This window comes from Plectropomus leopardus, chromosome 13, assembly GCF_008729295.1.
Source record: "Plectropomus leopardus isolate mb chromosome 13, YSFRI_Pleo_2.0, whole genome shotgun sequence".
Classification (NCBI taxonomy): domain Eukaryota; kingdom Metazoa; phylum Chordata; class Actinopteri; order Perciformes; family Serranidae; genus Plectropomus; species Plectropomus leopardus.
Genome location: NC_056475.1, coordinates 28,316,710 through 28,380,258, shown reverse-complemented (window position 1 = coordinate 28,380,258; position 63,549 = coordinate 28,316,710). Strand labels below are relative to the sequence as shown.

The 63,549-nt window shown below is 38.9% G+C and overlaps 1 protein-coding gene across 11 annotated transcripts; it reads right to left on the bottom strand.

Moving 5' to 3' along the window:
• Window positions 1-3,465: 3,465 nt before the first annotated feature.
• On the bottom strand, window positions 3,466-52,230 carry picalma (phosphatidylinositol binding clathrin assembly protein a). Of its 11 annotated transcripts, none has more exons than XM_042499240.1 (24): window positions 52,159-52,230; window positions 51,718-51,965; window positions 32,282-32,424; window positions 31,389-31,464; window positions 31,187-31,289; window positions 30,334-30,427; window positions 30,072-30,183; window positions 28,595-28,701; window positions 28,439-28,480; window positions 25,397-25,482; window positions 24,951-25,074; window positions 23,630-23,763; window positions 22,838-22,923; window positions 19,816-19,968; window positions 18,368-18,451; window positions 17,804-17,884; window positions 16,087-16,197; window positions 13,998-14,126; window positions 13,249-13,279; window positions 13,065-13,164; window positions 9,806-9,865; window positions 8,573-8,674; window positions 7,278-7,381; window positions 3,466-4,911 (listed from the first exon to the last, which is right to left on the bottom strand). In XM_042499240.1, exons 2-23 carry the CDS (start codon window positions 51,845-51,847, stop codon window positions 7,289-7,291), a joined length of 2,181 nt encoding a protein of 726 aa, XP_042355174.1. In that variant the 5' UTR covers window positions 51,848-51,965; window positions 52,159-52,230; the 3' UTR covers window positions 3,466-4,911; window positions 7,278-7,288. The 11 variants fall into 11 exon arrangements, with proteins under 11 accessions (XP_042355174.1, XP_042355175.1, XP_042355176.1 ...); XM_042499241.1 differs by having other exon boundaries at window positions 13,998-14,117; XM_042499242.1 differs by having other exon boundaries at window positions 13,998-14,096.
• Window positions 52,231-63,549: the final 11,319 nt, after the last annotated feature.

Sequence of the window (63,549 nt, the reverse complement as noted above, 5' to 3'; positions counted from 1 at the left end):
TTTTTTTATTTTATTTTATTTTATTTTATTTTATTTATTTTTTGAGTTTTTATTCATTGACTTAAATTTATTTATTCCTTATTATTATTAGTTTAACCTCAAAAATATATTTCTTTGTTAATTACATCAATTTATTTATTTATTTTGGGCAGATTAATTAGTTCAAGTCAGTAACCAGCAGGAAGGATTAGGAGCAAGTGTTAGGGTACGAGTTAATAGAATTGGTTCCGTTCATGTTCTTGTTGTATGTCAGTCAGAGACCAGTTTATTCTGACATCTCAGATATTTTTTTGCATAATGTCCAGAATACTGGTGTAAAATCAATAAAAGGATTTGACAAACACAGATATTTTCTGATGTTTTGCTGCATTAAAGGAGGCACAGTAACAGATATTTTAAAGATACACTTGTTATTGTGGTTAAAGAAATAGCATTTCTCAATATCTTTTTGTAACGGATTCTTTTGCAAGTTCCCTGTTTGCGTAGGAATTTGGTGTTGACCCTCCCTGACAGACCTGGTCACAGGAAATGCATATTGTTAGCTGCCACCATCTCAGCATTGGTTTCTCCAGCTTCCTGCTTCTTAATAACAGACAAAACAGTTGGTCCAGTGTAAAGCAGCATCATTATGAGTGTTCCTTTTCATCATTTTGATTTGATTTTGTTGATTATGGAGGCACCCTGTGGACAGGGGTGATGGCGATACCGCTGTTAAGGTCACAGAAAATACACAAAATACAATAATATAAGATCCTGCTCCCACTGCTTCTTCTAGTTAACTGGCCAGCTAACTGATAAAAAGTGCTCACTTTAATTGATAATGGTCTTGTTTGCTTGTATGGGTGTTTGTAGTGTGTATTTTATTGGTTTGTACAAAAAAAGGGGGGGATAGCAGTTTAGATTGTATTGGGCTGTATATAAGACTAACTCAGCTGTCCATATCGTACATGAAATTTTGGAAGTTGTTTATAAAAAACCCTAATGTGTATACAGTATATGGGAGTAGGAATGAATACATGCGTAGGCCTACTTCTTCCTATTCTTTTTCAAACATGTGATATTTAAGTTTTAATGGATTGAATATTGTTTATTGAGACCGAGGCCTTCTTTTTAAAAATCTTTTCGTTTTCTTTCATTGCGCTTGGCTGCATGTTTGAAATAAAGACTCATTTATTCATTCAGTATTAACATTAAGGCAATCTACTGTCTACATCATTACAATGTGATGTGTAAATGTCTGAAGAAAATAATATTCAACAGATCCCACAGGTCTTGATCGGAAAATTCTAAATTCAGAAAGAAAAGGCTTAATGGCTGTTTAGATCAAATTCAGAATATTGCCACACTAAGAATAAAAGTGGATTATTAGTGTGCACGTAAACGTGGTCAGGGACAGGGAAGGATGAGGGGGACGTCACAGAACATCTGGAGGGGGGCTGGACCAGCCTGAGGCTGCATCTCCCCACCTCAGGACCTTTGGGTGCTGCTTGGCAGAAGGAGAAAGAGGAACCCCATTGCATACTAATTAAATTTTTGTTCACCCAGCTCACAGGAAAGTGAGTTTTTGCATGTTAAAAATGGAAAAGTTCTAGTTTTCATTTCTTAAGAATCCACTCAATATGCAGGTTATTATTGATAATAGCTTTCAGCACATTCAGGCTGTAAATCTGTTGAAATATCTGAAATCAAAGCTATGTGATTTATGAATTACATGATTTGAGAATATGTATGATAATTTGAAGCATTATTTGAGTATCCTGAGAGTCCTAATTGAGAGAAAACAGTCCAATTCTGCTTTTTTTTTGGTCGATCCATCTCATTTTGGAAGGGAGGGAATAGTCAGAACAGGTTAACTGTCTGAATGTGGCTGTGAAAAGGGAGGCCTCAGTTCAACAGTAAGTCTTCTATTAACTCGCCAATTAATTCTATCGTGAAAGTCGGTGTGTCACACAAACACACTTGCATCTTTCTGCTGCTGCATTCAAACGAAGGGGAAGTGGCTGCACCACAAAGAATCTTCTTACTGCTGGTTGGGAGGCTTTGCCAAGCAGGATGTAGCTTTTATATCAAGGTCCTTCTGTGTGTGTGTGTGTGTGTGTGTGTGTGTGTGTGTGTGTGTGTAGGCGTATCTTGAACATGGATGCACCTGTGGCTTCAGCAGCAGAAGCCTCCATAATGATGAAAGGTCGGACACCAACACACAGAGGGTCAGGGACACCACTTAGATGACCTACATTCATACATTAGAAAACTATGCGAGGATGTTTCTCAGCCTCGAGCAGCAGCTGACATTTTTAATTTTTAATTTACAGTGCCAACTGACGACAATGTTTAAGGTGAAACTTTTACTTATGTTACTAAATGCAGGAGTTGTTGATGGGAATCCATCAACACACCTTAAATTTCGACATAGCAACTTTGACCACTCCATCTGTTTTCATAGTCTGTCTTGGAGGACACACACTTTTAATAATGAGGAAATCATCAAGCATTTAAAAAATGTATATTCATTTTGACAAGATTATGTGAATTGCAAATTACTAATCCTCACAAAAACACTTGTCAATGCATCTCTCCCGAGCGCTCGGGCAGCACTAAACCCCTGCTCTTCCCTGACGAGGACCCGATGCATATACCTGCTATTTATAAAATCACTTCGAGAGAGACTCACTGCAGCCTGCTCTTTTTTGTTCTGAAAATGTTGGCATGTAGCCCAGCTCTGTGGATGATAAATTGGGTGCAGGAAATACAGTCAGTGCTGCAGGAAGAAGCAGTGAGTGACAACAACCCTTCATTAGAAGTACTCTCAGTGGTGGAAATGCTGAACTTTGGTTTCAAAGGTACTATTCCAAAAGTTTTTCGTGTAAATGTTGCTTAACCCTTTGAAACCTGGATTTACAACAGATTTCTTGTTTGCCTTCAGACAACTTTCATAGACTGTTAAATCCTTTGTAACCTAAGCAAACTGATATGATTTCTTTCAAAAATGTGGCAGAAAAGGAAACAAGCACCTTCACAACAAAAAAAACCCAAAAACGTCCAACTAATTGCAAGAAATTAGCAAAAGGTGAGAAGAAAAAAGATATTAAATAAAAAACAATCCGGAAGAATTCCATGAAACTATATTTATAATTATTAAATATACTTTTTTTCCCCAATTTTCAGCAATGATGGGTGTCATTTTCTTGTTTGTTTTGACTTGTCTTTTCAAACTTATTTACTGGTAATTTTCTTTTCTTTTCCAATTTCTTGCTTATTTTTGGGCAACATCTTGTCAAGTTGCCTTCTCCCCATGTATTAGAAAGAAATCAGCACAATTTGCTCATGTTTTAAAGGGTTAATAGCCAAGATCTGTCTGCTACTGACCTCAAGAAACATTAACAAAAAACTTCTAAATGATACACTTATTGAAAAATCAGCGCAGAAAACTTTGTTAAAATATAAACAAATAAAGAGTCAGAGAAGTGTGGAAGCTTGCACTTTATTGGAAAAATCAAAAAAACAAAAATATAATCTGCAGGGACAATGCAGCAAATATGCTCAGTTAATGGATTAAGGGCCACTTTTATGTTCAGACCATCTTTCATACCCGCACTCGCCCATTCGTCTGATTGGCAGGAAAAGTTTTATGTACACAAAGCGCCGATCAACAGTGCTCTATTCTCCTGCATTACTACACCTCTCTGGCCCCGCCCCCTCCTTAACCCTTAGTTTCCAGTCCAACCTCAAGCTCCGCATTGTCCCGACTGCCCCCAGTGCTCATCTATGGAAACATGATCTGAGCATGAAAGGGACCCCGCACATTCAGGTTGGAAAAAGGGCAGCCAGCAGCTTTGTTAAATGTAAGAATAAATGGCATGCCAAAAGCGTCAAAAAAGCATAAATGCAGATTCCTTTCCAATGCAATGCTGCCTCGATCACAAAATGTAGTGCTTTTTTTTTTTTTTTTTTCTGATGTGAAAAATGTTCCCTCGCCAAATTTGTAGAAATCGACCCCACCGATTTACCCGGTGTTTATGAATTATTACGTTCATACACATCCTCCGTGTGACCCCCTCAAGCCACACATAAACTGTACAAGGCATCATGCGAGTACAGAGAATATTTAGTGCCCCAACAGCAAAACGTGTCATCTCTTTAAACTTTATATTAACTTCTGTTTTTTTAAAAAAATCATCTCAATCACTCAAAATCCAATTCTACAATCAATCATACCTATAAACCATAACTATAAACCTGAAGACCTTCCTTCCGCAAGGAGGAGGTCAGTGACTAGTTACATTTACTTTTTTTTGTCTATGTAGGTAATCATAAATAAATACAAACAATACACAAGGAATGTCTACTGCAAACAATACATACAAAAAAAATAAAACAAAAATGTGTGGTATATAAAGAGTTTGCCATTATTTTTCTAATTTGGGGGATGTTTTAAGAAGGAAATCATGATTGATAATCAAAAGAAGTGACTCTCAAAGCCTCATCTGGAGAAAGAGGAAGAAAAAAAGACAAACGGTGTGCATGTGTGACAACAAGCCAACTTTGTTTTTTGTTTTTTTAATCCAGGTGCATAAACAGCGATGTCAGAAAGTCTTTAGTCCGGGATGACGTCGGGGCTGATCCCTGTCCACATGATTTCCGGTGGCAACACGCACTCGTCTCCTCCTTCCATGACTTAGACATGACTAGATGGGCACAACGTCCACTGTGACGCCTCGCTGAGATGGTCAGAGCCGTTCCCAGTCACCGCGATTTTAAATTCAAGTCTTATTTGGGCCTTTCGTTCTCAGAGAGAGGTGAGTTCATTAGAGGCAAACTGCAGGTTTGCTCAGATAGTTGAATTTGTCGTGAATCATCTCCAGACGGGAAAGACCCTCCCCCCACCCCCCCTTCAGGTTACATAAACTGCATCTGGTGAGAGAAAAAGAAAAAAAAAGACAGTGTCAAATCACATTTATTGGAACATGGAAAACAGACCCAGCAATACAGGACCAGTAGCTAAATCCCGTTCGCACAGGATAATAATGTCTGTATTTTACTCAAAGTTACTGACAGCAGTGCATTATTTGCTTCTATGCCGTGTTGTGGGACTGGTTGGTTGGGGTCTAACTTTTTTTATATAAAAATAAATATATATATTTTTTTCAAGTTGTATGTCCCTCACCTAAGCCAAAATAAAAAAAAGTCCTTCAATGCTTTCATTTTTTTTTTAAAATGCTGACCCATTTCGCAGCACCCCTTCCCCCCCTCATAAATAACAAACAGTCCCTCTCCCTAACCACCAAAGGAGGCTGGTGCGGCGACTAGGAGCACACGCAGAACGCCGAGTCCAGTCAAAGTACAATTCAAATCCCCAAATCAGCAGCAAATCACAGAAATGCCACTCAAACGGGACTAACATTATCCCATGACCTCTGTGTTTGCCGAAATATGGAAGGTAATGTGCCCTGGAAGTTTTACTTTACAAATTATTGACATGGCTGATTTGCACAGGGTTAAAATCAGACATCCTCCGCAATTATTACAAATAATCGGAGGTCCGCACGTTAAAACTAGTCCCCTGTGAATAGGGCTTAACGCTGAACAATTATTTAAAAGAATATTTTGTAGGTGTCATAACAGCTGCTTGAGTGATCCTCAGATTCTACAAAAATGGAGGGCATCTATGTTAGAAAAGGTGTCCTATGAGCACGTTAGGGTCAACGATGACGATGAAAGCTGTAAGAGGTCATGGGCTTATTTTTTTGTTTGGAATATGTCTGCTGCACTGTAATGATTTGGTGGTTAGTTGTCCCGCTGCAGCTGCTAAATTACTATTTTGGGTCTAAGAGTGTGTAGCTTCCAGGGACTTGTGGATATGTTGTGCATGTTTGAGTGAAAAAATAAATAAATAAAAATTTGAATTATAAAATATTCTAAAAATTGCTAAGGGGCTAAGTGCAATTTCCAAAGTGCAGGAGCTGCAATTTTTTGCTAACATAAAATGCGTCACAACAGACCGTTTTAAACGCAGCACTTGTATTTGCTATAAATAATCCTCTACCAACATGGAACTGGTTCTGTCTCCCTAAGTTTGAGCTGTTCAGGGCATATCGACCAAAATTAAATTGGTTAGGAACCCGAAATGTTGGTTGGAACCAAAAAATTGCATTTTTTAAAATTATTTTTATTTCTTTATCCTGAAATGCAAAGTGTGATGACATTAGTGGGCGTGTCATACTCAACAGGATGGAGTGAGAGCACAGAGAAGGCCAGTCCAGCGAGAAATGTTTAGAAATAAATTTTACAAAAAGCATGCAGTGGTATCAATAATATTTGTGCTTGTTTTTGGGTAAAAACAGATCAGATCACACCAAGTTTGCAAGAATTCTTAACCGAACTGGTTCAAGAACCAGAGCTAATTTTGTGGAAAATGTTTAAGAGAGGCCCCAGCCTACAAATCATATGACAGATAGGGGGGAAATGCTTGTTCGGTACAGACTCCAGCAAAAATCCCATTATCAAAATGTTTATACATCGTTTTCAGTCAAAATGAAATGCAAAAATGACCATTCCCACTAAATTTGTGACTCCGATTTCTTGTAATATGTGAATTTTAATTTTATTTTTTGCATATTGTGCAGCTCTGCCAGTAAGCAGACTTCTAATGTGTCTCCAGTCTATTGCTATGTGCGTGAATACATCAGCTAAAAATGTTCCAACAAAGCAGGATAAAGATGGTGAGTGAAGCTTGGACTGCAAAATAAGAGCTCCAATTCACAAGGAACAAGTATGACTGGTTATTGAGCTCATTTCTAAGAACCTCTGAGATGTTTATTCCTTTAAAGGGTTAAAATATGTCTGCTCTGTGATATCACCTGATGAATCACAGCAACTGACAGCCTTTGTTTTTTGTGTTTCAGGCAATGAATCAGACATCCTGGTTTTGTCTTGCTGCCATCAACAAAGCATGGTGCAACAACTTCGCATGCGCACTGTGTTCATGGATGTGGAATTTAAGTCTGCGTCAAACTACGCGTGTAATTCTCAAAATCAAACTTTAGTTTTGAGCAACTAGAGCTACAGGAGCTGATCCGTAAGTGCAGAGTGCAGAGTGTGCAAAGCAGCCAGCTGGGGAGTCAAATGTGACAGCATCTCACAGCACAGTGTTGTGACTCGCACTAAGATCAGCCACTTAACAGCCAGTCCTGCACACACAGAACAGAAAAACTATCATGCACTTTGCCGACACACTCGGGGACCTGGAGGTGCAATGACACACAGACGAGGAGCTGTACCTAAAGATGCTCTATAAGAAATTCTGCAGAAAGAGCTGCGCAAAGGGGTCCTTCCCTGCTGCTCTGAGGGGGCTGGGACTGGAAGGACTGGAAGTTGTGGGGGACTGAATCACAGAGGAGAGGGTGGAAACACAACAGGAGAGAAATGGAGAGCCAACGAGAAGAGAGCAACTCCAAAGCTGCGCTACAGGTGTCTGAAAAAGACTGTCTAAAAACTAATGCATTCTATTTTTAAGCAAAGCACATAATGATAATACTGTGTGGGTGGCATGCACTTTGTCACATTTTGTATTTATTACACTTTTCCACATCAGCTAAGCATACAAATGAGCAATATTTCAACCTTCTCATTTTATTTTTTTTTTTTTATTTCAACCATTTGCAGGTGTTCTTGTGCACAAATTGAGGATCCGTGTAAAACAGGTGGATACATTTTAGAAGTTTTGCATAGAAACTGCATAGTGTAAAGTGAAGATCAGGGATACCCAACTTGCTTTGCTTAAGGAGCATGTTTGCAGAAGTACAGCAGCAGCCCCCATACATGTTTCTAGTACTTTAGAACATTTCTTGGATTTTTTAAGATTTAAGGACGTTTCTAGAATTTTATGACATTTCTTGGATTTTATAACGTTTCTAGGATTTTAGGTCATTTTTAGGATTTTAGGATATTTTGGGGATTTTAAGGACATTGCTAGGATTTTGCGACATTTCTAAAATTTTAGTTAGTTTCTTGGATTTTTCGACATTTTCAGGATTTATTAGAACATTAGGGGCTTAAGCTAGGACCTCTGTCAGGGGGTGTGGATCCTCCGCTTGCACTTTCTTGGATAAACAAGCTCTATTTTCATGCTTTTTTTTATGCACTCTGGCTCCTCATGTATACTAAAAGTATCAAAACAATTCCCAGGGTGAATCCCTTAATTTTTTGTTAATTAGAAAATTGTTGGGTGGCCACCCTTCACCTTATCACGGGCCAGATTGGACCTGCTGGCTGGAAGTATCAGTGGTGTACACTGATTAGACTCTGAGACCCTTAACCTGCAAGATTTCACACACAATTAAACCCTCAACCTGTGGGGGACGCTTGACTCGGTGTGGAGAAAAACAGCTGAACCACCAGGCCGAGCAATCAGTGAATGAACTGAGGGTACATGAGTGGAAGTGGACCCTCATAGCTGAGGTGACTATCATTTATCAAAACAACTGAACACAAATGTTGCTCTGCTCCAGGCAGGCCAGGTCACTAAGCTCACGTGTGTCAGAGTTGGGACGTTATAAATGTAGACATCCATTACCTGTGCACCTGGATTAGAGCCAAAGGGGTTGGCCGGCCTCATCACAGGCTGGGTGTACATCACGGTGGGCTGCGTCATCATCACGGAGCCCATGTGAGGAGGCTGATGGGAGAGAAACTGATTTATTCCCTCTGAGATAGCACATGAAAGTCCTTACACTCATGTTGAATGATGACAAAAATACTGCTCATGTTGATAGATGAAAGAAGTTTCTGCAGACTATGATACACACTGGCACCTGCCAAACGTGAAAAAACGTGAAAAAAACAAACAAACAAAAAAGAAAACATGAGATTTAGTTCACGCTCCAGTGAACTCAATCGTTTTGTGTATTGTGATCATAAACCTCTGTCTGAGCTGTCTAAAGTCAGTCCATTTTTTCGTCTTGACATTCCGACAAAATTGAAACGTTTAATTTAGTTTTTAGTCTTGGTTCATGTAAAACTGAAGTTTAGGAACATGAACATAATAACCAATAGCTGCACTTTCCATCACCGAACAGGAAGCAGCAAACCGGGTAAACAGCGATCGTGGAGACACTCTGGGAAGGCAGAAGAACTAGAACAAGTCTCGATTTTCTTGTACTGTGGAAAAGGAGTAAAAACTGGTGGAGCTGTGGAGTGAACAAGAATTGGAGTTGAATTCATTGTGTCTCTGATCCACCAACCAGCACTTATCTTAGTGAGAAATCTTCTTTTTTAAATGGATCATGTCTCTAAAATAACGCAGCTAACCAACAGATGCTGGTACAAGTTGAGTCGACAAAATCCAAACTGTAAAGTCTGTGCACAAATCCGGTTTATCTTTATGGATTGTATGATGCAGAATTGACAAGAGTACTGTGGACATGTGGATCACTTTATCTGATGTTTCGAGAGTTATGCGTTTTACGGACACGTAAGGAAATGTTAATATGTCATATTTCTTAAAAGGAGTTTGGCCTGATATTTTCCACCAGGGGCAGGATGGACAATAATCTTAAAAAGGAATCTTGTTGCAGTCTTGAAAATTGTGACCCTGCAAGAATTTAAGTCTTTGCAAGAACTTTAAATGTGTGACTGATGTGAGAAGGTGGAAGAATTTCATCTTTAATCTTTTTTAAGTCAAAGTTTTCTTGTGTATGTTGGGCATAATGTGTGGGAAATAACTCTGAAAATCTTTTCTCCTCCTTTCATGTTTGCAGATCTGTGTGTGTGTGTGTGTGTGTCTGTGTGTGTCTCCCAGCTGACGTACCATTGCATATGCCATCATGCCTGTCGGTGTGGTTGCAGGGAAGGCCATGACAGATGGTGCCTGCGGTGACACAAAAGACAAGATGATTCCTTCTGCAGAATCAGGACACAGCTGACCCGACTCACATTTAACTCTTTATTATCAAATCTTTATGATATTCAATTTCAGTTCAAATTAAGTCTTTCAATAATTAAAATAACTAAAGTAAATCAATTCAGTAATATATTCTAATGAAAGCTTCAAGAAGATTTTTTCCATACCAGTGAGAATCAGTTTCATATTTTATATTTTGTCTCTATTTTTTTCAAATATTTATGAAATTAAAATGATTTCACAGAATTCATATAGTATGCTGTATATTTTGGGTGAGGGCAAATATGAAATTTACAAACTGCAACACAAAATGTAAAAACTTTAAAGGGGGTGTATTCATCATCTATTCAATGTATGAAGTTTAAGTTTTTATTTTTTCAAAACATGGTTCATGTTCGACCCCAAAACATGAAGGTGGAAAGATGCTTAAAAAACACAATTTTACTGAAAATGAAATGTGACCAAAATACCCCTTTCAATACGAAATTGAATCAATTTCATATTTTAATTTTTTTTTTTTTTTTAAATATTTATCAAACTAAAATGATTTCAGTGCATTAATAAGGTATGTAGCATACTTTGGGTCAGATGAAATATAAAATTTACAGACTGCAACGCAAGATGTGAAAACTTTAAATGTGGCTTCATTCATTATTTGTTCAGTGTAAGTAAGTATGTGTGTGTAAGTTTTTTTTTCTTTTTCAAAAAGTTTCATGTTCATCCCAAAACATGAAGGTGGAAAGATGCTGACAACAGCATTTATGCCACAAAAATGATGAAATTTTATTGAAAATAAAATTTTAACATTAGATTTCCCCCCCCCAATACCAATTTGAATCAATTTAATATTTCTGTTATATTTTCTTCATATGTTTATCAAATTAAAATGATTTCACGGCATTAATATGGTATGCTGTATAATTTGTGTCAGATCAAATGTGACATGTTACAAGTTACAGACTGCAACACAAGATGTGAAAACTTCATTCATTATCTTGTCCAGTGTATGAACTTAAGATTTTTTTTTTCTCAAAATAAAAACATGAAGGTGGAAAGATGCTGAAAACAGCATTCATGCCACGAAACAATTACATTTCTACTGAAAATAAAATGATGCCAAAAGCCTGCATTCAGAGTGGAGTGTCAGGGCTGCTAATCTTCTCAGAGTTGCATATATTTCACCTACAGAATGACAGACAGAGTTGAAGGAGAGCAGAGAGGAGAGTGTGTTGAGTCCTTGGGGCAGAAGTTGGATACTAGCAGGTGCTCCTTGTGGAAAGAGATTAGAGAGAAACAAGTACAGACCCTTTCCTTTTCCTTGCTTCCCCAGCAGCCCCTGCAGTGATAACAAACCCAGATTTGTCTAACGCCCGGCCCTCTCGGGAAGGATACATTTCATTAACTATTCAGTCATTGGCGAGGGAGGCACAAGTGAGTCAGACATGACGCTGGTGCCAAAATTGCTGCTTTCATCACAGACTGTGCTTGTTTCATTGCACCGAGAGCTCTCCTTCAGCATTCCTCCTCGCTGACAATGTTTGGTTTGTCTCAGGGACATCTCGCTCAGTGTTCCTGGGATCGTCAATAATGACGATAAGGCTCGCTTTTTGCATAACGCTACGGTTTATCCTTTAATGACCGATGGATGCTGTGTGTGTGCGTGTGTGTGTGTGTGTATCTGCCTCTTAGCGTATCGGCTTCCTTCAAGACACCGGCTCTTTCTTTCCGGCTTCCTCGAAGAACACTCATCCGCTTTTGATCATCATCTGACAATTTGGCCACATCATCAATAACTCGTGTGTGCTTTCAGCATGATCACAAGTGCCGAGTCTAAGTGAGGGGGTGTTCTGCGGGATTACTGTCACAAGCTCTTTTTGAATGTTTAACCAAAGCGAGATGACAGAGTTGAGTCGATCAGACCAAAACCACTAAACTCCAAAAAAAAAAAACACAAGTGCTAGAAGGCAGAGAGACTGACATGAGAAACACATTGTCAGTAAGCTTCACTTTGTGGCTTTAGAGCTCATTTCTGAGGATTCCCTTTCCTCACATGAAGACAGAGTTATAGAATATATTCAGGATATGAAAATGTAACATGACAACCATGGCCTCGTTTACAAAAACTATGATGAAAACTTTTGTCAATGGGCTATTTTTCTATCCAGGAGAAAACAGCAAAGATTTTTGTGCAATAAAAGCACCCTGACTGAAATCTATGTGCAGTCCTGTGAAACAGTAAAGGGAAAGAGGGAAATAAAGCTAAAACTGTCATTTCAACAACAGGACATAGCAGGTAGACACAAAAGTTGTGGCTGTTATGACGTCAGTAACAACAATAAAGGACACTTGGGAGCCAAGAAGGGACAGTAAAAAGACAATACAGGAAGAACTGAAGGCCATCCAGGAAAGCCTTAATTCCACAATCACTCAACAGCTTACACTTAAAAGTCAGCAAGAAGGGAACCGCAAATGAGAGCTTTAAGGGGCATTTCTTGGCAGCCAGAAAACAAAGATATTAAATAACAGTAACCAAAGCTAAATAATATTTAAATATTTTTTTCTTATTTTTGCACAACGATGGAATATTGCATACAGGGAAAAGCACTGTATTTTATGTCTTCATCTGCTGGTGGGCCATCATGATGAGAGTGGAAATATCAGAAGTTGTTGTACATCGGTATATCAGTTATCGGCAAAAAACCCCTTAAATATCATGCATCCCCACAACCAAAGCCTTTATGGTTAAAAAAAAATATGTATAATGCTGCAACCCTTACTGCGCCTGTATGTTCTGCATTTGACAACAGATTATTTTTTTGAAACTTTATTGAAAACATAATGCACATAATAAATAAATCACTAGCATTGGGAAAAAAATGAAGCAAATTGCAAAAACAATAACAAATGTTGGTAATACTGTATATTGCACTGTTAAGCCATCTTAAATCTGTCTAGGAAAAATGCATCCACAGTCAAGGCCTGACTGAAAGTACCTTTTCTATTTTTTTTCTTTTTTTAAAGATGATTTTGTTTGGGCTTTTTGTCTTTGTTAGATAGGACAGCTTTCAGTATGAAAGTGGGGGAAGAGAGAATGACATGATCTTTTTCAAATGTTTCCTGGTTGGGAGAATAAGACCAGGTATGTGCTGACAGGTGAGAGTCCTACCATGGTTGCAGGGTTCCAGGTGGTAGACGGAGCCGTCTTGGGTTGCCAGTTGGTTCCACCGGTCAGCTTCTTCTCGCCAGGCTGACTCCAGTGGAGATCGCTGCACAGATCAGGTCAATATGTTAGTCTTATTTAGTATGCACTGTCAGGGATATGAAAATAAATATTATTTAAGTGCACTCACTTCTTTGCTGTTCCGTTGCCGATTCCAAGATCTAAAGCAGAGAGAAGTAACATATTGAATGAACAGTCATGAAAACAACATGCTTAATTCACACAAAACAGCAAAGTTTAAATAGAAATGTTTTTGTTCTATTGCTACTGTTTGGTACAAATTTCACCTCGTCTTACTGAACCCCTTCCAACCTGAGCAAACTGGCTTGATTTCTGTCAAAAACATGGGACAAAAGCAACGAGCAATGACAGAAGAAATGACCCAAAATTTAACAGGAAATTAGTAAAAAGTACAAAAAAAAAATCACCTGCAAATTATTTAAACAATAAAAATAAAATTAAAAAAGAATGAAAAATGTTTTATGAAAAGGATATGATCTGAAAAAGTGCTTAAAAACTATAATTATTTTGTAATATGTAATTATGATAAATTCTCCCTTGTTGTATTATCTTTTTTCCCCTAGACATTTTTTCTCTCTCTCTTTTTTAATTATTTCGTAAATCTACTAATTTCTTGCAAATTGTGAAACATTTATAACTAAGTGGCTAACTGCATTTTCCCCATGTTTTTGAAAAAAAATCACATCAATTTGTTCAGGGTTCAAAGGTTTAAATACTTGTGAAAGGGATCAAAAAGAAGTTTGAGAAATTTGATGTTACTTCATGTTTCAAGGAGTTCACAATCTGTTTATAGCACAGTTAAAGTTATTGTTTAGTTATATTTATCTGCAATCATGGTCGCAAAACACTGGAACTTACTGCCGACTAGATTGGCCAGTGACGAGTCCAGGTCGTTGGATACCAGCTTGTGGGGCTGCTGGCCGTTCAGGGTCATGCCCTGACTAGGTGAGGATGCCACTGTGGGTTTGAGGATGCCACCTAAAACATCTTAATCAAAAGGGGACGAGACAAACGAAAAGGGGTCCAGAACAGGTGAAGACAATACGACAGACAATAACGAAGCAACAGAAGAAGACATAGACAGGACAAGTGCGTCAAATGCACACACGGACAGAGAGAGCATGTTGAGCGTGATGGAGGCACGAAGTACAGCTCACAGAAAAAAACTCATCAAGCCAAGACTGTGTGAGAGGAGTGTGTGTTGAGTCAACTCACCCAGTCATGCATATGCCATGCAAAAAAGCCAAGGCCCCAGAGAGTGTGTTTAAGCCCAGGGAGAAGAGAAAAAAATGAAGTGAGATCGTGAGCAGCCCAGAACCCAGTGAAGGTGTACAAACAATGAGTGTGTAAGAGATTCAAGGTGCTGAATGTAGCAATATATACTTTACTTTACTTTACTGTTAGCGACAGCGTTTGTCAAATTAAGACCAATTTCTCATACATCACAATTTAGGTGATTTTCTCAAAAAATCTGTTTCACACGATGTTAAATTCAGCATAGAGGCCATTACAAGCTGCCAGTGTTTCCAGTAATGGGCTCATATGTTAGCAATTCTAATGTCTATTTAAAGGGATAACATTTTTAAAAATTACATGCAACAGATTAGTACCTCTACAACCTAAAATTCAACTTATTTCAATCAAAGGCAAAAAAAAAAAAAACAAACTCTGAAGTGAATAGCTTTACCAATTTTGACTCTTCTGAGTGGTGAAATATTTTTTGTGACTTTCACGGCTCATTGGAAATTATAGTATAATATTATACTATATATAATTATAATTATAGCATATAATAGTCAATAGACGACAAAATATGTGAAAGTGAATCTTTCTTATAGACCGTATATGACGACGGACAACACATCTCTCCATTTCCTCCCAATGTAGAAAAATGAAGCCAAAATATCCCGTATATGGCCACTATCTAACAGTGGCGACATCATATGGGCCATGTCATCTGTGCAGTAGTGATCCTGCAGTGTCAAGTTCCAGCCCATAAAAAAGTCTGACCAATTTCGAGCGGTGTCATTGAAAGCGAGCATGTCGATTGGCTCACAAAGCCGTCAATCATGACGTCAAGCCCCCTTTTTAAAGCATTGAATAAGTAATTAAAACCAAACTTATCAGAAACACGACTTTGAACAAAGATCAGCAGCATGATAAGAAAAGACAATAAAGGAGAATGGCTTTGCTGTGTACTTTGAGTTTATAGTTTGGCCTGCGTCTCATCCGCTAACCACCCCCACCAGGGGGCGATCAAGATGTTTCGGCTTCACTTTTGGGGAGCTGCCATGTTCTCCATCTTTAGCTATTCTATGTCCTTCTGAGGTAAAACGCATTTTACGGCCACACAAAACACACAATGAGACAGCGTAACTTCCGCTAACATGTGCATGCTAAAATAAATATTCTGATGAGATGGCAGAAGCACAATTAAGTGGAAGACGGAAAATACCAATGACCATTATCTGTGATGTGCTTGGCAGGATAGTTCAAAAATTGCCCACCTATGCTGTTGTCTTATGTTAAAGTGCTATGCAGTGTAAAATCAATTTCAGTGTCAGAAAACATCTTTAAAGGAGCTCTCACTGAACCAGAGAGTTTAAACTGAATACTGTTACAGTGTATAAACCATATGCAGATGTTGTGTGCTATTTGTTCTGTGCATTTTAATGAAGGAGAAATGAGCAATATTCTGTAAAATCACACCAATCAGTGAAACATGTGGGAAATGCTCACAACATTCATAGTCCACAGATAAAAAACACACAAACTGACAAACAAATCAAAGTCCAGCACTTTGACTTTTCACAGCCTCAACATGGCCCATGAACATGCAACCTGTCCCCCAAACCTTCAGGTGGCAGCAGAGTACATGAAGTCTGCTGGCTCCTGACAGGTAAGTGGGAAGGTAGCATGTCAGTGTGTGTAGGAGTGCAACACTTACCCGTAGAATCCGGGTTGTTAGCATTGGTGTTGTTGCCAAATACTGAGTCAAAGTCGACGTTAAGGCCTCGAGAGTTCTGTAGCTGCTGGGGGGTTGGGGAGGCTGTAAACCCTGGTGAGGCAAAAAGAAAATCAGAATCCAAATGTTGAAGCCACAATATCTCTGTCCCTGAAAACAAAATGACAAGCTGGTAGAAAAATATCTAGAAGATTCTTGTTTTTAGCAAGTCACATTTACAAACCAACATTTCAAGTTTAGTTTCAGTAGTATTTCACAATTAGTTTTTAGAAAAAGCACACAACCTCTTGACTTAAATTGCAGACATTGTCACCATGTGCTGCTCTACCTTTAATATTCTACCTTAAACACAATTTAATAGTAAGTTTAGTGTTTCAATTTCTCACTCTTCATTATATAATGCCTACGCACCAAGCAACATGCAGAGATGAAAAATTAAACGCATGAGTGACAAAAACTGCAGTTCCTCTTATGGCCACTTGAGGCTGGCTCCAAGAGTGAGTCAATCCCCACAAACCCCCATGTTAAAATGCTCAACTTTACAGTAGAAATAAACATGTTTATAGCTTCATGCAAAAAATGGTTCATAGCTAATTTCAACATTAATGACAACTGTACAGGGGGTGAATTTTTATATAACTCAACTGTTTTCATTTTTATTAAGGCTTATAGTTATATCAATTGAAAGAAAATGGAAAACTATTTGGATTATTGCTTATTAAATTTTTTTTAAAGCAAAAATGCCAAACATTTTCTGGTTCCAACTTCCCTAATGTGAGGACTTGCTGTTTTATATCCCCTTACCACCAAAATTAGGGTGTGCACACAGGTTTTTTAAACATGGGCAAACCCTTTAAAAATAGTGACTATGCTTCCATTGCAAGTAGAGCAGAGCTGTGTACATGGTTCTGCAGCTGACGAGTATGCCTTTCTGTGTGTGTGGGTTGTTTTGGTGTGTTCGTTGGACGTCACCTACAGGCCAGTAAAAAGGTAAACAGTAGAAAGCAGCATGGTCAGAGATCTAAGAAAACGTCACAGTGGTTACCTCTCTTTTTGCATCTTTTACTAATTCAGTCTCTCTTTCAAACTCGGTGCAGACTAACATGGATTGATGTTTGAGCGCTGATTAGGAGGAGAAGGACAGTAAGTAGGAGTGGGGCATCATTGCACTTCGCTGGTTAAGGAGTTGAAATTAGTGATGCGTTTTCATCAATGCAAATCGAAACTGGTGGCAATAAATACCGTGACCACTGCAGAGTCATTTGACCTGGGTGTGATGCAGACTGTACACTTTCCCATTGCACTAAAAAGTCAGATGTTAGCAGGTGTTAGCTGTTTTTTTTGGGCTTGGGGAATGCAGCTTAAGTTTTTATGTGATCAATAACTAAATGTTTGGGGGTTTTGGACTTTGGATAGATGAAATAATGCATGTGATGGCCATTTATCACCTATAATTTTAATAATTGGGAAAATTATCAATAGGTGCAGCTCTATAGAAGCCAAACCAAAACCTACATACACTATCTGTATTTTAGCTTTTTTCCCCCTCTATCTATCCAACTTAGTTGTCGTGAAACTGTAAATATGGACATTTTGGAGATTAGCAAAAATACAACACAAAACGACAGTTAGGTAGTCTCGTGTCATAGGTCTCTCTGAGCAAGACTTGTAACACCTTGGCCATCCTGGGAATACCTACCTCTGAATAGACCAGCTACAGCAGGGGGCTCAGATTGGAAGAGAGGAGTGGTGTTGTAAAGGCTTGGCCCACAGAAGGAGTCTGACACACAACAGCAGCAGCAGCAGACAGGCAAAGAACCAGGCGGAGGAAGAAGAGAAAGGAAGAAGGGAGAAGATTATGAAGATAAGAGAACAGAAGAAAAAATTCCAGCAGTGAAAGAACAGCGAGGAAGCCGAGCAACTGTGGGAATGGCTTTTTGACGGGGGAAAAACAAAGATCAGGATTTGCAGGACAAAAGCGGAGGAAGCCGGCACTTATCACATGGCTAGACTAAATACAGGGGGGAAAATTCAGGGCAGTGCATTACTAATGGCTAACCACAAAACAATGCAGGCTCACAACCATGGGCTTGTAGGAAGCGGGAAGGGAGAAAGGCGGCACGTTCAGCAGGAATGCTCTGCGCAAATGCTCTGCGCATCGCTCTCTGAGAGACACAATCTGGTTCTACTCGTGACAATTCACCTTACAAAACATGTCACTGCTCTCATGTCAGCAATCTCACAGCCCAACAGCAGTCTGTACCTGTGATAAATGTCTCTAGCTGCGCTGCGGTGTCAAGATCAGACGCCAGGGAAGAGTTTGAGTCAAAAAAAGGATTGTAATGATCTGGAGAAAGACAAACATTCTGCTTAGACAGATGGACACTCATGCAACACAGAGTTATGGCCTTTGAAATACACAGTAAAACAGGAAGGAAATAAAATATACAACAGCCTTAATCAAAGAGTGTTAAGAGCTGAGAAAACAAACATTAGAAACTTAATCTGATTGTGGAAGGGAACAAATATTTGGTGAAGGGCAGCATGCCAGATCTTTGATAACAGTGAGATAAGTCTGAAGAAATGTTCTGACCACTGACCCTAAACCACTTCAGGCATTTCCTCCCTCTCCCTCCTTACCACTCTGAAATCTACCTCTATATATATCACTCTAATCCCTGTTTCTAATTACAGTGAACAGGGTTCCCACATATCTACCCCGTTTCCATGACATTTTTTGGGTAGTTTAATAGGCAGGCCTCTGTAGCTCATCAACACTTGGGATCAGCAATATAAAGACATTATACCTTATCAAGATAGACTATATATCATCTTAGATATTGGATATTGTTGTATTGTGATAAGAAATAAATGGTGTTTTTTCTGATTTTTATAGTTGCATTACAGTGAAGTGATGTACTTTTCCCAACTTATCAGACAATTCTACTCGCTTTAATACTTGCCTTTAACCACTTAGTCATTACATCTACATACATTATATACATTACATCTACATTCCTAATGATTACTGATCAAAAATGGAATAGTGTTAACATTTTTTCAAAGTACTAAAAGTCATTCCTACAATATTGTCACATCAAAGAGGTAATTTGGTTAAAAAAGTGATTTAAAAGGAGAGGTATATTGTGTATGTAGATATAGCCTAAAAATATTGCAATATAATTTTCAGCCCATATTGCCCAGCCCTAGTCAGCACAATAATAAGGCTTTTACTCCAGTGTGCTATGCTCAAAGACAGGAAATTAAAGGAAAAATGTTGCTAGGAATATGGCATGGAGTGTCTTTGTGTCTACACACACAGTAGACACAATGCGGCACATTATTGGGCCACTATGAAATAGCGCGGTAACTGCTACTAACGTTCATACAGAGCAGCATTAGATTTTCAAAGAGTAATAAAGGGACGTATTTTGAGTCAGACATGTTGGGGGATTTTTATGAATACATTTTAAATAATATTCCAAAACTGTATTCATTTTTTTCTTCCCAAAATCATTTCCAGGCCTGGAAAACTGTTTTTCTAATTTCATAACTGTTCCAGTAATTTCGTGACAGTGGGAACTCTGACTGAATCAGCTGGAGTGACCTTATGAGACTAGTTACATCAGTAAACCACTATCACATGTTCCATGGGCAGAAAATAAAATTAAACTGTAAAAGAAAAGGGAAGATGCAGCAAGACAATCCCACCAAACACTTCATGGCTAGGTGTCCTAGAGGACAGGCTGCCAGCGTCCGAGGACGCCGTGGACAGCGGGACAGCATCGACAACAGGTAGAGTGAGGAAAGGGTTTGAGTTTGGAATGGATTCTTCCACAGCTTCTGCAGCAGAGGTGAAAGGATCTGAGTGGGCAGACAGGGAGAAAAAAAGGAAGACAAGAAGAAAACAGAAGAAGAAACAGACAGATTATGGCGGAGAGGAGGGTGAGAAAAATTAAAAAAGAGAAGTTTAAAAAGTGCATGCAAGATGATGTGCATGGGGGGGTGATGCAGGTGACAAGGATAACAACAGTGTTCCAGATACAGTGACAGGCTGATATCATGCACAGCTCTTATTGGCCCAAACCTCAGGTCTGATGACCAGCTTTATCAGAACTGCTTTAAGTAGTCCACCAGTCCACAGGTTAAGGGCCCTCATTATCAGAACGGTCAGAGTCCACAGCACAGAAGCTGATATCCCAAGACATCTGTGCTTACAATAACATAGCTGGATATGATGTTTGAGTTCAGAACGAGTGTCAATTTGTGAATCTTGCCTAAACTGTTTGGGATGAAATGCCATAAGTGCATAAGGAACAAGGCAATTATATGGTTTCACCTACAGGTACTTATATAGCACTGTCAAGTCTATTTACTAATAAGCATTTAAACTTACACTTATTACCCCAACCTACACTCAAAATGTTGATTTTTTGAAGGCATGAATTTGTAAAAATAAAATGTGTCTTAAAGGTCCAGTGTGTAGGATTTAGGGGCATCAATTGGCAGGGATGGTATGAAGTCTGTTAATATGTCGGAAATAAGGATCGTTGTGTTTTTGTCACCTTAAAGTGAACCGTTTACATTAGGGGTTGACCGATATTGATTTTTCAGGGCCAATACCGATACATATTATTAGCAGTTATTGAGACCAATAAGCAGTATTTGTAACCGTTATGCATTAACAATAAAAATGAAAAACTATCTATCAATACTTAGAATTCTTCAGTTAATAAAAAACTTTGTAAAAATGCCTCTAGCAAATGTTTAATCAAAATTGAAACCTTTAAAAATTTTCAAGCTAAAGTCAAATGAAAATTTCAATAAAAATGAATAAATATGAATAGCTCCTTGAGATTTTTTAAAGTAATGCTGATGCTTTATTTGCACTTTTTAATGAATTAATTTTATCAGCGTCATTAAATTAAAACGCTGATACAGATAATCCGCAAAATGCCAAATATCTGCCCCAAGAATTGGCCAGGCTGATAATCTGTTGACCCCTAGTTTAAATCTACATACAGGGCAGGTCCTCTTCCACAGAGTTGGCCATGTTGTTCTACAGTAACCCAAAAAGTTCCAACCAAACACTGGCTCTAGATAAAGCCATTTGTGTTTTCATGTCGGCTACTGTTTGGCACATAGGAGAAATCCTACACACTAGACCTTTAGCCAATGAGTGAGCATTATGTGGCCCAATCTAAAATAAAGCAATCCACAATGACAGGACGTGGTTTACAGTCGTTTTAGAACAGCTAAGACGCCTTGTCAGCGGCTGTGGAACAGGAGATATGAGAGATGAATCAGAAAACAGGCGGTTCTATCTTAAATTTCTCCTGTCCACATGTCAATTTGCCTTTGGCTAAGATGCTAAACGACAAATTACTCCCCAAGGCTGTTGCCATCGGCCTCTGAGTGCGTGAGTGTTTAAAGTGCTTTGAGTAGTCCCAAGACTAGACAGTTGCTGTATAAATACAAGTTAATTACCATTTATTAACCTATTCACATATACATAATGACCTGAGAATATGAATCCGGTACATGTTCTAGAGATTTAATGACTTATTGTGTCCCAAATAATGATGTAACATTGTTTGCAGACAAGGCTTGTGAAATATCTGTCCACCTCTTCCTTAAGGGCGGTGACACTTGCTGCCATTAGCATGAGTAATGTGTGTTTGTACAGGAAGTAGTTCATGTTTTACAGAAAAAGTAAAACACCAACCACAGTTCAACCTATGTCACCAACACCTCACAAAAAAAGAAGACATTTTAAAGCAGATATCACAATTAATACTTATGGTTGTTTCTCTCCCTAGTCTTGGTCTAAGTCTAGTGTTAATATGTCTTTCAATTTTTTAGTAGTGCTTTATGTGCGCTCTGTGTACTGAGAGGGGACCCCTTTAAATGTTATACCACCGAACAGCATGTTGAGTACAGTCACTGGCTACAGTACATTCAAGAACAGATGAAGAAAGAGAAACATTAGAGACCGGAGATTTTAAAATTCTCAACTCAAACATTTCAAGCATCATCACATTGATTTTTGGGATAAAAGCTTCTATTGCAGGAAATAGTCTGGTCCTAACAAGCTAGCTGTTTGCAAATGCTGCATATGCTCCTGACAAAAAAGCCACTTTTTTCGCTTATATAGCTCATATGATGTGCAACACCAGGTGGCGATAATGCAACTTTATGGATGCCAACCACCATTAAACCCAAAGAAAAAGAAAAAGTACAACAAAGTCACATGACATACCACAAAACATAGCTCAGTATGTGTGGATGGAGGAAGACCCAGATCGTCTTAACCGTTATATGAGACTAATAGATGTCAGATAGATTACAGGGATATTACATTGGCTTTATTGCGGGGCTGCAACAGAAATAAACTTACCAATGTTCTGAAAATCCATTGCCGTGCTTCTTGTATCCCGAGAGGAAAGTTGCGTAACATCGCGAGAGATGTCGCATAACATCACATGCAGTCATCTCGCAATTGTGTTTTATCAACATTTCAAAAATATTGCTTAAGTTTTGCGCAAATCTGTAATGGAAACCCCACCTTATGCCTTGGCAAGTGTGAGGTACATACATTGGAAAGAATCAAATCACAGCATGTGTGATCTGTAGGGAATGACAGTGATGCCTGTGTGCTAATGAGTATGTGACATATATGTGTGTTTGTGAATGAGGTAGCAGTGCAGACTGTGAAGAAGAACTGAGCTCTCACCTCCCCATGTGTTGGTGGTGGAGAGAGGCAGTGGCTGCTGGAAGGCCGGCTGAAGGTCCAGCAGTTCATTGGCTGCCTTGGAGGTGCTGGAGGGAACGAGCAGGAAAACAAGGGCACAGAGGACAAATCAGTCACTCATTGCTAAAAACATTAGGTTCAACAAAAGGTTGCTATTAGAGGGAAAAAAACAGCTGAATGTGTGAAGTTAGTTTGTTATGATCCACCTGTTTTACACATTTTATTCCCTCTTTTATTGCATTCTCTTGAACTTTATCTAATGTTATCAGTTGTGCTGCTGTGGCGCCCCAGTTCTATACAGGGATCAAAGTGATCTTAGAAAACACAACATTTGTGACACCATTTTAAAATGCTTTAGCAATCTACAGGGATTTCAGTGATCATTCCAACTCAATGAATTCATTTCAAGCTACCCAACTTTTAGCTAAAGGCACCAAAAGCTTAAACACATCAGTTGACACAAGACAAGATGGATTTATACAGTTTGTTTTTTTTAAGACAATTTTTGGGGATTTTTCTTTTATTGACAGGACAGCTGTAGATTACTAGGAAATTTGGGACATAGAGGGAGAATGGCAATCAAACCTGGGCCGCTGCAAAGGCCCCAGCATATGGGGTGCACACTCTACCGGATGAGCTAGAGGTCGCCTCTATTCAGTTTTTTTTACTTCAAATGTCCATACTTTCATTACGCTGTTCATTTTTTCTTTTTGTCTAAACATCTGAGAAAGAATTCCTGGTCTAAGAATAAATTAATAAGTCCCGCAGCCTTACCTGTTGGTAGAGCTGGGGGTGGAGAAGAGGTCAATGGCGGGGGCTGAGTTGATGGTCCCGCCCACTGTGGAGACAGGGGAGGAGTCTGTGGTCGCTGCTGCGGGGTTCTTCTGGAGCTCTTTCAGACGCTGCTCCTGCAATCATTAGGAGGATAGTGTTGTATAATAATACTCTAAATATTTTCGCTTTGATTTGGCAATTCACAGCAGAGATAGGCCAGAAACATGGAGAGAGGGCAAAGGGGTTATACAATGCATACATCTCAGACCAGTAAACCACAGTCATTAGCTGTTGTTATGGTTGTGCATTTGATGTAATCACTAGAGGGGAGTAGCAACGGCATACAGGGCTGTCGTGGTGAAGGAATTTCTCTGGTGATCAAGGGTGCCTCATCTGGCCCTAGCCCTCGATGAAGGAAAGGTTGAGGCATGTAGGGAGGAAGAACGAACCTGCCACTGTGTGTGGGTTCAGTATTAATTTCTCCATAGTAAACCCAAGGAATGAGTTCTAAAACCCGGAAATCAGTTGGCATTCAGCACCTCCGGTTCACCTCATCTGATGCTTTTATGTGTCTTGAAAAAGACAGCTGCAAACAAATGGTTAAACAAGACTAGGGAACGTTATCACGCCACACCGAACATAGCTGTACAGTCCTGTAGCGGTGGCAACGGGATCATAGTGTAGTTTGTTTATAGCCTTACATAAGCTTTCTACCTCTGCCGATTCCATTTCGGCTTCAAAAATCCTAAAAATGGTGTTCATTTGTGAAGATTATCTTGCTGAACAAAAAATTAAGATAACATAAAAGTTTGTTTACCACAGAGCACATTTTCTGCAATGATGCAAAAATTCCAATAGAAAAATTCCATAGGCTTTTTGACAAGGGAACCAGGGTAACATTAGCTTACAGGTTGGCCTACACAGAAAAGACATTCCTGGGGCACGATGTTGTTGACATGACTGTTGTTCTTTGTGGTATTTGTCCCGCCCATCCTTCACAGTGATTGGATGGTTAGGTAAAAATTGACAGTGATGAGCAGGTGCACCATTTTACCTAAAAAAAAAGATTTAATTTTAGCTCTTGGCAGCCAAAAAAAGCGCAGTGTATATACACAGCACTCCCATGAAAGAAAGCGGTTGTTGCTTGCCATCCCCTGCAGCTGGATTGTCATTTGTGTGATATTGCAATTCTGTGGTTATTGCGACAAACCTAATGACATGAATGGCATGTCTTCTCTACACTTCAAGGTAGAGAAAACATACCTTTAGGCCTGAAGTGCACTAAAGCAAAAGAAGTGTAGGTGAGAGAAGAAAAACGTACTTTTAGTGCTTTTAGGCGAGTCTGCTCTTCCTCCAGTGCTGCCTGTTTTTCCCTTTCGTCCACTTTGGTGAAAGATATGCCGGTATTGGCCAGGGAGGAGACCGCATTGGAGAGAGTGCTAGCCCTGAATCAAGGGACAGACACAAAAAACAGCAACAAAGCAGGAATCAGTTCAGAGTGATGCAAAACCTGTTTAAATACCAGCGAGATTTAGCAAAATTCACTTTAACAACTCCAGTCTGGTACTTTTTGCTTTACGTCTCTGTGGTGTCAAAGTTGACTTGTTTCGCTTTGTGACTCATAAATTAATAGTTAAACTCTTACCTTGAATTTCATGTTGAAAAAAACCTTTCAATCAGTCTAATACTATTAATTTGCTGAAGCAAACATGAGCCTAAGCTCTGAGTCTGGATGGCAGTGAGCCAGATGAAGTGAAGCAGACCTACCTGCTAGCTGCCGTCGAGTCTTTGACTTTCTTTCCCTCTAAAGAGGCCAAGTGCTGCTCCAGGGCATCGAGCAGGCTGCTGGGGGCCTAATGTGAATGTCATTGACACGCATTAAGTTTCAAAGACTGAGGAAAGCCTAATACAAGATGTTCTCTGAAGAAGAAGAAGAAAAAAACACTAAAGCATGCCAAGTTATTGCCAAGAGTCCACAAACAGAGACAAACAGAGTCCACAAATAGTCCGAGACAGAGAGAGAAAAGGTTCAGATACTTACACAAACTGTAAACTGAAAATGGAGAGATAGAAGGAAGGGAAAAATACAGAAAATAAAGGTGGCAGCAGTCAAGATATTATTAAGAAAACGTTTGGGAGAAAGCTCTCCAATTCTGGCTTAAAAAATTCTACTAAATACATAATGAACAACAGACCTTCTAAGTAAGTGTGTTTTGTGCAGGATGCACCAGCTCAGCAGGTCCCTGGGCTACATAGGATGCACCTATCATATCCCACACTAAACCCCTAGATTCACACCTTTATTTGCTGTACAACGTGCAAGGTCATGAGTGAGTGTGAGTTGGAGGGTGTTTGTCATTGCAGTAGTGGGCACATGCATTGCCTGCCTAGCGTGCACAGCACTTGGTGTTAAAACTTGTTAGGCCGGAAGCTGCAGGGGTTAGCAGCCTGCGAAAGGACAAGAATAGCCACATTTTGCAAGTTCATATTATGGAGGACACTAGAGCATTTGAGCACATAATAATCGCAGAATATGTACTGAAAGTTTGCAAATATACCAAGAGATATTACGGTGTGTCAATCAAACACTGCATGACAGTATTTTCTTAAAAGTACAACATTTTACATCTTTTTAAGTTACTGTGAGTTTGTACAATAATGCTGAGTTCTGTTGCCGTAGCTTCTGTGAAAGCTCTCTAAAAAGAACTCATTTAATGCACAACGTGGTCTAACAGCCCAGTAGTGCTACTGGGCTAAATAAACTACAACCTAAAAACACATAACCACACATTTCACCACAACTCTAGTTAACAACTTACAATAAATAAAAGCTAGAAAGTGATATATAAATCTTCAGCCAAAGCAATGATAAGTTTCTCATACATTTAAAGGATCAGTTCACCCAAATTAGGTTCACATGTTGATAGTTATGTCTGGAGATGTTAACCTCAGCAGCAATACTTTTTTTTCAACAACAAATGCAGCACAAATAAAAATCCACTCACTTCCAATGAATTGGAGTGGCAGCAAATTTTTCAGGTGTCTATATATGAAAAGCTCAGCACATAAAGGCCTTCAAACACCAAGCTGACATTTGGCCATTAGTCAATGTTGTGCAGTGTTTCCGTTGCCCTTGTCGTTGTGGTGTGTCCTGCACCGCTGGCAACCATTGAATTCTGACAAAGGGCAGACCCCATCGTTAAATGAAATCACACTGATTGGCCATTTGGGTCAGCGCAAGAGAAGACAAACGGAAGTGAGGAATGTAAAGAAAAGGGCTTAAGTCAAGAGGGAGTGATGTCAGAATAAACGTATATTAGGTAAGACTGATTTTTTAGCCATTGAGCGCTTTAGCAGAAAGGTTTCCTGATGGTTTGTGATGTTATAATTGGCACAAGGTAAATATGTTCCGTTCTTTCAACATTAGATTGTGTTGTTGATGTCCTAATTGGCTAAGCCTGGTGTACAAAGTGCGATTTTGGGCTGACTCAGACGAAATATGACCATTGTGAAAGACATGTGGTGATATCTTTGGTTGTGGCTTTAAAACGGTGGTCCTATGTCACCCAGCAAGAGAGGATCAAGGAAGGCCATTGTCATGGTCGTGCGATCAACATCTACCAACCAACAGAAATGCAGCATGAAATGACGCACTGATCTGCGCCAAACTGCTAAATGCTATAAGATGCTAATAATTACTTCAAGCTCTAGTTGCAAAACTGGCATGCCGAGTTGGCCATTTTTTACCAGCCACGACCGTGTCCACATTCTCCTCCTCCTCTTAAGACTTTTTCCGACACACATAAATGCCACTATAGCGAGAGCTCCATTCATTTTTGCTTTTACCACTGCAGCAGTGAGGATGGATGATGCATGCTGACGTTTTGTTCTTACATGTGGACATTGATGGAAGTATGCCATAGCCTGCGATTCAACAGGTGACGCTATCGTACAGTCTGCATACTTCAAACATGATGTCGTACCCAAGTTTATTAAGATCCATGTCGCAGAGTGCAGCAGCTTGCAGCAAACTTAGAAGATAACAAAAATCGCACTGTCTGCAGGAAGTTTAACTAGAATCAAATATGTCATCCAGTTTCCCTTTTTGAATGATGAATACAAACAACTGCCATCTGCTGGTATCGAGGTGTATTTCCTTTAAGGTAGGCGCAGAACATACATGCTGGTTGGCCATCGGTTGCAGTCTTTATGGTGTGTACATGTGCAATTTCTTGGGCTGAGACACAGGCAACAAGAGGCGACGCAACAGTCAGCTTATATCGCTGTTGGATCTTTGATGTCAGTTTGGTGTGTCTGGGCCTTTAAACAGAAACTATAGGCAAGGCAAGATGCCAGCTGGAGTAAATGAGTTAAGTGAAATAAAGTTTGTCTTGTCATTTGGTGAACTGGCCCTTTAACATATCAATGGGATTTTCTACAGTATTTCAAAAACTAGTACATTACATAAGGGATAGGGCAGCAGATTATTAACTAGAGTATTAACTGCTCCATCAAATTACACTCAAGACACACAGGAGTCATTTAAAGCAGGCTCTACTGCACTGTGACAGGATGTAAGTCAGTCATTATTCAGTAATGATTTGTCACTGAAAAGCACATTTCTATACTGTCTCATGGAAAACACATGCGTGTCAGATTGTAAACATTCTGTTGCATAATGTTTATCTTACTCTTTGGCCATTCTCCTCTTTTTAGTTAAGCAAAGCCGACTGATAGGTGAGAGGTCTAAAGTTAATCTAATTGCACAGATACCAAATGGTTAGTTTTAGATTGTGCATCTTGGCCTACCTGAGACAGATCTGGGATGTCCCCTCGATCAATTCCGACCTGCTGCAAGAGGAGGACAAACACCATTAGATCTGGATAAGGAAAATAGATAAACCTTCTGAATGATCTCAGGCTGCTTTGCAAAACCTGATTGGCTGATCTGGACTCCTGACTTACCTCTGCAACTTTGAGGAACTCTGAGATTCTTGTCATTCGTGTGAGGAATTTCTTGTAGATGTCAAGGCCTTCTTTGCACTGGACTTTCTTCATGTCAAAGTATTTCTCTGTAAACAGAACAAGCAAATAAGATTGATAAAAAAGATTATGACATAATTTATGTCATCAGTCTCTTGTGTTTTGTCTGTTACTTTCTGATTTTATACATTGAAAACAAAAGCTATGGTCTTATGGTCACAACATCTCCGTGGGGTACATACTTCAAATTGACATATCTCAGCAAACAATCATAAAAGCTGGCAAAATTCATCTTTGGACACAGGGCAAAGGTCAACGAAAACCGTAAAAGCATAGATTTGCATTGTAAACACTGAAGTTCCATCATATGATCATAAGCACTGGGAACTACAGATCAACTCCAGTTTCTATTCAAACTACTTTGTGATCTGCCCCATTGTAGCAGTCTTTCCTGTTTCACAGTATGCAAACAGACCTGCCGAAACTGCTTTTTTTATTAACAAAAAGGTAAAACCATGGTGAGTATACTTGGTAGAACAGTGTATACTCACCATGCTAAAACAGGAGAAAGGAAAGTTTGCTACTCATTAATTTTGGGGTCAGAAATTAATTAATGAAGTCTGCTGGGAAATAATTTGCAACAGCCCCCCCAAACCTCCAAAATAAACAAATTATAAGTCTACAATTTGAAGAAGACATCAGTTTTTAAATTTAAATTTTTTTAAGTAAATTAAAAGACTTACATAAACTTTATGGGACTGCTAACACTGTAATGATGTCTGAAGTAATTGCAGACATCTACACTTTTTTTGGCTACAGTCCCTTATCATCTCTATAGGAGTGTGTCAAAGATCATTTGTGAGGCTCCAGAGCTTTATTAGTAACCAACAGCAAATAGTATAAACTTTGGCCGTCATTTTCAAAAAGATTTGGTGTGTTTATGCATCTTTGTTACCCCAAGGCATTTGGTTGAACGACATCATACCTATGCATTTTTTGTGCACTTTTTTTGTCCTTGATATGTGATTGATAATAACAGCTTGTGACAATTTTAATAACCATGGATAAATTATCGAGTGTCATAAATGCTTACAATAATAAGCTCAGAATCCGAGACAATGCCTGCCAAAACGCTATGAAACAAAAGTGGGGGATACGGGGAAAGAGGGGCTGAGTGAATCAATACGCTGCATGTGGTTCAGTACTGAAATAAGTAAAATAATATATTGGAAATAAAGTATTTACATTTGTTCTTAATTTCTTTGTCATCAAAAAAGCAAACGACAAACAAAACTATCCAAATACCCAAATTGAAAACCAAACAAACTTACATCAAAATACTCAAATAAATGGGTATAGCCTTAAGTCCGCTGTGGCCTGTTCAAGCATTCAAGCATAATGCACAGGACAATAAGAGAAAGCATACAGTCCAAAATAGAGCCCAGATGCTTATTCTTACCCAGGAGGTTGATTATCCCTTCATTGTAGGCTGCAAACAGTCGGATCGCATCTTTGAACAGAAGCATGAAGGCTGCGTTGATCACGCCATTTGTCAGTTCATTGGCATTGACCTGGAAGAGAGGTGAAGTTGCTGAACATAACAGTTTGAAGTTCATTGACATAACCATTTCGTAAAACAACTGGGTAAAAAAAAAAAATTTAAATCAAGTGTCTGCTATAGATTTTGATGCCAAGCAGTGCAGCCAATCCTGAGCACTCACATTGAAATCGAGTAACACATCCATCTGATTTTGGATGATAGGGATGGTCTTGAGGAGTTTCTCTGTGTTCATGGTTCTCATCACTCCATCCGACCTGTTCAAAGGAAAGCAAAGATTGTGATTTTGATTGTTCATTATTCATTATTTGAGGATTTTGTACTGTAAATAACACAGCTTATCCTTATGATCTCCAAGTCATTGTCTTAAAGTAGCTTTATTGTACTTATACTGAGTGTTCAGGCAGCACTTCCTGGGGCATAAAAATGTTTAAAACAAATTAAAATGATTAAGACAAATAAAAACATCAATGCAGTAAAGTGCAATATGCAATTTTGTACAGTATGTATGTAGTTATGTTTGAAATTGCAATATACAAATGTGCAACAGATGCACAGAAAGGAGCTCAGTAAAAACTAGTTGCAATGCAAAAGATGCCAAATAATCCTAATGATTAGGCCCACTATGCTCGGGCCAACCACAGATCATCAAACATAAGTCCGTCTAACATAATATGATTTGTTGAAATAAAAACATCTGCTATTTGGGAGTTTTTTGGCTATAAAATTAAAAAACAGGAACTCTTTTTCCCCTAGGAGCTGTAGCAGTAAAATGCTAAACATATCTGTTGCGCTTATGCAACGCTTTACAAAACTGTCACAATGTATTTTGCAAGAAAAACTATTGCAATGTTATCTTTCAGTAACCATTAGCCTCGTCTGTCACAGGGATGAAGGATACCCTTCCCTGGGGTTTCAAGTTTCTGGAACAAGAACATGAACACTGAGCTTTGTGACTCAGGTACAAGCCAACACCAACAGCCCAGTCAGTTACAGTGAAAGTGAAAGCTCCTCACCCTCTTTTCACTTTAGTGAAGTCAAACGCGACTTGTCTGTAGGACACAGCCTTCTCATTCAGGTAGCGGCTATACCTCCTTATGAATGTTGACATATCATAGCCTGCAATGCAAACACAAAGATGATGAATGATATGAAAAAGATGAACATTAGCGGAGTTTTTAAAGCATATTGCTGCACAATCAGTCCTGATGAATATACCTTGTAGGCCACTTTTGTCCAAAAAATTGCTGAGGTTGAATAGCGTGTTCCTTGAGGCCAGATATTGTATAAATCTCTGCAAGAAAAACATCAGATGAGGAACTCTGGGTGCTTGCAAAACAGACGTTTATCACAAGTTAGAATTTTGAAACCGCTAATGTTGTGCAATGAACAGCTTTACTTGTGGGCAAGTAAAGTTCACCACTATGAGATGATAACAAGCTATCTGATACCCCTCGCCTATATATTGTATGTTGTCAATAAGGATAAGGAATATTGACATCGACAGATAACAGCTTTAAAATTATACATCCGCATCGGCTTGAAATGAAATTTTCTGCCCATATGATGGGCCGACAATATGACTCTTTAATTATGTGACTTTATATTAGCTGAAATTGGTCAGATTGGCCCTGGGTTTGGCAAATTTTGTCACCAAAGCCTGTTAAAGTGGGATGGTTTTTATTATTTTGTTTACAATTCGTATCTTAAGAATAAATATGGCACATTTTACATGTAACCTGGGTAAAAGTGGTTTTATTGTTTTGCTCACTGAATGTTTACATTTTGAAAAGCACGGTATTTCATGTCTGCACCTGCTGCCAGTGGGCCATCACAATAAGAGTATGCGCAATATGTTAATTCCACTACAGAAGAAACTTGATGTTCCTGCAATCAGATGGAAAAAGGTATGTGCAAATATCATTATCAGCAATCAGCCAAAATGAACCGAAAATATCAGCATATCTGCACATTGGATAACGAGGAAAATCTGTGTATCTCATCAATGTACAGGTAAGGACCTTTACCAGATGGTAATTTAACAAAACTTCTTCATGATATTTCCATTCAGTTTAGCAAAAGTGGGAAACAGTTGTAACTTGAGTCCTGACCTCGTTGCCGTAGACCATCAGATGGTGTGTGGCGGTGAGGGACTTGAAGACAACCACCCAGCTGGTGTTGGTGGTCCTCTCAAACAGTGTGTCAGCCAGCTGAGGGATGTTCACATTCATCTCGTTTGTGCACTGAATCAAGTCTGAGGAAGGAGGAGAGAAAAAGAAGGGCGGGGGGGCAGATCAATATACAGAACCTCAGAAGTGCATAAGTTTGCTCTTCAGTAAAAGCAGACATTCTCTATGTCGTGTCCTTATTTTCTTTCATTTGTTGCTTTTTACAACACCATGCTGATGACCAGAATCAATAAAATACTGGAGGACAAGGGGATGCTGGTGAGTCAGAGTTCAGGTAAACAGAGACTATCAGAGCAAACAGTTCTAGAAAGCGATGGAACAGGAATATGTTACAAACTTTGTGGAAGTAGACGGTCTTATCATCTTAACCCCGGATCAGATGCTTGTAACTTAAAAAAAAAAAAACATAACAGCTCAAATTCAACATTATGAATGAGATACATTACAATTAAAAAAATCTGAAATTTGTGTAAATGTGTAGGTGATGACAAAAGTGCCACAAAGTGAGGCTTAATATCAGTGTTATCCTGAAAAATGTCACATTATCCATTATGTTCCTTTCTATTCACACAGGTGCCCACTAAATCAGTATGCCTCTGACTGTCGACTGACGGGGCATACATCCTCTGCGTGGCTGCCATGGCAGTATGCCACAACCATCTGGCCTGAAGTGAAAGCAAATGCATTTCCTCAAAGTTGCTCTTTCCATCAAGGCGATGGGACTGATCAATGATGCCAGAACTCATCACATCGTCCATATATCTTAACACACAGAGATCTCTTTTTTCCCCTGGTAGGAGCCCATTCTTAAAGGGATACTTTGCTGATTTTCAACCAGCTTTGTAACAAAACAATGTGGGTAGTATGTGATAAACTTCCCTCATTCTTGCCAATGTCCAGAACTCCCTGCTCATCTCCCAGCTCTTATCATCAGATTTTCGTGGCTCTAGGGCTGTCGCTCAAACTACAGATTGTACTTCTGCATTTCTAAATGTACGCCACCACCAATAAGTATGGAGGTGGATCAAGAGAGCCCCAGCCCTCTCTCTCTCCCAAACTAAGGTTAAACTATTAAACTAGGCAGTGCTAATCAAATATAAACTTCAATTCTGTTACTGTGATGCCCACTTCTCACCTAAAATGGTTTTGGATACAAAGAATAAAAAAAGCGGATCAAGAGAGACTTGCCTCTCTCTCCAAAACTTAATTCAAACTATAAAACTAGGCAGTGCTGATCAAATATAAACCAAAATTGTTTTATTGTTTTTTTTTGTGTGTGTCTCTAAAATGGTTTCAGATATATATTTTAGCTTACTGTAATTCGAGATTATGCGTTACCAGCTGGTCAAGATATTGCTTTCTCTATTACAACAGACAAAGTCACGTGTGGTCACCCACCAGTGGGAGCGTTTACTGGTCAAGTGCTGAGCAGTGCATTCTGGTGGTTGTTGGTTTTCAACCCCTTCAACAAATGCAAATGCCATAGTCCTTTTTCTTCATTTGTTTTTTTCTACTGCACAGACAGCAACGTTTCATGAAAAGACAATCTTTCCAGCACTGAAATACTTCTATTAACTGCACATGTTCGCACTTCGATTTAATAACCTATGATGCCACAATTTTTTGATCTTTTATATGAAGTGGTAAGAGTGCATTCTTGAAGAAAGAAATATGAGAATGGTGAAAGCTTGCTCAAAAACCTAATGGCACCTTCTTTGAAAAATGCTGACTATGTGGAAACATCATCCTTAATTCATCGCAGACTCTTGGTTTTTGAACTGTGACATTCCAGGAGATCATATTAAGCGGAAAATGACTGAGTCAGGTGAGAATGGAAAGTGGAAAGAGAAAAGATAAGGAGCTCATCTGATTGCTGTGTTCATATGGCAACTAAACAGAAACAAGAGACACATTTCTGCAATAAACCCAAAACATGTAATCAGGTATTATCCAAATTTGATAAGGTGCCACAGAATGTATTTATTTTGTCCTCTTCTAGAAAATCACGTGACTAACTAACTGTTGAGTTTGATCCCAGTTATCCAATATTCATATTCATCAGATGCCAAAAAAGAGGCTTGGCAGACAATGTAAATAAATATTTAAGTGAATTTTATATTTGAAGGGAGATGAATGATCCTCTCCAGGCTTTACTGACTCCTTAAGATGTGAAATTAGGAGCAACACTCACAAGTTCCATTTTATATCCTGACTTTATGTCTCTAATTGTGTTTTATTGGCTGTGGTTTGGAATTTAAATTGACAGTTCAGGTTCAAATAGGGCACCAAAATGAACTGAGGATAATACGAAGGTTTTTACTGTAAACCAAATAACTGTCACAGCTTTAATCATTAATCTACAGAGCCACATCAATGAAATGACAGAAATAGCTTGTTTAAGTTAATAGCCAAAGTTAACTGTTGTGTAGAAGGCGGCTGTGCTACCCATTGAGGGCTGTTTACATGGGTGGTCTATGAATCCTCCTCAGTGTTTGTTGAAAGCCACACAAAGGGATTTTTTGCTTTTTACATCCACAATAGGCCACCCATGTGACAACAAAGGCCTTTTCAGATGCAACTGAAACGGCTGTGGGGAGTAGACACTCATCAACTTTCTCCATGGCTGTTCCTGAAGTTTGTTTTTCTATAAGCACAAATCATAACAACCTGCGCTTCTTAATCGAAAAACATTGATTCTCAACTAGGGGTGCAGGGACCATCTGGGGCCTTTGATGGAGTTACAGGGGGTATCTAGAAAAATGGGGTACAGTTTTACTTTAATTATTTAGTTCACTATAAAGGCGAGACTAAAGTAAAAGTCAGCGTGAGAATTCTGATCGTAGATTTCACTCACTCCACAGTTATCTCCTTAATGCTGACAGCTATAGAATTCTGGTCTTAACCCTTATGGACTGTTTGGCACATTTTACACGCTTTTCATTCTCAATTTTTTGATCATTTATGCTGTGTTCATGCACGGCATGCATGGCTTGAATTTTGGCAAGTTTGTGTATTTTTGTTTAATCTTTTCCAGCTCAGCTCCTACAATATGTCTAAATTACACAATATAAAAAAGTCATACTGTTAAATGCAAAAAATGTGCCACTGAAACCCCAAACTGCAATTTTTGATCCCACAGCCATGCATTGTAATATTTCTGGGTGTCATTCTAAGCTTTTGCCTTGGAGTTTGTAATTTTTACTATTTACCACCTTATTGTTATTATGTCATTTTCACCATATTTGTCATATGGAGAAAATACATGCTATATCCACAAGGTGCACTGTTGCAATCATGGTTGCTGCAAATCATTGACATATCGCATGATGTCATCATCAAAAATATACTTTGCATGTAGTATATTAAAAAAAATTTTTTTTGGTTTTTTTCCTTCATATAAAACAAAGTGGCATCAGGACATAAACTTAGCATTTAAAGGGTTAAAATTCTGGAATTATTAATATTTGACATTTATGATTAGGACTGATGTTGGCTAAAAAAAACTCAGTGAAAATAGAAAATCTAATTAATGTATTGTTTAGATATGTTATTTTTGTGTGCAGAACAGTATGAGTGTGAGTTTTTTGACACAGCACAAAAAATAATGATGTATAAAAATTTCCGCTAATCATTGACATATCCTAGAATGTGATAATAAAAAGAATCTACTTTACATGTAGCAAATGGAAAATAATTCATTTTTTGTGTTTTTTTAAAAAAAATCTAAACAGTGGACTCATGATAACACGAAAAAGGTTGAGAATCACTGCTCTAAAATGCATCTGACTGAAGCCACTGAACTCAGCATGCACAGATAAACTGAAGTGAGACTCCGTGTGGAAAAGTCGTCTTTTTTTTTTACAGTGAGACAACATCAAATTAAGTTTCCCTGGTTTCTTGTCCTATTCCTGGATGCAACTGACCTTCTGCTTAAAGTGCTGGGTCTCAGACATGCTGATTTTCATTCCATGGTTGTGTATATCAGGGCCTATATATCATGTCAGTATTCTAATGTTAGCATTCAACTCAAAGCACAGCGAAGGCCGAGAAGCTCCAGCTTAGATTGATCAAAGCTGAGTCTATTCTGACATTGCAGTGCTGAGCCTGACAAGCAGACACTGAGATGTCCTTAAATGGCTGATGAACAGAGGACATACCCTTTTGATTAGATAAAAACATGACCTTTCCTCTGCTGCTGCACTCCCACAAGCTCTGCAGTGCATTTTAATATGATTCGAATTTTTTTAAAGAATTTCATGCTCGAAGAATGTCTGACAGAGTGGCGACTGCAGTCACTTAAAACAATTTATGGTCAGTCTGTTAGTAAGAATAGCATCTGTCACTTGTAATGTGAACGCAATATCATTTTACAGTATGTCTGTATATGAGAACCAGAGCTGACATGACGTGGACTATAAATAATGGGCTATATTGTGATTCAGTCAGTGTGGCCAACTCTTTTCCTATGACAGCAGCTACAAAAATGGCGTCATCTAGCGACTTTTGGAGCTTGATGACGCCATACGCTCATTTGCATCTTGGTGAGGTCATCATGACAGCTATGGTGTTTATACTACAGTGCACCATTTTCTTACTTCTAATTCAGAGAGTGACTGCTTAGTCTTAACCATAGAAACTCACTACAGTGGAACTCCCACTGCAAGTGGCGTCTCCTCTGCTCTGCCTGTCTCACACCTGCTGCAAGAACCTCAGCAGAACAGACCACAATTTCACTGAGCAGCATGCATGGCAGTGAATAACAATATATTTCACTGTTTTGTCGCTAAATGTGTCGCTGCTAGTCACTTTTTTAGCTATAAACTCAACAAGAGGGTGTAAATAAAACAAAAAGACGCGAAATATAGCAACAAAGTCATCAAGTAAGCAACACATATCGTGCTAATTTGAAATCTCCTAAAAAGTGCTAAAATACTGAACCACTAAATTAACTAACATTACAATAAAAATACATATAAGAGCTACTGTTATATAATGAGGTTATATAAAGCACAGTTACAATAAAGTTAAATAAATTACTGTAAAAATAGATTTAAACAAAGTACTGTTACAATGAAGTTAAATAAATTACCGTTATAATAAAGTTAAAGTACTGTTACAATAAAGTTAAATAAATTACTGATAAAATAAAGTTAAACAAATTAGTATTATAATAATAATGCTAAATAAATTACCAATAGAATAAAGTTAAACAAAGTACCATTATAATAAAGCTAAATAAATAACTGATAAAATAACGTTGAACAAAGCACTATTATATAAAAGCTAAAAGAAATTAGTGTTATAATACAGTTAGAGTACCGTTACAATCAGTGATATGACTGATACAAAGTTCAATAAATTACTGTTAATATAAAGTTAATCAGTACTGTTTTAATAAAGTAAAAAAAAGCACTGTTACAGTAAAGTTAAATATTAGTGTTGAAATTAAACAAAGTACAGCTACAATGAATTAAATAAAGGACTGCTATAATTAAAGTTAAATAAAGTTCTGTCATAGTATTGTCAAATAAAGTACTGTTTGCTATACAGTCAAATAAAAGTTCTTCCTGTGAACTTAAAGCTTCAGCACTTTGATGTATGCTTTTACACGATATTTGCTGATATTGATAGTCTGCCACAATCTCATTTGGATCTGTATCAATCCAGGTGCATGTAATTGACATGAGATGATGCCACTTAATACCTTTGTTGTCTTTTTCTTGGCAGCTGAGCATTATCTGCCTATCGCCAGGCTGCTAGCACTGTTTGAATGTTTAGGAAGGAGGTGTGCTTGGATGTAAATGGTGGCAGAGATTTGCCCTGGAAATTTCAAAATAAAGGCGTATCTTAAACGTATCTTAAATGATATATTTTAATATTGATTACTGATCACTGAATGGATACACAGAAATTGTCACAACCCTAGTGCTGCTTTAATGTGGATTTATTCATTATGAGCTGTAAACAAACTAACAGCTTTCCAGTTCATATATTAATATTTGAAAGTCACACATGTGCTCCATGGTAGCAAAATATGACCTAAAATTTGCAGTTTGGAGCCCTGCAAATCCTGAAACACACCTCTCGCCTGCTTCATCAGGAGAAAGTGGTCTGGATGGGTGGGAACTGCGTGTGACAGATCATGTTAGTGAGTCTTTTGTTTTCTTCTTGTGTCTGTGAGAGGGAGAGTCACAGGAGAGCACAAGAAAATTGAAAAGTCTAATGATGGTGGCTTTAAAAATAATTTATAATATCTGTGTGTGATATAGTCAATTCATACATCCCACGCAGAACAAGCCACAATACATTGAGCATAATTAATATTTCATATATCGCCCACCCCTAATGAGGACATGAGGGATAAAGCAGCATGCAAACAAAGAAATGCATAATGAGCTTGTTCAGTGCCACAAAAATGAATGACACAAGCTCCAACATCTCTATTGAGCACTGTTAAGAGTTAAAACCCTGCGGCTTAAATCTGAAACAAAACCATTTGCAATGTTTGTGAAACCAAAACAGGATATGACTTCAAATATGTTTGTTCTGTTGAACGAGTTTAAAAAGAGTCGTCTCCTCTGAGGAAGAGCTCTACATTGCATTAGTGATTGTGGTTAGAGACCAGTGGCTTATTCTTCTACCGCTGTCTCCGTCTCTCATAGCTGCCTCTGCTGCTAAATGTCGCTGCCGGGGTTGAGCTACCTTGTGGTATTCTGAGAATGTGTCAAAGTAACTGTTTGTGAAACGGCCATTGTGTGGAATGCATTCAAAACCCACCGACTTCCCCAAAGTGTACTCCAACGAAAAGAGAACCGAAATTGCTAAAAGCCGAAGATAAATGCTTTCTCTTTGAATGCAGATTTTTTTTTTTAAAAAAAATCATCATCCTTGCGCAATTATTTCCAAAGATGACTTAAACACAGCAGCTCTTGGCAAATAGTACTTTTTAAACACATCTGTCAGCAAAATTCCTTCGGACAGAGAGTGCCATTTAAGACAAAAAGAACATTATTTCCTGCTCTCTTTCATATGCTGGCTAGGGCCACTATAAGCACATATTAAAATGTCATTAAATGCTCCATAACAAGAAGCTTATAGAACCCACACATAATCTGTGGGCTGGAATGGCCTGCATACAGTTTGGCTGGCCAGCGGGCATATTCTAGCTGTATGATTTTTATCAGCAATAATCATTTCACTAATACCATTTACAGGCATATTGGAAATTCATGAACTTCCTGAACTATGACGTAGAGCGATAAGAGTGGGGATTTCTAACTAGAAAAGAGGGAAGTAAATCCTGACAACATTTGTTTGCAAGCTGATAACATATCCTTAACAGAAGGCTAATAGCACATTTAACCCTTCTGTTACGCTGCAGGTCAAATTGACCCGTTTCAAAGTTTAAAAATACAAGAAATTACATTACATACAAATATTTAATTATTTTTAGAGCATGAAACCACACACGCATGCAAAAAAATGTTCTCTCTCTCTTGTTTAGGTTTCCTAAACATTGTTGAAAAATTGTCAATTTAAAGAGTCAATTTGACAGTGAACAAGATCTTCAAAAACTGTCATATATATGTTGGGAGAATGGTCAGTGTGCAGTTTTAGCTGCAAAATATATTGACTATTGTCATAACTGAGAGAAACAAGCTATACACTAAATGTTTCTATGTAACTAAAACAGCAGGTATGTAACGTGTCTAAAATGTATTTCTGTAATGTATATCTTCATTTAATGATCTGTTATTTTGCTTTGGCAACAATGTAACAAAAACATTTATATGCCAATAAAGCTGATTTGAATCTGATGTGTTGTTTTTTTTTACTAGTATACCAAAAAAAGTTTTTAAAATTATTTCTTAATGAAAACGAAAGTTCTCATCCGTAAACCATGATCTGTAAGAGGTGAAAAACTTGATTACACTAGTTATTAATAAAATCTATACTAACTAAGCTAATGTTTATGGAGAAAATATATGCCACTTTCAGATGATTACATATTTACCAAGGCAATTTGATCCAGAAACGTTATTGTTGTTCCTTAACATTAGTCATATCAGAAGAGTTAGTACACCAAGAAACCTCAAAGCAGTTGTATATGTAGTGCTGTATCTCAGGGACCTTTTTGAGCAACATGATTTTGGCCACAATGTCAACACGCAGAAGGTCAAGAAAATGTGATGGAAAGTCAATGCAAAATGAAATACATCAGGAAAGAGCTAACGTATAAGACGCAGGACTCACAGAATTTTTGGAAAGTTTTGTATCCATGGAGGATTTCTAAAAGGAGTGGCATGACAGGGCAGAGGATTTAAGTAGCTCTGTGAGGATGGCAGCATTATCAGATGGAGCTGACTGACAGCCCTCTGAGAACATGAGAAAGGAAGTGATGAGTAAACTCTTTCGCAAAGAGGATACAGGAGGTAAAAGCTACTGTGCAATGGCTTTGCAGTAATCGCTTGGTAAATGAAAACACTTCTTTTTGTCTCAGCACTTCTATGTGAAAAACTGTGCAATTATACAGTAAAATCAGATAGCTGCAGGAGGCTGGAGGCGATCCCAGCTGATATTGGACGAGAGGTGTGCCTAGAACAGGTCACCAGTCGATCACAGGGCTGACACATAGTGACGGACAACCATAGATGCTCACATTCACACCTACTGGCAATGCAGTCACCTATTAACCTAACCTATATGTTTTGGGACTGTGGGACGAAACCAGAGTAACTGGAGAAAACCCACATAGGCACAAGAAGAACATAAAATCTTCAAAGAGCAATATTCTAATATGTAAATTGTGTTTTATTGACTCAACAACTTGTCTCTTACATGAAACTGCATTAAATTTAGACTTAAATTAAAATAAATAGCCATTTAATGAAGAAAAATCAATAAAAATGACATAAAATTGCAGGCCATTTTAAAAAAAACAGCCTTTCTACCCTGCTACTGCGACTTAAAAATGTTTTTTTGCGATAAAACGTAAATATGTGGCCTTTGTGGAGATTTAATAATCTGTTATTTTGCTTTGGCAACAATGTAACAAAAACATTCATGCCAATAAAGCTGATTTGAATCTGATGTGTTGTTTGAATGAATCAACATGCCCCATAACAGAAATTAAAAAAAAAAAAAGTAAAATGTAGTGAATGTCTTTTTTTTTTACTAGTGTGCCAAAAAAAGTTTAAAAATCATTTTTAATGGAAAACAAAAATTCTCATCAGTAAACCATGATCTGTAAGAGGTGAAAAACTTGATTACACTAATTATTTATAAAATCTATATTAACTGAGCTAATGACTTCAAAATGTTTTTTGCGATAAAACGTATATATGCGGCCTTTGTGGAGAAGCTGGTTCTAAAACTTTGCTTTCACTTACAAAAATCTGCAAACAGCTTCTCTCAACCATTAATGTAATCTGATCATCTGAGAACAGATTGACAGAACAGTCATCCACCCCGCGAGTCACAAACTGCTGTAGAGGAAAAAAAAAAAAAAAAAAAACTCATGAAAAGCTCTGCCTTCTGCGCTGAGTTCAGGTACACACAACAACGTCGGATTTTAAAATGAGAACACACAAAAAAGCTACCGCCACATATACATGTATACACTGTCATTCTGTGGGAAACACTGCATGTAAAACATTAAAAATGCCAGACACAATTTCAAAAATAACATGGCAAAGAGAATATTTAATAGCATGTGCCATGACTGAGAATGGCCCCTTGGAGCAAATAAGCTAACTGTGTGTGTATGTAACAGAAGTGTGAAGAGAACAAATAAATGAAAATACAGTAGAAACTGCTGATGGTGATCACGTCTATACGGGTCAAAAATCTATTTGTGCCAGCAGATGTTTTCTTTCAAAAAAACATCTGTACTGTTGTCACAGACGTAGCAGCAGAACAACAGGCACAGTGTCAGTAAAACTTAACCATTCACTCACTCTGCTTCTCCTCTCATCCACCGATTCCATCAGCTCTGACCGGGTCAACTGATCTATTATCCACACCGTGACTCAAACTGCTGCTGAGGGATAAAAATAACTAATGAAAAGTATTCCATGTGCAAGGACCTGCCAAAATGTTCAAATTCAGAGCACAAAATGAATTTAAAAAATGATACATACACACATGATAAAAAAAGAAAGGGGAGGTTTGTTTTTTCCATCATGATTTCACTGTGAATGCAGCACCAGCCTCAGGTAACAAGCTGGAAGCAGACAGTTACTGTGAGCCAAAAAATTATGGTGGCATGTAAAAAAAAAATGTACAGAGAGAGAATAATTGTACTTTTGAATTTTTTTTCAATATGTCATGTATGAAAAAAAAACAAAAACAGACAATGTGAGTGGACTACTTGACTACTACAAGCGAACTATTTACACAGCATTTGTATAGAAATGATTCTGTCATTTCTCACTAAAAGCGATTTCCACTGTCAAAAATAACTATTTTCTGGCTTCAAGTGATGCTTAACATGTTAAACAGCTGCAGCAGCTTTTTGAGTCTGAGGCAAAGCATCATAACGCAAAACTGTGACCAGAATTTAATTATTAGGTTGTAAACTGTAATAACCAATTTAATTTTCTTGTAATCTTGATCTGTAGTGATAAAACATACAGCAGATGTAATGTTTTTTGTTTAAAATGAAATAAATCTATACATATTAATGATTTAATTGGTTAGAAAATAGGCTGTGGTGCTTCTGAAGTGCATCTGCTAAGTAAGAGGTTTTATTCAACTGAGCCCACAACACATCAAATAAAGTCTGTTCAAAAAGATTGCTCGACACAAGTGGTAAAGCTTTTCATGTTCAAGGTTGAATATGCTAAATATACAGACCAGAAAAAACGACAGCCTATACGAGGACGCGCTGACTTTTAATTAGTGATCTGTGGTACAAATAGCTGCTTTATGACACGGTAGTCACAGCTTTAATTTAAGCTTCTACTTGAGCAGTTTTACTAAATGTGTGTGCTTCCTTTCAAGATAACGCCCAAACAATTCTCAATTAGATGCATCTCATTTTGGAAATCCTGTGGGATTTTTAGATAACATGATTATAACATGTCTGGGGTGTTGAGGGCATTCCAGTGGCCGAGTGTGGTTGCTGAAGTCATGTATGCTTGCAATCAGCGGCATAATTGCTCGGAAATGCATCAAATGTACACCAGCCAATCTCACATCTGATCAGCTCAGCTCCCCTGTGCTCTGGAGAGGGGCTGGGTTATGTAATAATTTCCTGTTGGCTGTTTACCCATGGCAATCTAAGGCTTGCTTTAGGAACTACAGGAACACTTCCTGCTTCGGGAAATGTCTATCCTTATGATCCAGACACTCTGAACATGATGTGTGCTAAAGCACACATGGAGCCCCTGAAACTACAGCCAGACTGAGGCAAAATTCAGATACTTTGTGTGGTTTCATTGGAGAGCTAGCAGGAGACAGGCTAGAGGTGTACGACAGATAATACCAATAATTATGGATGTTAGTTTCCGTAAACCTTGCTTTCGATAGGCAGACAGGCATTAACCGATACCAAACCAGTTCGTTTTTAAGGAAAAAAAAAAAAACAACAAAAAAATGGCCTTTTAGTGTGGCGCTCCAATGTTTTAGTGAATTTTAGCACAACATTTCAAAGTGCTTTCTATTTTTGGGCGGTGAAATTTGAATGTTTTGTGATGTAAATGTCTTCACTTTTATTTTACTTTCTGTTAGTTTTGCTAACAGACAGCTGGCCAGTTGTGTTTTTATACTGAAACATGCTCGTTGTCTAACCTTCGCTCTCCACTGCTTCCTTAGCTGCTCTGCACTGCGCACCACCCAGGTCAGGAATTAGCTAGCTACTGGCAACACTACTGGAGCATGATGCCCACCCCCCAGGTCATCCCAGTGAGTAAGCGGCTTCATTTTTGACAGCAAAACCCTTTTAGCATGTTAACTATGTTAGCCCCACCAGCTGTGCTGACACTGTTAACAGTGGTAACAGAGCTAACACTGATAACATAGTCAACAATGCTAAACGTTTTTTACAGCTCAAAACTAAGCTGCTTACTAACCAGGGAGAGCTGAGGGACCGGAAGGTGGGCACATCGTTTCCACAGCAACACTTTTGGGTAAGTGTAGCATTATGAAGGGAGGATCACACCGAGACGCACTGTGCCAGGCACGACCAGAGTCGGGTGAAATGCAGTAAAACGAAATTACCCTACAGACCAACCCTATAGACCAGCATGTGTCTATAGGGTTGTAACTGTACAAAAATAGTCCTATAATCAATTTTTTATACACTGATATCTGCATATGTATGCAGAATATATCAACAAAAGGGCAAGATTTTGTTATTACTTTTTGGATGTAGGCAGAGTAGTATTGAACTATCACGTTTGGTGGGCTGCATGCAGGTAATGTTAAGCGCAAAAGAGGCGTAACACGATGCAGTTTCAAAATACACTGGCTATAGTCTGATGGCCATTTAGGTTTTTATTTATTTATTTTTTCAACACTTCATTGCATTCAAAAGATAGATATAGAGATGAGCCAAAGTGTGGTTAGGACCTGTCTCAAGTTGCTAATCGAACTGATCGGCGCATGGAAAGGAAGTTTTGCCCTGAATATCCACTGGCTACACCACAACCCCTGATATATTGGTTGCTGCCCCATAAGGCTTGTTGTCAGACAAATGGCTGATAAGTACTAACATTTCCTCATGAACCTAGCCATGAAGCTTGTCTTCAGATTGATGGCTGATAAGTTCCAAAATTGCCCATAAACGGCTTTATGGACAGGAAGTGGCAAAGCACTAATAAAAAAAAAATTAAAAAGCAAAAAACAAACAAAAAAAAACCTCTGTCCAGAAAAACTGTACAAAATTAAGAAACTTTTGTTTTAAGAGTCAGAAAAAGGACATGTGTCACATGTTAACAACAAGTCTCCACTACTACTGTGGGCTCTGTCGCTCTACAGGAGCGACCGCCTCATGATAGCTAGTTTGAGTTGTGCTATTGAATCTCCCAGGCCTTTCAGAGTCACAGCGGGCTCCATTCAGCTCAGCTGGTGGACTGGGCGTCAGCACTCTTTTTAAGAGTCGTCACTTGATGCCACTGCAGTCACATGCTCCCTGCGCGGCCTTGCATTTAGCGTGGGGAGGGTGAAGCTGTAGGGCAGGGGCTCTGGGAGGGTAAAAAGGTACATAAGTGTGCCTGCCATTATGGCTCAGATGAACTCACAACAGATCGCCATAAGTGAGGTTCTCAGAGTACTGCTGGGAGGCCGTAAGACTGGGGAGAATACTAGGATACACATACTTTTATGATTTGACACTTCATGCAGTCATACAGGGGCCAACACAGGAGCACTGATTCATATTGTGAACAGTCCCGACTCCTCAAATAAGCCTGCTCCATTCTTTAGAGCACATTGTCAAAATGCTCTTCTGGAAGGTCTTTAAACACTCAGCCTTAAAATTTTACATGCCTACAATTCTTTCGGAAACCCATTTACATCAACAGTTTCTGCAAATCTGTAAACCCAGACTCTAGTTTTACAGAATAACAATGTCCGACCACAGCAAGCCGCGTAAACTTGCCTCACAGGCCATACAGTTCCAGTGAGTAAGACTTAAATGATGCCAACAGAGAACCAGATGAAACCAAAACCACAGTCCAGCCATCAAACTCAAAACAGGTGAGACATGAATGAGATCTTTCAAAGCACCGAGGTTTCATTCCATACAGATTTGCATGTAGGCCAAGGGTGTGGGTGAGACTGTGAGAACATAAGTGCCTCACTCAGTAACCTCACAGGCTGTGAACTGTGGCAAACAGGGAACAAATGGACCGACCAAAGGTGGAAGCATTACTCAACACTGCTTTCCTTACACCATAGACTGTGTAAAAATAATGAACATCACCACTATGGCATCATCTATAGACTGAATCACCGTGATGTAACGCTAACAGCAAAAGTACAAAACTGCCTGCTGTTTTGAATAGCAGAGATATGCAAATTTGGTTAACTTTTTTACTTCTGTTGTCATTTTCAGCTGTAACTACTGTGTAAAAGATATGTATTTAAACACAGTGGTCCGACTTATATGACGTTTCTGTTGTGTTGCTGCTATTAACACTGTTGCTTTGCCGACGTCTTTAATAAACTAAATCTACCGTCATGGAAGCAGAACAATGTACTGCTGTGGACAGGAGCCAGAGAAAAACATATTATAACCCATTACGAAAAAAGCACAGTATATTCAGCTACTTGCTCCTTTTTACCTTACACAATAGCTGATTGAGGTAGCAGTAGACCAGCAACTCTGCTGTACGGTGGAGTGAAATGACTTTTTGTCTAAATGGAGTCTTTTTTTATAGGGTTCGACAGATTATCGGCCTGGCTGATAACCGATATTTGTGTTGTATATGTGACCGATATTTGGGATTTTGCCAATTATCTGTATCTGCATTTTATTTTAATGATCGCAGATAAAATTAATTAATTAAAAAAACTAAGTCCACATGGGAGGAACTTTAACTTTGTTAAAACCCAAGGGAGCTATTTTCATGTATTCAATTTTTATTTGAATTTTGACTTGACTTTATATAAAAAATAAAATGTTGCTAGAAACTTGCTGTATTTAAAATTGAAAGTTTCAGTTTTGATTTAACATTAACGTATGGCATTTAAACAAAGTTTTGTGCTGTAGTTTGTTATACTCCAAATTCTAAATATTGACAGAAAGTTTTTCACTTTAATTGTAAATGCATATCGGTTCCAAATAGTGGTCAAAATCAAAAGGGAGAGGGTGGAGCAATGGAGGAGCGAGGGGTGTACAATAACAGCTCACCCTAGATTTTAAATGATGCCTTCTGGTTTGAATAGTTGATTATCGTCTCAATCATTATTTTGCTCATGATGTAATAATAAAAACAAACAATGTGCATGCCAAATATACACATCAACCAAACACACATCAGCAGAGCACATTGTTTGCTAAACCCTCTCTGCACACTGTAACAGGAAGTATTGCAAATGTCATGTTAGAGGTGTGTAACCTGTAATAAACCTCCAATCATCAAGCCCTTTCACACATGAAGCCTAAAAAGGGTATAAAACAAGTGCTAAGCAAGTCTGCAAGTCTGTTTCTTTTGAGTTAAAAACAGTCACATTACTGCAAAGAGCAGCTTTAGAACATTATAGTTTCTCAGAAACATTTGCTTGTGCAAACCAATCAAAATATTCAAAAGGATGTGGTTTACTCCACTTGCATTTCACATCTGCCAAAAAGAAATCCCCAGCACGATCTAAAGTGCATGTTCACTCACTTTTCTGTTGCAAAAGTATCAAAATAACTCTTAAAAATGGCATACTATTCTGGATGTCTACCTGTAATGTAATATCTGCTAAACTGGGAAGGCCGGCAGGCGGGAAAGAAATGATAAATGCTATGAATAGAGCAGACTGGCCATCGAAAAAACAAAGCATTTGAGGCAGCCTCTCTGACCAGCACCAATGTACGGCAGATTGGAAAGCATGTGACGCCAATATCAATTAACACAAAGGTACCTGTACCTTCTAAATAATGCACCATGGACCACAGGACATAGTGCCCATTCATATACCAACCAACTCTATGGGAATTTCCTCTTGAATCAAGACTTTTTTATGCCAGTACCAAAGGTCAAAAGCCACTGCTGACTTCATATATTCATTACCTCATGAAAGACCTTTGAGCACTTTAACAGCAGTGAGGTACTAAACTTTACAAACGCGGACAGAAAAAAAAAAGATTGCTGGTATGCACTTGGGCTGCCTGCTATTCAATAGCAAGCCTCAGCAGAGGAAATACTATACATCACAAAAATATGTAGCTACAAAGACCACATGTCCAAAAAAATCTGTATTTTCAGACACTTCTAGGGGTTAAACTGCTATAAAACCTATATGGTGTATATTTTCCCAGAAGTAATTTCGCACTTACTTTAAAGAAACGCGCAAGTAAATAAGCTGACGCTGGCAGCAGAGGCTGATTTGTTCACCCTTCACTTATCCCCGTCTGGTAACTGCAGAGTCTCTTTTAAGTTATGTGACCAAGTTTATCTAGCATGTCAGTGTTAAAGAATGTGAACTGCGGTCCAGCACAAACTCAACGAAGACAGTGCGAAGGGCCAATATCTCACCTGCAACCCAGACAAGAGGAAGAATAGCAGCTAGACAAACTGGGGCTATATCTGGCTGTTCAGGAAACTCCAAACACAAGTGCACCCTTCAGACCTCTTTAAATACCTCAAAGTTAAGTGAGATTCCTGCTAGGCAGTGGGTCTCTAGATTACCTCAGGGGGGGAAGCTTCCGTTCAGCAGCTCCACAGAGGAGCCACATATCACCTGGTTGTCTGGAACCAGCGAGGTCATTGGGGACATGGCCTCATTACTGCATACTCCCATCAGCTCAACAGTGTGGTTATTCAAAAAACCACATATTCAGACATCAAACACTGTGCTCCTTGCTCAAGCCAGGGCTAAAAATACAAAGTAAATGGAAGTGGATTCCATACCAAGGGGCTGCCTGCAATATGCAATACACTGTATGTTTTAGCCACTTAACCCTTTGAAACTTGCAGCAACACTACTCTTCCTGTGCTGCTGTCAGACATCTTTCACAAGTATGTAAGCCTTTAAACAAAAAAAATGGTTAGATTAATTTCAAAAACATGAGAAAAAATGCAATGAGCCACTTGGTAAGAAATGCTGCACAAATTTCAAGAAATGATTAGATTTAAAGAAAAAAGGGGGACACTTTAAAAAATGTGGAAAACTTAACTAAACTTAACTTTTTTAATTTTCTTCTTGTTTATTTATCCATTCATTCATTCAGTTGTTTGTTTGTTTGTTTTTACTAATTTTCTTGTACTTTATAAAAATGTAGTGCTAATTTTGGGGTCATTTATTCTTTTGTTGCTCATTGTCTTCTTCCCATGTTTAAAAAACAAACGTTTTTTTTTTTTTTTTTACTAATGTTCTTGGGCTTTTTTTATAATCTTTTGCTAACAGAAAAAAAGCACTGTGGTGAAACACACTATATATATTCATCAATTCCTTACTCGGTACGCCACCATTCAAACTACAAATGATAATACTCAAATATAAATAGCTCTGTGTAGGCAAGGCATATAATTTAGAACCTTATATCATGTAGCGTACAGGCTGGCTGACGGCTGCTATTCAAATAAAACTGAGATGACCAGTTTGCACAGTAAATGCACTGCATATTTACTGCTTGTAGACCAAAGTGCTACCAAGTTCTGGTGCGCCTTATCAGCAAGGCTGGTAGAAGTAGGCCAATATCTAAGATAGTCTTTCCCTGAAGAAAAACAACAGAATGGATAAAGATGATGAAATATGAGTAATGCACAGTGAGCAAATACCTGTAAGGCTACGAATTCTGACAGCTAATAACGGTATGCCAATATGTGAAAATATAATGGATGTGTTACTTCCACACTGTTTTAACAACACAGACTAGACACACTTTCAAGCTCAATGATCATGAGCATGCTGATGATTGTGAACTCACAATAAAAAAAGGAACAGTGAAATATATTCATATGATCTGCTTGACCTGGAAGCCACTGACAGCACCATGGAGGTCTGGGAAAAAACACACACTCAAACATGACCAAAAGGTCACAAAGTGTAAAGGCTGTGTCAGCCATCCAGCAGTCAAACCTCTCCAGATCCACTGAAAGAGACGGACCGTCTAACCAGTTGGATAGATTCATTTATTAATAACAGCTCTAAACTAAAATAACCCTATTCAGAGAGATGGTGACAACAGATGCTGCTGAAAATGTATTTGCTTGTGCACTCGTGATAAAGCTATATAAGTCCACAACCCCACAGCCAGTTCCTGAAATAAGTACAGACTCAATAGGCACTAGAATTGCTGGCCTTGAGTATTCTATTGAACTTTAAGCGACGCAATTATCACACCATACACTCGGGAAAAGCAAAGTCTTAATACAAACACAGCACACATACTGGTAGCCTCAGGATGTCATTCTCAATTTTTTTAAGCATATAACACTAAACTTCTATGTGTTTTTATAAAGTTGGGAGTATACAGAAGTCGGCTCAATGCCTGGATCGACATCAGCTGTCTTGTGCTCGGTTCAGCACCTTTCACAAGCATTGATATCTTAAGAGAACTGGTTTGATTTCTTTTGAATACATGGGAAAAACGCAATGATCAACTTGGCAAGTCCCACAAACTGCAAAAAAATAAAGATAAATAAAAAGGTAAAAGGTAATAAGAAAACCTAAAAATAAGCTGGAGGATTACAATATAAATCTTATGATTATATGTTTAAAGTTATGTTATAGACAGAAAACATATTAATTAACATATTATTCTCTTTTTCCCCCAGTTCGTTTCTCTTTCTTTTTAAAAAATATTGGCATCTTCTTAGGGTCATCTTCTTGTTTGTTTTTGTTTTTAACTTTTTTTTAATTAATTTCTTTCTATTTTTAGCTCATTGCCTTCTTCCAAAGCATTTGAAAAATAAATAAAGCCAGTCTGCTTAGGGTTTAAAGGGCTAAGCCGGAGTTGCATTATGCAGTTACTACATCAAATTAAATGCCTAGTTTCCGAATAAACTGCTAGCTACCTACTTTGTTGGGACTTAATGGCCACTTTAAAAGCTGAAATATATCTTAAAGGTGAGTTTTTGGTGGAACCTTGTTACCAAATTGAAGTTTGAGCCATGAAATTTTAGGCTGACATTATTATTTTATAGGCTAAACAAATTAGCCTTTTCTATTAGCTAAGTTAACTTGCTAACGTGACATTTTTGTATTGACATTAGTCACTCTCTCTAGAGCTTATTTAACTATCCAAAAAAGGCTTCCTACTCGGAATAAACTGTCTGAGTATATATACTACCTAAGTAAATAATGTGACTGTTTAGAAGTTGTGGTTAATAATTTTAAAGAAAAAAAAAGTTACAACGAATTAACATTAGCATTAAAAAGGACCCACACTGCTAACACTGTCATTTGCGAACTACTTGTCAGCTACTATGACGGTTAGCCTTGCTAACGTTACTATTTCCGCTGAAACGAATGACTCGTATCTATTGAATGTCTGTAGAAACGCGTTTATTAGTTTTTACCACTAGACCATCCACCACGCAATGGTTAATTTAATGTAACGCTAACGTTATAGTTAAGTTACATGTATGTGCAGGCCTCACAGCCAAAACACAGCACTCGGATCCCTACGTTGACTTAAAAAAGCCGAGCCAACTTGAAATAGCACAGTTACAGCTATACTATTAAATATATGTCATACTTACAATCCAAATGTTTCTTTTTTGGCCCCATTATTTCATGCGTGGTCGCCTTGCACACAGTTTTGGAAATCGCCGAGCCGGTGACACTGTGCTGAGCGGCGGTTATCCTGTCTGTAATGCTCTGTCCAGACATCCTGTATCGGATCAAATAAACGATCACCGTTACAGAAACGCTTTTTCCAAATCCAGTGGAATAGCCTCGGTTTTGTTGCCGGTGTCGATCTTCAAAGGCTCTGTGCCACCTGACAACACTGGAGACAAGAGAGAGACAGACAGAGACGATACAATGAGACGACGGCAGGCGTTAGATTTCGCTTGTGTGCTAGCCGGCTAACGTTAGCTAACCATTGATAGATAAAAATCCAACTCGACTTTAGTTCAAGACACTAACTGAACCTGAATAACGAACCATCCATAAGCTCCCAATGACTGAAAAATACGAACCCAGTCTTATAATCGATCCCTCACGTCTACCGTCTCTTCTCCGCTTCCCGTACAAGTCTTTCTCACATACCGTAGATAGACTGAATAAAAATAGATGTGAGATACTTCCGGAATAACTTTCCACAATAAAAGCCCCATTGAATCAAAATTTTTAGAAGCAAGACAACCGAATACTATCATGACAACAACTATTCGTGGATGTAAGTTTCACTTGAATAAAGTTATAAAATAAAAACTTATTATTATTGATAAATAGTATTCTTTGTATGTGTATATCTTTACAAACTCATACTTTGTCATTTTTGGGGAGCTGCTAAGAAATTAAGTCTCCAATAATGTCTCTCTGTGAATGAAGCTATGGCATAGTCAAAGGCTTAATTTGCTTTAAAAACAAACAAAAAACTTAGCAAGAAAAAGTTAGCAAGAAATCTGTGAAAAGTCCAAAAACCTTGAAAACTTGACAATCAAACAAAAACAGAAACAACAAAAAAGTACAAAACGAGAAATGACCTGAGGAAAAAAGATGCTCAAAATGTATAGTTATTCTCTAAAACAATGCTAAAATATATGATTAAGAATATAATTCACTGGACATTTTTCCATTGCTTTAAAAAATAAGTCTTCTTTATCTACAAATCTTTTTTTCTTTTTTGCTTGCATGGTGTCAGTAAACTGAATAATTTAATTGTTGAGAATCATCCAAGCTAACAAGGTGTGTAGTGTTTCCATATTGACAAAAGTTTAAACAAAGTATGTCTGATCTAAGCAGCCAACTAATTTTATCCCTGACATTAACATGTTCTGGAGCAGGTAGCTGCTCAGCATTAGTTACCATGGTGATATTTTATCCCTGTAAAACATGAAATAGCTTGGTAGCCCTGCTAATAAAAGAGTTTGACCAGCGGTTAAGGTGGTTAAGATGGCTGACTTGCTTAAAGTATGTCTTTCACATCATTTTTGATGGTTTAGCTGATCATACCAGCTTGTGATGGTCACTCTAGCTGGTTCATCCATTGAAGTTCCTGTAAAATTATTAAAACCAAATCAATGTCTTCGAGTATGGGACATTAACAGTGTCATGAGGGGTAAGTATGGTCTACCATCAAAGACCAGCAGGAAGTGGGTCAGGACCCTCTAAGACCATCTTCCACCAGCTCACTAAAAACAGCTACCAGACTAGACTGGTTTTTAGCTTTTTCTTCAGCAGAGAGCACTGAAAATGTTAGCCTGCAGGCTTCTGGTAAATTGAGCAAAATTCCTATCATGGCAAGCCATAAGAGTTTTTATGATTCAGCGAGCAAAACATTTAATTGAATAACCTCCCTCATTTCACTCAGAGATCTGGGCAACTATGGGCTCCTAATACTCAGCTATTGTTGGCTTACAGTTTCCATAATGTTGTATAAATATGCAAATAAAAGACAAACAGATCCAGCTCTGAAACACCATGTAATTATTGATTCAACAAAAATTTAAAACAATGTAAAATTTATTGACTGCAATGGCTGACTACCGCCTTGTGACCACAGAGGCCAAAGCTCCTGCAAAACAACAGCCTGGACTGCCTCGTAGTCTGGAACTGTAAACTGTCTCCTCTGACAAAGTGCTGTTTCTTATTCATCAAAAAAATGAAAATCATCCAAAACTTATCTCCAGTAATCATAATACTGCATGTAAAGCAGTCGGGAACAATATGACAGCAGTGGAAACTTTTACTCATCCAGTGGGAGGGAGAAGGTTAGTCCTTTGTCAATCCAATGGAAATTTTTGGCTATTTGATAAAAAGGCAAATGCAATTAATATCACATTAGGTGTTGGGACAATTTTAGGTAATCAGAAAAATGGTAGGGAAATATCCTCACACCACCTACCATAAATTACACCTATGACCTTTTTCCAAATTAAACATTTTCGCGAGGTTGTATCATTCAGGTTTTAATAGCATAATTACAGCCAAGTCAGAATATGTGTCTAAACTGGGACTTTAACTGCAGTTTGTGACATACGGCCTTTTGTCTGTGTACAGTCAGCTCTGTGCATTGTCATGGATATGTTGTACACAAACCAACTCATCAATAGTTTGCAAGGCTGGTATAGAAATGTATGCAGAAAAGCCTACATGTTTGCATGTAAACAGGAATATTTGTGAAATATTCACTATCATTGGAAATGTTGACAGCTTACCAGGAATATTGTCTTTTTCAGAAGAAGTGCAAAAATCGAAACATTTTGTGCCTGCTTGTGCATGTGAACGTACTCAGTATGTTAACACGCACAAATAATTCTATTGTTTGCCCGTAATTCAGAATATCCTGTTTACATGACTGGTATCAAATTCAGAATATTGTCTTATTTGGAATCATAGGGGAATAGTGTTTACGTAACCATAGCTACTGTGAAACTGAAACTGTTTAAAATCTCATGATGTGAACTGTGGACTCCTTTTCACACTGAAATAGCTGCAGCATTCAGTGATAATTGTTTTATCAGTGGTTTTTTTTTTTTGTTGTTTTAGTTTCTCAAAATGATTTGGTGTAAGATCTCAGTTCCTTAATGCAAAATTTTATGATATACTGCAACTGTAAAGGCAGAAAACTAATAAGACATATGACCATATACACCGCCTAGCTTTACAGTTCAACCAAAATCTACATGACAAAACGTGATTTGACTGCAGTGTTCATGCTGGCCGCTACCTGAACATTTCTTATTTATTAATATGAATATCATTCAAATTTCTGTCCACTCACAGGCATTGTAGCACATTGACAATATTAAAACATTGCAAATATGTGTAGTTAGATACAGCCTTGTTTGTGCAGTGACAAATAATAATAACAGTAATATTAACAATTTTTAAAAAAATTTTATTTTTGCCAATTAAACTAAATATTTTTAGATTGTGGGAGAACCGGAGCACCGGAGAAAACCCACATATAAGGGGGGAGAGTGTACTCCACACAGAAAGGTCTGGCCGGAACCAGAACCTGACTGTGAGCCATCAGTGCTCACCACTGATGGTGTACTTAAGAAGGAAAATAGCAGAACAAAGCTGTGTTCACACCGAAAGCAATGAAGGCAGCGTTGACATCGCATACAAAGTAAACGCAAAGATGTTAATATAATCGTGATGCGCTGCCGTGATTGTTTGATAACTAATAAAGAGTGTTCGAGTCTAGGTTCACCCTGTCTCAGGACGTCTAGCTATCGCTTTTTGCCTCACTGCAAACCAAGTTAGCTGTTAGCTGTCTCCCCACAGTTAGTTATCTAAACGTATTAAACATGCGAGCAACACATGGTGAAAATTTGCAATGCATTTGGTACGAACACAGCATAAGACATTAAAGTGAAGGGAAAGATATAAAGACGGAAAAATAGAAGGAAATGGAAAGCAGTGAGGACTGGAAGCAGAACCTTCGTAGATTAACTACTCAAGGCCTTCTGGGCAGCAGCTTGATGTTTTCCTGACGCCGTTTAATGGCCCTTGTTTGCCTAGTGGCATATCTGGGCACATTTTCACCATTCTCTATTAAACAGTACTGGGGCCGAACCGGACGCCCTGGGGGAGGACGTGGTACTGCAGGTCCTTCCTTTGAATGAATAGGTGGAAGGCATGTCTGCTTATTGTACTCCTTGTGAGTTAGCTGCAGCTTGTCCCGTTCCAAGAACTGTTTGGTTGCCCGCGTTTTGGCATTGTGGTAAGTCGGCAATGGTTCCCATGTACCATTAACACGATGGTGGGCGCCTCCACCACAGCAGGGAGAAAGCATTGTCCGACTTCCTTTGATGAAATGGGTGGGAGGCGGGTCGGCGGCAGATCGCCCTTTTTGTACTCCCTGTAAGTAAGCTGCAGCTTGTCACATTCTAAGTTCTGTTTCGTTCTCTGGGTTTGAGCAGTCGCATACCTGCCCAATGGTTCCATTGTGTAAGAGGCACGGTATTCAGGCTGATCGTCCCTATCTAAGTCACAACATCTTCCTACAAGTGATGTCTTTGTGGAAAGGGGTGGGAAGCGGGTCCTCTGCAGATCACTATTACTGTAATCTTTGTAAGTTAGCTGCAGCTGTCACATTCTAAATACTGTTTCATAGTCCGGGTTTGAGCAGTGTCATATCTACCTAATGGGTCCATAGTATAGTTAGCAAGGTAACTGGCCCCTCCTCCCCATCTAGGTGAACGCACTGGCCTTCAGGCCCTCTCCTTGTAAAAATGGATGGAGGGCATGTTTGCTCTGTACGCTTTAAAATTTCTCTTTGGTAAATATCTGAGACATAAGCTGATTTCGAATTAATTTTGCTTTTTTTGTGGCTCAGCTGCTCAAAGGAGTCCCAGTACTGTTTTTTATGCTGCACTTCTGCTACAGCTCTAACTGCCCTCTCCTCTTTGGGTCGAACCCTAGACGCTGCGGTAATGCGCTGATACTCAACAGGTGGTATTACAATCACCTCCTCTCTACTTGGGGTCCCAAGATTGCCAAGTAGTAGTGTATTTGTCGAGATGGAATCCCCTCTCATTGTTGTCTGTTATAAGGTTCACGTGCAGCGGAAAATTAATTAAACAATGTCTAAAACAGTAGCTGAACAGTCGTGTTTGCTAACAAACTATTAAGATAGACAATGCTGTCTAAATGTGTAGTTACTGACGCCTCGAGCCGGCTAACGAAATGGAAACTGTCAAGATAATAGGGACTCCAGACCTACAGACCTAATGGATTCAGATCAAGACATTCTTTGTTCTTTATGACATCACTTATGACATCACATCAGCAGCTGGTGACATCATTACATTCTAAGTGACATCACTTGCCCTTTATCACATCATCACACATACATTCTAGCCTTTCAGTTGAAGTAGTGGATCACATTTAACCGGTGTTTCAGTTTATATACAGTAGTTTCATTTGTTTAGCAAACTATTTTGTACACCGGCTAAAATACATTTTTTCATAGGACTAGCACTAATAACAGAAGACCATGAGACCGGAATCCAGCTCCACAAATTCAAAGAGCAGCTCTAATGCCCGCAATTACTGCATGCAGGCCCCTACCTCTCAGTTGGACTCAGCCTTCAAGGTCAACAATCAGCCCAGAAGAGACAAGGAGAGCTGAAGAGAGATTTCACAAAAGAGGGAAGGGAAAAAAGAGCTTTGAGGGAAAGGAAATGTGGCATCAATAAGGCAGACCTGCCTCATAAGGAAAGCCAGATTGATGGGATCAAAGAGAAAAAGCTGAAGGATCTCAGAACAACTGGCCTTCCTGAAAAATACTGCAGTAATGGGGAAATAAATATTGGGTCTCTGCATAAATCTCCACCTCTGTCCCGATATGCCGCTGCAGATACCAGGTACAGTGAGTGTAACCAGGTATGCCAGACTAAGGCAGATCTGCAGCCGACCCACCTCCACCCATTTCTACAAAGGAGGCACCTGCAGGACGAGGGTCTCCTGCTGTAGGTATGGGGAGCCGCAATATTATTTTGCGACAGGTGAGTCACTGCCCAGATATGACACTGCAGCAACCAGGTCTATCAAACAGAGCCAGGAACACATCAAGCTGCAGCCAACCTACAGGAAGGAGAGAAAGGCCGATCCACAGCAGACACGCTTCCCCCCAATCATTACAAATGAAGCACCTGCAGGACGGCCCTCTTCCCCTAGGTGTTTGGAGGAGCCCCAATACCATTCTAGAAAGGGGGGCAAGTCCCTGTCCCGATATGCCGCTGCAGATACCAGGTACAGTGAGTGTAACCAGGTATGCCAGACTAAGGCAGATCTGCAGCCGACCCACCTCCCACCCATTTCTACAAAGGAGGCACCTGCAGGGCGAGGCTCTCCTGCTGTAGGTATGGGGGAGCCGCAATATTATTTTGCGACAGGTGAGTCACTGCCCAGATATGACACTGCAGCAACCAGGTCTATCAAACAGAGCCAGGAACACATCAAGCTGCAGCCAACCTACAGGAAGGAGAGAAAGGCCAATCCACAGCAGACACGCTTCCCCCCAATCATTACAAATGAAGCACCTGCAGGACGGCCCTCTTCCTCTAGGTGTTTGGAGGAGCCCCAATACCATTCTAGAAAGGGGGGCAAGTCACTGTCCCGATATGCCGCTGCAGATACCAGGTACAGTGAGTGTAACCAGGTATGCCAGACTAAGGCAGATCTGCAGCCGACCCACCTCCCACCCATTTCTACAAAGGAGGCACCTGCAGGGCGAGACTCTCCTGCTGTGGGTATGGGGGAGCCACAATATTATTTTGCGACAGGTGAGTCACTGCCCAGATATGACACTGCAGCAACCAGGTCTATCAAACAGAGCCAGGAACACATCAAGCTGCAGCCAACCTACAGGAAGGAGAGAAAGGCCAATCCACAGCAGACACGCTTCCCCCCAATCATTACAAATGAAGCACCTGCAGGACGGCCCTCTTCCTCTAGGTGTTTGGAGGAGCCCCAATACCATTCTAGAAACGGGGGCAAGTCACTGTCCCGATATGCCGCTGCAGATACCAGTACAGTGAGTGTAACCAGGTATGCCAGACTAAGGCAGATCTGCAGCCGACCCACCTCCCACCCATTTCTACAAAGGAGGCACCTGCAGGGCGAGACTCTCCTGCTGTGGGTATGGGGGAGCCACAATATTATTTTGCGACAGGTGAGTCACTGCCCAGATATGACACTGCAGCAACCAGGTCTATCAAACAGAGCCAGGAACACATCAAGCTGCAGCCAACCTACAGGAAGGAGAGAAAGGCCGATCCACAGCAGACACGCTTCCCTCCAATCATTACAAATGAAGCACCTGCAGGACGGCCCTCTTCCCCTAGGTGTTTGGAGGAGCCCCAATACCATTCTAGAAAGGGGGCAAGTCACTGTCCCGATATGCCGCTGCAGATACCAGGTACAGTGAGTGTAACCAGGTATGCCAGACTAAGGCAGATCTGCAGCCGACCCACCTCCCCCCCATTTCTACAAAGGAGGCACCTGCAGGACGAGGCTCTTCTGCTGTGGGTATGGGGGAGTCCCTCAGACAGAGCCAGGAACACATCAACCTGCAGCCAGCGTGCAAGAAAAAGCGTAAGGCCAAGGCACAGCTGACCCACCTACCCCCCATTGCAACAAAAGCAGCAGTTGCAGGACGGTGCTCTTCCCCTCAGGGTGTTGAGGTGAGCCAACACCATTTTAAGGAGACGGGCAAATCACTGCCCAGATGCGGCACTGTGGAAACCAGGTACAGTGAACAGTACGGGAAACGTAGCACGCCGCAGCAAACTCGCAAGGACAAATGCAAGGCCAATCTGCAGCAGACCCCCCTTCCCCCCATTTCCACAAGGAAGCACCTGCAGAACAACGCTCTCCCCCTCAGGGATTGGCTTGGCCCCAACACCACCTACATCAGGGGCACGGGTGAACCATTGCCCAGATATTCCACCGCAGAGACCATGGCCATAAAAGAGCGCCATGAACGCAACAAGCTGCAGCTCTTTTGATCTAATCCCCCCATCTACATTCCTCTATTTCCCTCTTTTCATCCCCTCCTTCATTTGAATGTCTTCTTATTCTGCAATTTCCCCTGTCCATTACATTATCAGTGGTGAGCACTGATGCCTCACAGCGAGGTTCTGGTTCAGGCCAGATCTCTCTGTGTGGAGTTCATCTTTTCCCCATGTGGGTTTTCTCCTGGTGCTCAGGTTTCTCCCACAAACTACAAATATTTGGAAAAATTGGAAAAAAAAAATAATATATATAATAATAAATTAATAATTTAATAATAATTTAATAATAATTAAAATAATTAAATAAAATTAAAATTAAATAAATGCAAAAAAAAAGTATAAATTCTTAATATAATGCCTTTCAATGTAAAAATGCAGTATACTGGTAAATCCACAGCTCACATTTCACATCATCAACTATAAACTGTTTCCATTCCAAATTTATTCAATCTTATTAATTGAAACAAAGATAAATAAAGTGAAACCTCACCTCACCACACACGCCTAATAATTAACACAATATTTTTTTTTGCTTAGAGACATCAAACATGTAAAAAATGTTGAAAGTTCTAGTTCGTGCTTTTTTGCTTTGTTCTTGTCAGTTGATGTTTGTGATCAAAAACATTGATCTAAAGCTTACGGATATGGACACAGATCATTCTGTTGGTTGGACAGATTCAGATACAGATACAGATAATGGTGTTATGCCCACCCTAATGAAAAATTACTTGACACATTTCCAGCTCCAGTGTTCTCCACTCACACAAAGACAATGGCATCAACTGTTGTCCAGCCACTACCCCCGCCGTGCGTGGAGGTGCGAGCTTTATTTAACACTGGAATTAAAACACCACTGAATTCATAGCATTTTGATATTTTTCTTTGAAAAACCATTCAATTAATTTGTATTGTTTAACATTACCATATTAAATCTAAAATTCAAAATTTCAGGAAAAAAGTTTAAATCTAATTATTTATTTTTTATGTATTACTTTAGTTATGTACTTTGATTTTTTTGGAGGGGGGGTCTGAAGTTGTGATCATAAATACATTATATTTGTATACACATAATCTCAGCTTTCGAAATTGCATATCAAGAAATTTATTTAAAGTCAGAACAAAAATTAGATACATTTTATAAGTAAAATTTTCCAATGCTATAAATTCTGTGGTGTTTAAATTTTAATATTTAGTATTTAGTGGCTGTTAAAATTTAAATATTTAGTATTTAGTGGCTGTTAAAATTTAAATATTTGTGTATCTTAACTGCTTCCATAGATCTGGTCGTATAATCAAAGAGAAAAGCATTTACATCCAGCAACCATACCACAAAACGATTACTGCGTTCAGTCACATTTGATGATAACAATAGTAAAGAGGTCTTTCATAATTGAAATCAAGGCCAAGAGTTTGATCAAATGCCTTTTTAACCAACATCATTTGATTAACAGAGATTTAATATACAGTCCCATCTGATAACCAGCAGGAGCCAGTTTTCGATGACCAGCAGTAGCAGATGGAATATTAAACTCAATCAGTTGGCTTTTATTCAGTTGTTTTTTTTAATCTCCATATACTACTTTATTTCACTGAATAATGTATACACTTAGTGTAGTTATAGAGAATGTTTTTTTTTTGTCAGAGGCATCACTTCCCTTACTAATGTTGACCCTAAACTGGGACACAACTTGAAGCTGTGTCTCAATTCAGGGTCTACAGCCTACGCAGGTCCAAATTCAGGGTCTACAGCCTACGCAGGTCCAAATTCAGGGTCTACAGCCTACGCAGGTCCAAATTCAGGGTCTACAGCCTACGCAGGTCCAAATTCAGGGTCTACAGCCTACGCGGTCTACGGAGGCGACTCCTTTGGAGGCACCTCTGAACAAAAAAAGGGACTACTAAAATAAACAAAAGAAAGAAAAATGATGGAGCCAGAACTGTTGCTTTTATTTTTTTATTTATCTTTCACTGGGGGAGGAGGAATGGTGCCTGTTTGCATTTGTTTGCAGCTGATTTATCTCCGGGTAGCAGAGCCTCGCTAAGCGTGCAAGTACTCCTCTGCTGCAGGCAGCACAGCAGACCTACAGTGCTGAGCTGGCACTACGTTCCCATAGCTAACATCACGTATTATAAAAGAAATGAAGACGTTTTAATGTCCCTCTAAGTTTAACATATCTGACGTTTGATTTTCAAATGAGTAAAAACCCACATTAAAAGTGAAATCAACGCTCTGATCTCTGTGCCATGATGATAATTATTTTGAAGATCGCAGGTATACAAGGAATCTTGGGAAATGGAAGGCCGCGAAGGATAGTAGCAATGTATCCTCCAAAAAGAGGGAAAAGAAGGCTGCATTTGTGGGGTGCATTTGAAGGAGCCTTCAGGAGAATTGGGACAACCTTCGCGCAGCGTTGTGATGTAATCAGCCTTTGAATGCAGCCATGCTCGAAGGATGCAGACGCTAAATTGGGACACAGCATGGGGACACAGCTAATAAGATTTTGAGCCTTTATTTTGGAGTCCAAATATATCACTTTCCGGATGTGTCACCATTAACTGTGTCTAACTTGATTCAGCTCCCGTTCTGGTTTACTTTGGTTCCACGCTGAACTCAGTCCAGTATTTTACAGCGCCTCCCCCTGCTCGGTTTAAAATCATCCTTTAAATGGACTGAGGGGTTTGAGGAAAATGGCGGGTCCATTTCCTGGTCAGTTCCAAACTCTCATGACGTTTGCATATGAGTACTAAGTGCATACAGGTGAGAGGCTCCTTTTCTGAGCTTAATCTGACTTCATCTCTGTCCCGGCTTAGACTGATGACCAACATGGTCTATGTGTGCCCCTGAGCAAGGTATTAGCTTTAGTGACACTTGATTGTTAATGAAGTTTGATGATTTAATGGGCCCTGCGCACAGAAATGAAAAAGGGCCCCACCACTTCTCCTCGGCTTCATAGGAGCAAGACATGCAGATTTTGTAGTGGTTTTGCATCTCTTTGTTAAAGCCTAATTTTACACCGTTTTATAGCTTTGTGTCTCTTTCAGTCATGTGTCTCCTTGTTGTTTTGTGTCTCTTTGGCGTAATTTTTGTCTTTTTTTTTAGTCATTTTGTGTTGTTTGTGTCTCTTATGAGGTGATTTGTCTCTTATCAAGATAGTTTTGTGTCTCTTTGAAGTAACTTTATGTATTTTTTGGTAATTTTGTGTCTCCTTGTGGTTTTTTGTCATTCTTTTGCATGTTTTTATGATCTTTTGTGTCTCTGTCTTTTTTCATCTTTTTTTGTAATTTTGGGTGTCTTTGTAGTTGTTTGTGTCTCTTTTAAAGTGATTTTGTCTCTTTGTGGTGGTTTGCTATTTTAGGATCTAATGGAAAATATGGAGTACATGTTCATTTATTTACCATATACATGGTTATTAAAAAAACATCACAAAGAGTGAAATAGAGTACTTTGCAGTAGTCCATTGGTTATGTAGAGACATTTACAGGATCTCTACTGCATTTATAAGTAAGTAAAAATGAAAGAGCCTGGTAAAAATGCACAATGATTTAGCCACCTTTAGTATAGTATATATGCAGATACCACAGAAAACTTCCTAATTTAGCTTCCCAGTTTGTGGTGACTCCTCCATGCTCTGACAACACTTGAACATGCTCTACCTGCCCCATCATTACAACATTTGGTACAACTTTGAGGACATCTAGTGGTCAAAATTTGTAATTATAGCACTGCATGCACAGAGGAGACCTGCTCAAGTCACATTAACGCTTTCAGGACCCAATTATATTTGGAACACAAAATAAACATTCTAATGATGGATTTTTGTTCTAAATGTTCTCATAAAGGTTGTTTTTTCCTGTGTCCATTCCAGCTGCTGGACATAATCATTTCTCTGTTGGGAT

Excerpts from the sequence above, each read along its gene's own strand:
- picalma (XM_042499240.1), bottom strand. The coding sequence starts at position 51,847 with ATGTCTGGACAGAGCATTACAGACAGGATAACCGCCGCTCAGCACAGT. Across the intron at positions 31,465-32,281 it reads TGATGGTCTACGGCAACGAG|AGATTTATACAATATCTGGC; the intron begins GTCAGGACTCAA and ends TTTTTCTTGCAG. Across the intron at positions 30,428-31,186 it reads TTCACTAAAGTGAAAAGAGG|GTCGGATGGAGTGATGAGAA; the intron begins GTGAGGAGCTTT and ends TCCTTTGAACAG.